Raw genomic sequence first — 72,089 nt, forward strand, 5'->3', positions numbered from 1 at the left:
GTGTCCTGGAGCCTGAGCTTGGAGAGGCTGGACAGTTCCACCACAGGAAACAGGGTAGACTTTGGCCTCTCTTCCTCAAGATGGCACCTGCTGGGCAATTGGAGTCCAGGGGAATGTCTTCAAGATGGCTCCTCTCCTCTTGCAACCACAGGCAACAAGGCCCAGGGATAAGAGCTCCTCCACCAAGGATGGGGAGGGTACGATCCTGCGGGTACATGCGACCCGTGATGCGACCTACCAGAGCTGAACTAGGCTGACGCCCAGCAGTGCACACAGAGAGCAGAGAGCGCTTTCAGCACCTCAGAGCTGGACTTGGAGCTCCCCACAACTGCTGTGGGCCTCACAGCCCGGAGGGGGACATCTGTGCCCTTAAGCGCAGGGCTCTGTCTGCTCAGACCAGAGTCGCCTTCCTGGCAGGGCCCCCCAGGCTGAGAGGGTGCTTCTGCAGCATGCCGATGCCCATCCCCTCTCTCACGTGCACCCCAGGAAAGGACCCCAGCACAGCCGCAAACTCAGCCCCTCACCTTTCAAGGTGGCCGGCAGCACGGTGGTCTCCAGGCTGACGTCTGCTCTGATGGTGCAGACCCTGCCACTGTTATTCCCAGCACTGGAGCTTGAGGTGGCTGAGACAACGAGTGAAGCCTCAACTGCAGAAGCTGGGAAGAGAGAGAGAGAGCATGAACAAGGTGGGGCAAGTCCAACCTGTCACGGTTGGGTGCACTTCATGGCCCGCACCGAATGCGGTCAGTGAGCAGGGCAAACCGGTTTCCACTGCAATGGTTTTGTCTGCATTGCCCTTGCAACTCTTTTTCTGCCTTCGGACCTGCTGCCCAGCTGTACTGACTGAATATCCCGCAACAGAACACAGCGGTTGCTACCTTTGACAGCGCTCCCTCCCACAGCCAGGGAAATTGCCAGTGATAATCCAAAAGGCAAAGCCCATGCAGGCTGTCCCCAGGGCAACAGCACTCTGCTTGGCATTGCTCTTACAATTACTGCTCTTGCGTTACTGCCAAGCTCCTCAGTTCCCAGCGCCTTTGCGGGCATTTCTGGTTTTGGATTACACTTTCCCAGGTCTGACCCTCTCCTGCAGAAGGGCTTTCTTCTCGAGGGAGCTGGTGGCTTGCCAAGGTGACGGCAAGGTGTGCAGGAGCCCACACCTCAGCCAGATCAAGTTCTGTCCTGCTGCCAGATCGGACTCTGCCCAGAGTCACTGGAAAGCCACAGGACACGGTCATGTGTGTGTGTGTGTGGGGGGGGGGGGTGACGTGCAACAGCATCTAGCCAGTCCGCAACAAGAGTGCTTACCGATCAAGCCCTCCCAGTTGTCCTCCACTTTTTTGTCCTGCCTCCCAGTGCTGAACAAGAGCACGTTGTCGCGACGCAGGCAGTGCAGCAGTTCCTCACAGTAATATGGGATGCCAGAGCTTCTTTGGATCAGGAACCTGGGCAGGAGCAGACCCAGCAGTGACCAACACCAGGGAAGTATGGTGCAACACAGTTCTGATGGGCGAGTGGCGAGTCACTCAGGCCTCACAGGGTAACCAGCCTCTTTGTCACAGCTACGGCTCACTTCAGAAGGGGGCGGTCCTCCCACTGGCTTGGGCGTTTGGGACCCCTGACCCTACACTGTTTGCTGGAGTCTGTGGGGAAATGGTCGTGGGCAATGTCCAAAGCACAACACAGCAAGCCTGATCTTCCCTGTCCTCAGGAGCCCAGATCTGCTCTGGCAGCTGGCTGGACCCCCTGCTCCTGGGAATCCCTACTGCAGCCTGGCTACATTGGTCAAAGCCTTTTTGACCCACGCTGAGGCTTGGGTACCCATCTCCCTCTGCTCTCCTCTCTCCTCTTCTCTCCCTTTTCCTCCCTGCCTTGCCCTCCCTCCTCTGCAACAGCAAAGGGCTGTCACTGCCCACGTGCTGCGTCCTGGGAGCTGCCTATTCTTAGCTCACACCTGCTGTGGTGGTTCTTAAGGAGAAACCCAGGTCCTTGCTGGAGTCAAGGATGCTGCCAGAAGGCCCCGTGCTTCCTTTCCTGCGGGGCGACTTCCTTCCGTGGCAGCATAGGTCCAAGCCCTCCGGAAGAGCTCCGTGGCCTGCAACATACCTTGCTAGATCCCTGGGGATGCTGACCACTCCAAGGTCCTGGCAGACTTTCTGCACCACAGCTGCAGGTTTCAGCTCTTCCAGATGAAGACAGCTGATTCTCTGGGACGTTGTGCTGTCTGCTGCAGCTTTGAAAAAGCTCTCCGTTCTCTCGTGGCCAGGAGCTAAGCTCATCACCATAAAGAGCGTGACGCTTTGGAGCACGGGCCACATGACAGTCCAGGAGGCAGGGTCGATGAAGTGGGCGTTGTCGATGACAAATATGCCAAATTCTCCTCCAAGGGTCTGAAAAAAGCAGATGGTTCTGCGTGGAGTCTGGCGGATTCTCAAGCATCCTCTAGGGGAGGAGATGTAGCCTCTCTCCGGAGACGGAGAATACTCAGAAGTCTCTCCCCAGCCGCTTCCCTCTTCAGAAGCTTACTGGCTTTTCATTTCTGCAAGACTTTAAGGCCTCCTCGAACATCACTTCCCCTTCTGAAGAAGGGAGCTTGGGCAAAGGAATGCAGAAGGCGTCAATCCTCCTCCAGGGCACATAGCCTCCAACTTAACAGGAGGCGAGCTACGACGAGGCATATGGGGAGGGCGTGAGAGGGGCTTCTGGGAGGAGGGGCTCCTGGGCCCTGAAGGGCGGTGACCCTGGCACATCGTCCTGCTGCCCACTCAGGCTGTTCTGATGTGGAGCCTGCAGCGGGCAGGGTTGTTTTCTTTCCCTGACCCAGGTAGAAGGAGGAACGCTCACCTTCTGTAGCACTTCCCTGCAAGTCTTCTGCAACTCCCCTTTCATTTGAAGGTCATGCATCTGGCGAACCTCGTCTGAGATGGCAAACTGGACAGGAAAGCAGAGTCAGAAAGAAACATCATCCTGGGACCAGGCATGCCTATCCACCAAGCTAGACGGCAGAGCAAAGCGCCTCTGCTTTTGCATGAGGTCAGCGCAAGCCTCTCTTCACTGGCCTTTCCAGGGTGCTGACCAAGAAACCTGGCACATGCACAGGACATGAAGTCACCACAGACAAGGAGCCTCCCTGGACCCAGGAATCAGAACGGGGTGCTATGAGCACTGCAACTCCCAGCCCAGCAGAACACCCAAACAACCACCAGACTACCTCAGGAGGCCTCCCTCTCGCTCTCACCTTGACGAGGAAAATGTTGTTGAGGAGGCAGTATCTGCTCTCTGCTATCACCCCTTGGAGCTTGGCCTGCAGGGTGCGCTGCCAGTCCTCGCACGTTTCACCTGCCTGCAGTCCCAGGGCCCTGGCCACCAGCATACGGATGGCAGAGAAGGGCTGCCTCATGTGGGCCTCGGTCAGTTCCATGGTGACAACCCTGCGGTGCAAAAGCAAAAGGTACTTGAGCTGCAGAAAAGGCCCCCAGTAGCCCACGCCTGCCAAGACAGGAGAGTTAGAGACGCACGCTGCCTGGTTCTTACTGCAAAGGAACGCAGGGTGCACAGTCCCGGGGGTGGGGGCGGAGGGCCAGGCACAGGGCAGAGGCATCGCAGTCTTCCACGAACGTCAGGGGACGGGCATGGGAAGGGTCTCAAAAAACCCACTTACCTGTGCCCAGCGGCCTGGCCCAGAAAGGCCAGCTCAGTAAGTAAGCGGCTCTTTCCAGAGCCCAGAATGCCTGCGTACGCCAGGATGCGCGGCTGTCCCAAAGTCTCGTAGGCCTTCAAGCTGCGTTCAAAGAGGTCAATCTCCACCTCCCGACCTGTGAAGACCAACCAGGAAACAAGCTGTTGCAGCATGCTGAAAAGCAGGGCAGCATTCCCTTTTGCTGGCACGGCGGCTTCCCTCCACCACGTCAGTAAGCCTGCCTACACCCAGGCCTCCTTCCAAGCCCCTCATCTCAGCTTTGGCACCACTGCCTTCCTTAGAGCTCTAACAGAGCCGCCTGCCCACTGGCCACACGGCGCAGCTTGTAGGAGCTCTTTCCCCTCCGCTTCTCCTCCCACAGGCAACGAGATTCAGCCAGCTGGACGCAGCTCCCCACACTGATCCAGCCCAAGACTGGAGGGCACACTTGGAGACACTGCAGGCAGCTGCGCCCAAAAGGCATGCCAAACATCTCACTGCACCCTGAGCCCCAGAGCTCTTGCCGGCACCCTGTAGCTAAGGTGGTGTCTTCGGGCCTGTTGTGGTTTTGGCTGCGATACAGCTCCTTGTCTTCACAGGAGCTTGGAGTGTGCTGTGATGTGGTGGACTTGCCACCAAAGGAACGCCGAGAACACACTGAACTCTTGCCGAGCAGTGCTGGCACAGTGTCAAGGCCTCTGCAGTTTCTCATGCTGCCCCACTAGCCAGCAGGCTAGAGGAGGGAGGAAGGGAGGGAGGGGGCTGTGTGGGGCTCAGCTGCCTACCAGGGTTAACCTCCAGCAAGGCGCACCGCTTTGGGCAAAGGGAAGCAGCTGGGGTTCTGAAGAGCGAGGACTTCTCTACCTACCCAGCAAGGGGCGACGGTCCGACCTCCTCTTGGTACGATCCGTGTCAAAGATGCTAGAAGCGGGAGAAGACAAAACATGAGTTTCACTTAGTTGGTCAGAAGCCAGGGGATATAGAGCCTGCTGTGTTAGGGGAGGAGACCCTCCGCAGGTAACTGCTTTTCTTTCCAGCAGCATGCTGTCCGGAGCATGCTCCCCGGCCAACATTCCAGTGGACATGCCAGGACAGCTTCAAGCACAAAGAAGGCCAGCAGCCATGGCGGGACAGCAGAAGGTGTTGGGAGTCCCTCGCCAGAGGCCAAAACCAAAGAAAGCCCAGATGGGGCAAAGAAGCCAGGGTGTGCTGTTGGCTAGGTAGACTGCTTTGCCACCCTGGACAAGCAAAAGAAGCCTCTTGGAAAGGAGGACCTGTGTCACTTAGTGGCTCAGGACAACAAGCACCTGGCACCTTTGGCTCAAGTCTTTTGGTAGTTTTCAAGAGACAGCAACGTTAACATCCAAAAGGTCCTCCAACCCTGGCCCGGAGGGACAGCTGAGAACTGAGCAGGCAGACAGGAGGAAGAGTGGCCCAGTGGCCCACCTTTCCCCAAGGTGACATGACTGACCCAAAGCTTCCTGCGCAGAAGGAGCTGGGAAAAAAATCCTCCTTGCATCAGAATGACCTCTGCCTTAGCCTTGCACATAGTGAAGCAAACACAGGGCAGGGAGCCCAGCGGAAAGCCGCTTGGAAAAAGCCTGCATGGCTAGCGTGCGTCTCCAAAGCCAGGACAACCTTCCACACCCCACTGGCGTCACTCGCAGCTCTCTTAGCAGCAGGAGACACAAGGGCAGAAGGGCACAAAGCAGACCCATGCCAGGCCTTTGGATCTTCTTGGCCACAGGGAAGGGATTTCTGTGGGAGGCCAGGCTGGTCTCTTGCTGCACAGCTCCTCTTTACCAGTCAAGGTTGCACCCTTGGCTTCCCTTGTGGCCCCATCCAGATGGCTTGGAAGACACTCACCACTTGTTGGTGATCCCCACATATTGATAGACAGGGCTGGGATCTGTAACACCTTTCAACTCTTTCTTCGGCAACTCCTTGAAGAAGTAACTGGGCAGCCGAGAAGCCTTGTAGGTGTCTTCATCACAGGACACCAGCCTGGGGTAGTGCACCATCAAGCGGGCACCCAAATTCACCTTATGGCCAATCACTGCCATGGAGAGAGAACACATTGACATGGTTAGGAAAGCAGCCTTGCCCCACCCTTCAAGGCCAAGGGCTACTTCCCCTTGTTGTCCATAGGTGCATGCCTAGTGCACTGCACCAATGAGCACACAGAGCGAAGATCTTTTAATTAAGTAATTCATTATATAAATATATATATATATTATATAATAAAATAATTTATTATATAACTCTGCAGAGTCAGGTGCTTGGTGATCTTCCGCAAAGCCAGCACACCTCTGACTTGAATCACTGTTACTTATACACAGCAAACTTGTGAAAGTTATCTCTTTGGGTACTTTTGATTGGCTATTACAGCTCACCTAACTTATGTCTCCTGAGTTTGCACATTACAGAGAAAGAGTGGGGGCTGGGGAAGCAGGGACACACCAAATCCCACATTAGCATACGTTAGCATTTTGATGGGTACGATTTTTAATACGTTTACGACCCTTAATGAGCAAAAGGTTACTACAGATTAGTCTGGAGCTGTTGTTCTCCTCCTTGTTTTCACCTTTTGTCCCTTATCTCCCTTGCTCCTGCTAGCTCAAGGCTACCTGTCTCTCTGTTCCCATATTCTCTCACCTAAAAGACTATACAAGCTATAGAAATACTACACAAGCTACAGGCCTCTCTATATTCTTCAAGGTTTCCTTGTTTTTTTTTCCCAGCTTTGGGACTACACCCTCAGGCACAGGTCAACCCCGCAGCAGGGCAAGCGGACCCAGCGGGAACCGCAAGTCTCTGAGGCCATTCTCCCACCTCAGGTGGAGACCCGTGACATCTGGGCCGCTCTCGGCAGGCTGTAGCATATGTGCTTGCCCCAGCCTTCCCATCTCTTCATGACTGACATGCTTAAGCACACCCACGCCAGCCTCCCACTCTTCAGACTAAGGTGCGGTACCTGTATGTTCAGCCCTCTCCGGATGGCCACAGAGGCCGCAGAACATCGTCCCGGTGGTGACCCCAATAGACATTGCCCTGGCACACAGGGAGAGAAGCGCAAATTCAGTGGTGCCCCAGGCGCAGTCCTGCTCGCCCCGCTCTGCCACTTCCCACGTCTCCCCTTGGCACCAACCAGGGGGACCACAGCCGGTGCATGCCTTGGGGACTTGGAGAGCTCGGGGCACCACACAGCCCACCCACAAGGGACGTGGGGAGGGTGCACGCAAGATGGCTTGGACCCTTCCCCTGAGGCCCAATGGCTGCGACCTGCAGCAGGCCACAGCCCCTCTCACTAGTGGAGGAAAGCAGGTGCTACCCATAGAGCACCTACAATGCCAGCGACTTTGAGATTAGGCCCGAGCCCTGTTCCTGGCAGGCTCTGCTTGGAGGGACTGCGCCTGGCTGCCGTGAGCTAAGCCCAGGGGCCACGTGCTGCTTCTCAGGGTGCTGCCTCAGTCCTGCCAGGGACAAAGGAGGCCAAGCCAGGAGGCCACGTCTCTTGCTGGTCAGCCCCCTTGCGCTGTCCCAGGCAGCACGCATGCCCTGCAACACCGCCACACACTCACTCAAGATTCCTCAACGATGTGGAGCACGTGCTGAAGATCTGAAGAGCGCTGTCCAAGGCATGGGTGCTCTCGTGATGCAGCTTTGCTCCAGACATTCCGAACACACAGAGGAATGTGCAGCCCTGCAGAGGACAGATGCAACACATCTGGTTACAGTGCCTATGGCCAGCAGCTAATGCCGTTCCATTGCAGTTGCCAGGGAGACCAGTACAGCTGCAGGTCAACACAAAGCCACAGAGGACTGATCCCACCAGCAAGGCAGAGCTGCTCCTCAGTCCCTCTCCACTAAACAGACACAGGCCACCCTCGGGGGGTGGGATTGCTCCCCCACGCTCACCTTATCAAACAGAAGGCTTTTGTTGATTTCGCCCTTGTGAGGACTGATGATTGTTGAAATCATCCTGGTGGCATCACAGAGGCCCCTCTGAAGATCCATTGTGTTGGCATTTTCAGAAAACTGCAGCTGGATAAAGAGGCTGGTGACTGGCCGTAGCTCAGACCACAGGTGCAGCGGCATATCCACGTCCAGCTGGAAGTGAAGAGCACGACAGCTTTGCCAGCCTGTTCTCCCGGCGGTTCCTCTGGGCCCGTGCCACGTACCAAGGGAGATCAGGCATGTTGGCAATACCAGGTACTACTGGAGGAAGGGTAAGTCCTCTGCTCGGTGCCAATCGCAGGCCAGCCTGCGGCAGGCAGGTCATAGCAGAGTCATAGCACAAACGACAGAGGGGAATGTTCCAGCAACACTCCATCTTGTGGCAAGTACGGATGCGAGGGGCGACCCTCTGGCACGTCCCAGGGACTTGAGCAGAGTCATGGAAAAGACAGAGGCAAGTCCACCTCCCGCCACCCGTGCCTCTTTGAGGAGCAGCACAAAATGGGCAGATGCCTGGCACATGCGGCACCACTAAGCCTGGCATCAGGTCCCCTGGGTTCCCGCCCCAGGGTGCTTTTTCTTCCATTTGTCTGTTTTCACGAGAGCTCCACCCATGCAACGCACACCTTCTTCTGCCCTCCCAAAATGAAGCCTCCAGCAGCAGTGGCCTTACCTTCCTGAGAGCAGCTTCTGGTATGTACTTCTGCATCTTTGCTGCCGCTTTAGGATCATTGGACACGTGAAAAGGTGGCCTTTGGTGCCCTAAGGGAAGCAAATGCAGGCCTTCACTGGCAGGATGGGACTAGAAGGGGGTTGAAAGACGGGGCTGGCACTGGGCAAAGCAGAGCAAAGATTCTTTGGCGTTTCCTCCTGCTCCCCTCTGCAGCTGCTTGGCCAGAGCCGTGCCCTGGAAGGAGGGGATGGCAGCGACAGCCTCAGCTGAAGCACAGGAGGGACAAAGGCACGAACGCTGACTGAAAGGTGGAAGAGGGCAGGGGGAGTTCCTCCCTGGAACTCTGAAGCAGGCAGGCCCCATTTTTCCAGCCAGTCTCAGAACATGGTGAAGCAGGGACTCACTTAGCCTTTCCAAACGCCGCATCTTCGTGTGTTGGTCAAACTGGCCTGCAGCATCTTCGCGTTCTGATCCAGACATGTGCTCCGTCCTCTGAACCTGCAGACACGCAGAACAAAAGTACTGCCACTGGCCTCCCCAAGGAGCCCCGGGAGACACAGCCTGCCCCTCCACTCTCACTTTCCAGAGAAGGGCAGAACCTCTTGGTGCAGCAAGCCCACCTCTCTGGCTTTTCAGCTGGGACAGAAGTGCCTCCTCAGAAGGACCAAAGCCACGCAGGCATCACCCAAGCATGCCCCAGCTCTCCAGGACAGCTGCGCGACCCACGGGGAACATTGCTGGTGGGGCCCACACCCTTCCTGTGCTTCCCTCGGCCAGTCACACCAAGCAAGCACTACCCAGAGCTACCCCTGAGGTGGAAGGGCAACTGCTTCAGCTCTCTACCAACCCTTACAGCTACAACTCTCTCCACATCCAGCGCCTCAGCCTTCTAGCACCTGCCTCCTTCCCTCTCAGGTGCGGGTCTTCAGAGAGGCTCTAGAGGCCAACCCGTCTACCTACCTTCAGAACCCGTTTGCGACCAAAAAGCCTGGTCTGGATCTGTTCCTGCTCACACAGCTCCCAGCAGGTGGGCGAGACAATCACTTCACTTTTAACCGCAAGGTTTTGGGCCATCATAACTTCATCCAGGGCGTTGCTGCAGATGAAGTACTGCTGATGGTACCTGTCTCCAGCAGACAGTATGGTCATTTTCCCTGCGGAGATCCCTGGGGAGAGAGCAAGAAGCAGCATTGACACCGGGGAGCAGCAGCAGTCAGCAGCACTGGAGAGTGCCAGGGCTGTGCACGTGGCACAGCTGACCCTGCAGCGCCCATACCTATCTTCAGGTGGAGCTTCTGACCCAAATGCGTGTCACGACTGCCATGCTTCTTCTGGATTTGTTGGCAACACTGCAGCACCAGGCTGATGGTCTGAGGCAGCTGAGCTTCTGATGCTCTCCACACCACCAGCACAGCATCCCCTGGGGAAAGTGAGGGGAAGGGGAAGGCTCTCCTGAGGGACAGCAGCAAGTGGCCAGCTGGCGTGCAGAGGAAGACGGGCTTGTGGGAGGGCATCCTCCTGAAGGACAGCACCCTGGCCACAGGGACCCCTCCTCTCTGCCAGACCAGCCACAGCACCAGCCAGGGCAGCAGGGGAAGAGGGTGGGTGGCGGGGGGACCCTCTGCCCAGCACTCCTCCGCAGCTGCAGCAGCCCAGGGACACCACCAGAGGGATTGCTGCGTGGCCAGAGAGCTGCTCCATCAGGCCAGAGCACAGAGCAAGCGGCTCCCGCGGGAAACACTGCACAGCAGCAGGACATGGAAGCAGCCTCCTCCTAAGGACATACCTCCAAACTTCAGGATGTCTCCTCCAAAATCCAGCACAACTGTGGAGAAAGAAGGGAAGGCAGAGTTATGGGGCGCCTTCTTCCGGAATCCGTGGGGCAAGCCACCTGTAGCCACAGCCCTGGCCCCTGTACAGTGAGTTGGGAGGCCACACAAGCACAGTACAGTGCAAGCTGGAAGGCACCTCTGGAGAGTATCTGCTCCGGTCCCGCACCCCGTCTCCACTCAAGCCGAGCCACTCAGAGCCACCTGCCCGGGGCCACGTCCAGATGCCTGGTGAAGATCTCTGAGCGGGGACACTTGCAAATGCTGCCAAAGTGGTGGCCACCACATGCTCACGGTCAGAGACATCCCCCAGGATAAGGGGCTCAGGAGGGCCACCAAGTGGGTCACCTTGTCATAGGAGATCAGGGTAGTCAGGAGGCACCTAGCCTTCAAAATCCCACGCCAGCTGCTTCTGATCCCTCCATTGGAGGCATGTGCCATGTCACAGCACTCAGGATCACCTGCTCCGTAACCTGCCCTGATACTGACATCAGACTGACGGGCCTGTAATTCCCTGGAAAGTCCTTCCAGCCCTTCCTGTTGCCTGGAGGCACGTCTGCCAGCCTGCAGTCCACTGGGGCCTCCCTCATCACAATGGGCAGCAGAAGAGACCTGCTGCGCTCCTCCCTTGCCACGGGAGCCCCACGGCTCCCACTGTCCCCCCAGGCCACAGTGAGCTCCACAGCCCTTCCAAGGAGGCTGGAGCAGGTGGTGCAGCAAGGCTGCCTCTGCCCTCCGCAAGCAACCTCAGGGCCCGATACACAACAGCCTGGCAGCATGGCTCTTACCCTCCAAAAAGTCGCTCATGTAGTCATTGAGTATTTGTGCCAGCTCGTCAGCACCTCTGTCTGTGCCGCTCTGCTGGACACACTTCTGTGACAAAGCAGTATAACCTGCAGGAAGAACAGGCAGAAATCAGGACATGTCTACGTGGGCCACAGGGCCTGGCAGCCAGTCCCGTGCTGCCAAGCCTAAGCGCCTGTCAGTCGCTGCATCGCAAGAGAAGCCAATCCGTGCTCTCTTTAGCCATCACAGCAGGAGTCCGCAACAGCGACAAGATAGCTGTGCCATCTACGGGCCAGGGCCCCTGAGGGCCTGGTGTGTCCCAATGGTTAGAGGTTGGACTCGATGATCTTGAGGTCTCTTCCAACCTAGAAATTCTGTGATTCTGTGTGATTCTGTTTCCGGGGAGGCTCTACCGTGCCCAACCCACCTGAAACATCTGCTAAGAACAGCACTCCCATGATCGTCTTGGGGATCAGGTTCTCCCAGGCGAAGTTCTCAGAAAGAAGGAGATCGGGGAGGAGGAGCACGCTCCTTTGCCCCATCTCAGAGTACGGGCACTCCCGCTCCCAGGCAGATGCCATGGTCAGTGCCCTGTGGTACCGGGGTACCTCAGCAGAAGACAACCATGCCCAGCTGGGAGGGAGGAGATGAAGACCCCTCAGCACCGGACGGTGCAGTGAGCCTGGGGCCTTCTTGAAGGACAGTTTGGTCTCTGCCCCCATGGGTCATCACAATCACCTGGTTGTGATGTCATTCATAGGTCATCGCTTATTGGCTGCCCTCCAGCAACACGGTGGGCTAACCGTGCCATCCTCCATAGATCAATGCCTGCTGAGCAGCAGCCGCTGTGACCCCGTGCAAATGTAGAGAGCTACTTCTTCCAATGAGGTTATTAAAAAAAAGAAAAAAGTACAAATAGGATTAAGACTGGAAGAGGGTAAAGAACATTCATATATTCATGACAACATTCACCACCAGAACCTTCCAGAATGGTTGCTCAGTTCTTCTGTTCTGGGGGGGTGGTTAGGGGCTGGTGGCAGGGAATGCAGGCTGCTGGTCAGTTAAGTCAGTGGACCACTGACACAACCAGAATGAAGAATGCTAATACATAAATAAAATTCAGAAATTATTCTATTCTGGCTAGAAAAGTTGTTTCATGTTTTTCCATCCATCCAAGAAGAAAGGTTGAAAACAACAGTGGCAACGTGAAGGTTAAGAGAAGAAGAGATGAGGAGTGAAGGATGGAGGATGAGGATGGTAACATAAGCAGCAAACGGTGGTTAGTAATTAACCTCTTAGAAGAGCACTAGAAAGAGATATTTAAGTAGGAGATTTGTTTTGTTTTGAAAACACTGGCTTGTGCTTTTAAGGATCACCGATTATCTGAACTGTTTGCAAGGTCACTGCTTGAAAACTGGAAAACTTGTTCAATAAAATTAACAATTCTGTATTTTGAAAATGATATGGTTTAAATATTAAACTTCATAAATGTTATAATTTGTGTATTACATTTATGAATCCAGTAGTTCTTAACTGAAAACAACCAAATGTTTTAATTAAGGTTTAATAGGAAATAAATGCATTTCAACTTTCCAAACTCGTTTTTCAGCAATTTTAGCCTACTGTAATTCCAATTACTTGATTCAAATCATGCTTCAGTCTGGTGTAACAACAAAATCAAGTTTAACTTTCATTAACTATAAGGATGTAGCGAGGCTGTGCAGGGACAAAATTAGGAAGGCCAAAGCTCATCTGGAGCTCAATCTGGCTACTGCCGTTAAAGATAACAAAAAACGTTTTTATAAATACATCAACACAAAAAAGGAGGGCTAAGGAGAATCTCCATCCTTTACTGGATGCGGGGGGAAACTTAGTTACAAGAGATGAGGAAAAGGCGGAGGTGCTTAATGCCTTCTTCACCTCAGTCTTTAGCGGCAATACCAGTTGTTCTCTGGATACCCAGTACCCTGAGCTGGTGGAAGGGGATGGGGAGCAGAATGTGGCCTTCACTATCCATGAGGAAATGGTTGGTGACCTGCTACGGCACTTGGATGTGCCCAAGTCAATGGGGCCGGATGGGATCCACCCAAGGGTACTGAGAGAGTTGGCAGAGGAGCTGGCCAAGCCCCTATCCATCATTTATCAGCAGTCCTGGCTATCGGGGGAGGTCCCAATTGACTGGCAGCTAGCAAACGTGACGCCCATCTACAAGAAGGGCCGGAGGGCAGACCCAGGAAACTATAGGCCTGTCAGTTTGACCTCAGTGCCAGGGAAGCTCATGGAGCAGATTATCTTGATTATCATTATCAGATTATCATTACGTGGCACTTGCAGGGCAACCAGTTGATCAGGCCCAGTCAGCATGGGTTTATGAAAGGCAGGTCCTGCTTAATGAACCCAATCTCCTTCTACGACAAAGTGATGCGCTGGGTGGAAGAGGGAAAGGCTGTGGATATGGTCTACCTTGACGTCAGCAAGGCTTTTGACACCGTTTCCCACAGCATTCTCCTCAAGAAACTGGCTGCTCTTGGCTTGGACTGGCGCACGCTTCGTTGGGTTAGAAACTGGCTGGATAGCCGGGCTCAAAGAGTCGTGGTGAATGGAGTCAAATCCAGTTGGATGCCAGTTACTAGTGGCATTTCCCAGGGCTCGGTGCTGGGGCCGGTCCTCTTTAATATCTTCATCGATGATCTGGATGATGGTATTGAGTGCACCCTCAGTATGTTTGCAGATGACACCAAGTTAGGTGCGTGTGTCGATCTGCTTGAGGGTAGGAAGTCTCTGCAGGAGGATCTGGATAGGCTGCACCGATGGGCTGAGGTCAACTGCATGAAGTTCGATAACGCCAAGTGCCGGGTCCTGCACCTGGGGTGCAATAACCCCAAGCAGAACTACAGGCTGGGAGATGGGTGGTTGGAAAGCTGCCTGGCAGAGAAGGACCTGGGAGTGATGGTGGACAGTCGGCTGAATATGAACCAGCAATGTGCTCAGGTGGCCAAGAAGGCCAACAGCATCCTGGCTTGTATAAGAAGCAGTGTGACCAGCGGGGCTAGGGAAGTGATCGTCCCCCTGGACTCGGCTCTGGTGAGGCCACTCCTCGAGTACTGTGTTCAGTTTTGGGCCCCTCGCTACAAGAAGGACATCGAGGTGCTTGAGCGGGTCCAGAGAAGGGTGACAAAGCTGGTGAGGGGCCTGGAGAACAAGTCCTACGAGGAGTGGCTGGGCTTGTTCAGCCTGGAGAAGAGGAAGCTCAGGGGCGACGTTATTGCTCTCTACAGGTACCTTAAAGGAGGCTGTAGCAAGGTGGGGGTTGGTCTGTTCTCCCACATGCCTGGTGACAGGACAAAGGGGAATGGGCTTAAGTTGCGCCAGGGGAGTTTTAGGTTGGATGTTAGGAAGAACTTCTTTACCAAAAGGGTTGTTAGGCATTGGAACGGGCTGCCCAGGGAAGTGGTGGAGTCACCATCCCTGGAAGTGTTTAAAAGACGTTTAGGTGTAGAGTTTAGGGATATGGTTTAGTGGAGGACTGTTAGTGTTAGGTCAGAGGTTGGACTCGATGATCTTGAGGTCTCTTCCAACCTAGAAATTCTGTGATTCTGTGTCTCCAGGTGATCACTATACCTCCAGCCCCTGCTGACCAGCTGCCACGTTCACCTCCCTGAATGTTTAGATGGATATTTGCAGATAATCCAAAACAGAGATTGAAAAAGATTTTCATTGTTTAGGTAAGGCCTACTTTCATCCCAGTATCTAAGATAGCACAGAAGTTTTCACTGGACTGATCAACTCTGAAACAGACAGCACGCATAGCCAGAAACACTTTTTTCCTTACTTGCTTTTCTTTCAGGACATTTTTGCCCCAAACAGACGTTCATTCAGACCACTACAGATAATCACAAAATCACAGAATTTAAGGGGTTGGAAGGGACAGAGATCATAGGGTCTAACCCCTCTGCCAAAGCAGGTTCCTTAGAGCAGGCTGCCCAGGTAGGCATCCAGAAGAGCCTTGAATATCTCCAGAGAAGGAGACTCCACAACCTCCCTGGGCAGCCTGCCCCAGTGCTCCGTCACCCTCACCATGAAGTTCTTTCGTATGTTGGTGCGGAACTTCCTGTGCTCTATCTTGTGGCCATTACCCCTTGTCCTGTCCCCGCAAACCACTGAAAAGAGCTTGGCCAAAGATATTTGGTTATCATTATATCTTTGATATCACCTGATATAGTAGCCAGGGCATATAATAGAATAGCTCTGTACAGTATTGCAAAATTTGACAATAATCAGACACACCCATGGAAACCCAAGTGTCTACAAGCAAACATTTTGCTCACTCAAAAAGTCCAGGCCCCAACATTTTAATTTTTATTTTTCCTGAGCTCCAACTTTTCCTCAACTTTATTCTTTCTTTGTAAACAGATTCAATTTATGTTGTCTTACCATTGTCAGTGCTGTTGTAGCCCTATTAGTTTATCAGTTTGCCCACTCCATCAAAGAAAGTAAATGAAAATCTTGTAATTAAATGGCTTCAGTATCCGGATTCTATTTCTTTTCCAACTAGTTTTGGACAACGAGACCTCACACCTGTGCATGAGAGCTGTCATGATATGATCTAATAAATCATTGTGGGTTTTTTTGTTTGTTTTTTTTTTAATATTTTAAGGACCAAGATAATCATTCAATCAATTAAGCATTTTAAAAAAAAAAAAAGTACACACATACAAATTTTAATTTTTACTTGGTACCTCTACAACTTAAGCCATTCATACACAGTTGTGTTCAAAATTTCTTCATACCCATGAGTTAAAGAACAGGTTTCAATATATCAACATTTTGTTTGTTTGTTTTTAAGATTACAACTAGTAACGGTCATTTTTTACTATATTAAAAGGTAGCATTGTAAAGCATAATTGCACTGATGTTTTAATCACTGTATCAATACATGACAACACCAAATTTTGGCTCAGGTTAAAAAGACAAAGAGAGAATGGATTGTCATTGTAATTTGCTTTTACAAATTGCTTTAATATCCTCTTAAACTAAATGAATGCTATAATTTTCCGTGTATTCCTCTTTAAAGCCCTGGATATGCTCATAACATCCTGAATGGTGTATCATAGAATCATAGAATATCCCGAGTTGGAAGGGACCCATAAGGATCAGCATGTCCAACTCCTGGCACCGCATAGGTCTGCCCAAAAGTTTAGACTATGTGACTGAGTGCGCAGTCCAATCACTTCTTAAATTCAGACAGGCTTGGTGCAGTGACTACTTCACTGGGGAGCCTGTTCCAGCGTGCAACCAATAAGCACACTGTAAACCTATAAGCCTATAAGCATCTGTAGCATGTGATCTACAGAATCAGAAAATGGATGAATACGAGTCACATTATACTTTAAGTGAAAGCTGGAAATTTCTATTCTAAAACTATTGCTTCACGATGCTATAAATCATAGCATTTCAATAACCCAATAACCGTGTAACTGGATCTCAGAAGCTAACACAATTGAGGCATGGCCTACTGAAAATATCAAACAGGTAACAAAAAGGCACAATGGTCTTATTTTTGACTGAAAATTTTTCTGATGAGTGAGAAAGGAAAACTCCAGGAAAATATCTTGGTCTTGACATAGGTTGTAACTACCTGGATTTTCCATATTCGTACAACATGGCATCTAATAACAAGGGAGAAACCTCAGTGGGCTCTTATTTTTTCTGACGTACAAAGTTTGTACTTTAGATGTGTTGTTCAAAGCTGTAGTGTTTTTCTGAGAAGTACCATTGTCTGCAATTTTAACCTACTTTGAGCCAGTGCTCTTACCTTTGGTTCAGCAGCAACTGAAACATTCGCAGTATATCAGACTTCCACAGTATTTGGAGGACTGCTGTTTCTGTTCAGATTGGCAGCTTAACCCATACTGTTTTCCACAAACTGCAATATGTGGATTTGCACCACATTTCTCACAGCATTTGAAGAGTGATCAGGGTTCCCAGGTATTCGAAATAAATTAATCAAAAGATATCGGCTAGTAAATTAGTAGTAAAACTCAATTTAAGTGGGCTCTGTTTCAGTTCATCTACTGGGGCTGTCACCTATGGACAGCACAGCAGATTTTAAACAATTTCATTATTTAAAAGCTGATCTCTCTCTTTTGTTGGGGAACTGAAGCAAGTATACTGTGGAGCGATCTAAAATTGCCTTAGTATTCAGCTCCAGCTGAAGGTGAAATTTATGTGGGTGAAGTTGAAAAAATTTTTGTCCATGTATTTGGTATGGAAGTCTCAAGCATTAGTCCAGCCCTTGAGACAACCAATGAAATATGGGATGTTATGGAGACATATTTATGGCATTTGGCTTATGGAGAAAGTCTGCTGCATTTTGGATACTCACAAAGTGTTTTCTTTTGAGTAATGAGGAACTCTAGGATGATTTCTATGAGTCCTAATAGATTTTCTGTGAAAGTAGTGTGGATGTGACAGATCTGCCATCATCAGTCTCAGAGACAAGGTAAAGGTTCCTAAAGTGATGGATGATAAATTAGGTTGTTCTGCATTTCTTTGATCCTTTTAACAAGGAGTTTGATGCTGCAGTTGAGGCATTTTTAAGACCATATGGAATCACTCAATTTACACCTGCCACAAACCTTGACACCTAAACTGTTTTCCCTAAGAAGCAAACATTTGTACAGGACTGAAATTCTATCTTTCTTTTGAAATTAATGAAAATAGAATGGCAGAAAAATACTTTAAAAGGCTATGCTCAATTGTTTACTATTGGCTTGTGAAGGAGTAAAAGAAAATTATCAAATATAACATTCAAGATTAGTACCCAAAACAAACAAACAAACAAAAAAAAACACACCACAGTATACATAAACATTCTCCATTCCTTTTCTTGCTGCAGTTCCAAGCTTAATATTGCATGGATAATTATAGAAACAGACTGGGTTTCTTTCAGTAACACAGTCCATATGCTTATTATGCTTATATAGGAGGCCACAATATAATCTTCTGCTACAAAACTCTGGCTATTGGTTTTGAAAAATATAAAATATTCAGTTTACACTGCACACAGAATTATGCATTAAAACACAGTATAGCCTAACAAATAAATCAGATTCAGTTCAAGTAAAATTTAAAACAGGATCTACATTTATTATCAAATACTGTAAAGGACTTGTGTAACTTAGACCTTTTCAAGCTAAAAAATCACATTATGTTCCTAAATAGTAAAACAATTTTAACATTGAGTGGTGTTTTGTGTTTTATACATCCGTTTATTCTCCATGTGCAAACATACTTTTTTATTATGGTCACTTTTACAACCTTTACATCCATACTTGCAAGTCAAACCTTTGTAATTTGCAAAGGGTCAAATCTTCATTTTGCAACCTGACAGCAGGAAGGACATGTGCATACGGCAAAGCATCTCTCATATGAGAGCTTGTGAAGGCAGATGCCAAGTATCACTCCAGGATGAAGAGAAAACACACCAGTTTAGAATGAATATTATGGTACTTTTCCCTTAATCTTATGAAGTGCAACTTTAAGATATACAAATATTGTCATTTCTTCTTCCAAGACACATTTCTGTTTCTTAATATAAGTATTTATATCCTCAACCTTTAATAAAATCATATGCTCTGTTTTCCAGACTTCATATGGTAATACATTCTAGAGAATTTTTGCATACATAAAATGAATAAAAGATGTGAAGGCAAATTAATGTCATATCTCACCAAAACAACGAAAAACAAAACTATAAAGTGAACAGTGGGAACTCTGCTGTAAATGGGTAAGGATAAATCACTTTCCCAAAAAAAAAAAAAAAAAAAAAAAAAGGAAAATAAAAAGAAAAAACATGTAAATTGCTAAGATAACATTTCCTGGAGATCTTAGCAGAAGAATTATTAAAATACCAAATTAATTTTCCTGACACCTTCACCTTCAAATATCATTACGTTTCTTTAACCCTTCCACTTCCTTAATAGCTTGTTTCTGATGCATATCGCTTTTTGTGTCAGTGCAGCAGAAAGGTGTCGATGCCTCTAGTGACCACTGACAAATTTACTATTCTTCAACAAATCTCAAAGGACGACAGAAGACAAAAATATAGAATTATATATTCACCTATTCTTTTTTCCAGGTCAGAATACAGAGAGATAAGCCTGTATTTTTAGCCTCAGCAGTATCATTGTCTTTTCTTGTCTCTCCATCTCGATGCCACAAAAACTCAAGGAATGTTTCAGAATGAGCCAAGACAGCTAATATTAAAAAGATTTTTCATTCATGACTATTTTACCTGTTCTATTGAAACAAGGATTACTCAGGAAGATGTTGGGTAATGATCAGGAGTCTAGATATAACAAAATACGATACTTATTTGAAAACAAAAGGCACATGGAAAAATCTATTACAAGTTTACTTACAGAAGCCTTAACCCTGAAAATATTTCACCAGGTCTTAGTGCATCTATGTTCATGGCACATCTAGTCCATTCACTGAATGCAAAATCCTCCCAAACCCAAACGTTCATCCCAGTCATGGTGAAAGTTTCCATGTTGGCTAGTTCACTGAATAACCATGTATAGTCCAGTATCTTGGAAGCAGCAGAGCTGTGTGAGGGAGGAACCATGCTTTAGGCATTCGGCCTTGCTGCCCATCACCCTCATCCATCTTTGCATGGCTGTGCACTGCCGATTTAGGACTTACAAAACTTGCAAATCCATCTAAGAAGGATTAGTCAAAGTATTTAAAATATAGATTATGTTTAACTGGTTGTAAAGAAGACAGTCTTAAATGCTGAGACAATAATCTTTTCAGTTGATGGAACATTTTCAGTTAACTGGATATGCATTGAACATATTTTTAATTATTATTTTTAACTGAGTTAGGATTTTCATATATCAAAATTTACTTTTAAGCCTTTTTATTCAATTTTTCTCAGACGTGTTTTGGTAGTGTCGCATACTAAATATTCTAACTCTCAAGTTGGAACAAGCACCCTGGTTCATTACAGAGACTCTGGTACAGATGCCAAAGGATCAAGCATCCAACTTTATAGAATTAAATGCTAAATCATTCAATCATTTGCTTTTGGATACATCAGTCTATCAAATAGACTTCCCAGCAAATCTGCACCTATCTATGCATTCTTTGTCTGACTATAAATAAAAAGTAACAGGAAATTGCTGTATTCTACGGTCAGGCTCAAAAACTAGAATCATAGAATATCCCGAGTTGGAAGGGACCCATAAGGACCATCAAGTCCAATTCCTGGCACTGCACAGGTCTACCCAAAGGTTTAGACCATGCGACTAAGTGCACAGTCCAATCGCTTCTTAAATTCAGACAGGCTTGGTGCAGTGACTACTTCACTGGGGAGCCTGTTCCAGTGTGCAACTACCCTCTCGGTGAAGAACCTCTTCCTGATGTCCAGCCTAAACTTCCCCTGCCTTAGCTTAACACTGTTTCCGCGGGTTCTATCACTGGTGATTATGGAGAACAGGTCAGCTCCTGCCCCTCCACTCCCCCTCACGAGGAAGTTGTAGACCCCGATGAGGTCTCCCCTCAGCCTCTTCTTCTCCAGGCTGAACAGGCCCAGTGACTGCAACTCCTCATATGTCTTTCCCTCTAGGCCCTTCACCATCTTTGTTGCCCTCCTCTGGACACTCTCCAAAATTTTTACATCCTTCTTGTACTGTTTTGTACTGCAAAGCAATTAAAACCGTTCATATCCACCTAAGAAATTCTTTGTCAGCTTTCTAAATGTCAGCTGGAGGCTGTTAATAGATACAGGAAATGGAAACAGTCCACAAATTATAACATATATATATATACACATACATATACATATAATATATATATATATATATATTATAATTTAATTTGGTAATAAAGCTTTATTACCAACTGAGGTAAAATCATGAACATTTTGTGAAGGCAATAACATTACATTTCGTCTTAACCTCTTAATTTTGTCACAAAAATATACCTTTAATCTTTGTGGACTGATTCATTTTAAATATTCAGTAACCAAAACCCCAAAGATATGCTGATAACATAGGGACTATTATGAGTATGCACTTTGGGACCTAAACACAGAGATCTGGGCAAGCTCATAAGATATCCAAAGAAGCTGGATGATCTGAATGACAACATTCTTCTGGATAGCTTTGCAAACAACTAAATTTTTCAAGAGCATATTCATTTAAATTCAGATTTGGTTTTCAATAAATTATTTCCTCTGCAAAACAGATCAAAAATCTTCATCCTATTTGTGTTTTCCATGTTCCTTGGGCTTTAGAAAGATATAAGCCTAAAATTTAAATCCTCAGATCTTGAATGCCTCTCTTGAGCCAACAGGAAGTACTGTTTATGCTCATGGTCTTTCCAAGCTAAAACTGAAAATTTAGGAAATGTTTAAACTGGGCATAGGAACAAAATGTTAGGTTTTTAATTTTGTCAAATTTTAATTTTTAATTTTAATTTTAATTTAACATTATATAATTTTATTTTTGCTTGCTTGCTTGTTTTCTTTTGGCTTTAACAGGCTGATGGATTTTCTGATCATTTATATTCATTAAATAATTAGATGTGAATGTATTATCTATACTAAATATATTGTTTATGTATATTATATATATTATTTATAATATATTATATATATGTATATTTATATGTATATATATTAAATAAGTGGCTCTATCTCTGAGTTATTTCAGTGAGGTCACATTACTGATATTATGATTTCCTCTCTTTGTATGTTACAGACACACAAGCGACTGGGTTTTCAGTAAGATGCTACACTTTAATCTGAATTTAAATGGAGCCTGAGTTGTGAAGACAAAATATTTCACCTAGAAACCTGCTACTAATTAGAAACAATTTTATCTTGGAAGAAAGAAAAATGAGAATGGTCTGGATAAAAGCTGAAAGGTTTTTTTGTTTTGTTTTGTTTTGTTTTTCTCTATATTAGATTTAAAACATATTGGAAAAATGCACTGGAAAAAACTGCACTGTTGATGTCCTTATGCATCTACATTCCATTAGAAGAGTGTAACATATGGAAATCTGAAAAATCACAGCAATTTTTTGAAACTTTTTTTGAAAGAAAAGCAGTGCAGAAAGAAAAGAAGAACAAGAGGAGATTACTATTTCTTCATAAACGTTTGGAGATACGTCCTGGCTGGGTCATTGATCATTTGACTAATAGTCTTGTGGTGTGGTGTATTGTTAATGAAATGCTAATAGTTTGCTGCTTTGCCCTGTGGATATCCGTGCACTGGGAATAATATAATATTGATCTGAGGAGGTAGTAACGCAATTGGCTACACAGATTTCCTCTGAAAATAATTTCTGGGAAGTCCAGCAATTATAAGCAGTTCTTGTACAGTTATAATAATTACTTAGGGCTCCTTTTAGCCCTTGGACATTTGTTAACATTTCGCATCCCTAATTGTAACAGGAACAGTTTTAATTACTATAGCAAAAATGTCTTCGGCAAATCTTTGTTCCCCTAACTGAATTACTAGCCTTGCAGATATGCAAAAAGATGGAAAATCTAAGTTGCTAGGTAGAGTCTTATCTATAGATTTAGCAAGAGGAGCGTCATCATAGATCCTCTTAAACAACAGTACCTTACATTCTCTGAGGACATGGAAGTTATTTCTCTACATATACCCTCTCAACCTTGGCAATGCCGTGATCTTTGTTACCTGCCACATACTGCTTTCCTAATGAGACACTCAGATTCGGCACATCCCATCCTATATCACTTCTAGGACTGATTTGAATGTATTTATTCAGAGACTGCATTCTCACAGAACACACCACCAGCTAGCCAATAATCTAGGATAACTTGCCTAGAATGTAGGAGACATGGCTTGGGTCTTATCACCAACTTTGGACTTGAAATCTGTCATTTCTTGAGGAAGTACTCTAATCAGTCTGAAGATGATTACTCCAATATGGACAGAACATGCCAACGTTCTTTGTTAATGACAGGAATTGTGAATTTAAATCCCCTGTAGACAAAAACTGGTATCAAGAGAAATTAAATTGTTTTCAATTTCCACATTGGAACAGAAAATGCAGAACCATCTTTCCTACCAGTGTTTTAGTTCTCCCCTTTGCTATTCAGCTTTCTTGAAGGTAACATTAACATGATTGCTTATAACTAACTAACCAAATGTGAGAAACTCAGGGTCACTGGAGCAGGGAATCAAGACTATTAAAACAGGTCATATTACAAACATTATATGAAACAACTGAAAATCAGTGTCACAAATCTGGGATTTACTGGGGGAGAGGACAGGGCTAATTTTCATAAAAACAGTCTTACATGAGTAAGAATGCTCAGTAACATTTCCCACCCAAGACTGTACAAGTGCTACTGACCTCTTTCCAGGTAATGAGAGCTGTTCCAAAAGCAGTGCTCTGCCTTAATGTAATATCTTCTCAGAACTGCATCTTTCTGCACAGTTTCTCGGATACCCAGTATTACTTGGCTGTGACAAGGTTGACTTAATAAAATGCTATTGTTATTCAAATGACTCCCCTTTCTGTTCCATGCAAGTGCACACTAAAGAGATCTTCTAGCATTGTGCTATCAAATTGGAAGTTTACATGGGTGAGAAGACTCAGTTTGTGTCCATGTCAGTTGATATTTGTCACCCATTTCCATTCTGCATGTCGATCATTCCATTTTCACCACTGAGCTAAAGAGATGTGAAGCCAGCAGGTTTTGAGAATGAATTGCAGTGCTGCCTTATTTTTTTTTCTTTTGTCCTTCAACCTCAGCTTTTGAGTAATCAGAAAGCCTTTGAATCTGAAGACCCATTTCAGAAGCAATATAAAATTTTATGTAACAATGTTCTGTGAAATCAGACATGGAAGATGCCATTGAATAACCGAGATGATGGCTGATCTAATCCAAAGTGTTCAATGCTAGCTGCCTTTACTATGTCTGACCTGTGGTTCTTCTTTACATCATCTCATTCTTCCTGTGTGTTAGGTGGGAAAACAACTTAGAAAGGAAATGTGTTTGCTAAATATAGCCATAAATAAGCTTTAGATCAAAGAGGAAATTCACTTTTAAAAATACATTAACATAAACTATTAATGATCTTAGAGGAGGAGAGCTCACAAAAACAAGATTAAGAACTCTTTTGACTCTTTACATCCATGAACAGATAACTGAAATACAAGATAATATTTTCACTGAATTGCCTCTGCAATTTAGAAAATTGAAAACTCAGACATTATCATTGTCATACTGAAAGGAAAAGGATATTCACTTTTGAATAGGTTTCCTTAAGCTTGCTGTAAACATATACTTAGGATCTTCTTGTGCTCTGGACTTCAGCTTCACATATTTTCCTAAATATTGTATCAATGACATACAAAATACATCTGTTTGTTTTAACACAAAGACTTAGGGATGCAACCTTCTTATCTCAATATATTTTATGATCTTTGCTGTTTTGCCAGTAAATAACTGTTAGGCTAAAACTCCTTAGCAGAATGTGTCTGACTTGTAACATGAATTTTACAGAGAAATATGCTAGGGAAATCAGGAAGAATTAAAATGGTTATCAGTCTTAGACATGTCTCCTCAAACTACATCACACCCATCTTGTCAGTATTTCTGGCTCTGATTTAGGGAAGAACTTCTGCATGTACATAACTCGAAACACTATAGCAGTGCTATTGAAACCAATGGAATTATTTCTGCATTTAAAGCTAAGAAAATGCTGAAGTGTGTGAGGCAAGAAATATTAATACCTACCGTGTGATTTAGTTTATTTTATATATAAAAATAAGGAGAAATATAGCACAATTACTATCTTGGTAGAAAAGAAAGGACTCCTTTCCCTTATCATTTCTGTATAAAAATCTAAGCTGCCTAGTCATCTTCTATTTTCTGCATAAATAAGAGGCCATATGAATGCATTTACAGAACAGTAAATTACCTATCACCCATTTAACATGCAGAAATGTTTGTTCAAATGTAGACATGCACAAGCACTGAATTTCTGCACGCAGTAAAATGGAAGGCATTACCACTGAATTGCCCAAAAGACCAGAATCTCTTGAAAGTCGCTGTTAAAATGTCTCCCCTTTAATAACATCACTGAGTAATTTTACAAGATTTTTGAAATCTAATTTCACCATTCTTGAAAAACCTTAATTTCAAGCATTAGTTTCATTATGGGAAGAAAAACTGGCATATACAAAAAACAACTGTAAATTTTGCAAATATATGTTTAAATGTTTCCACATAAATAAAAAATGTTCTGCTCCCACCAAATTGTGACTACTCTGAAGCTAGGTCTTCCACTATCATCCTCTTTTTGAGTGTACATTTGGTGTTTGCACAAGAAACAGAAGGAAGGGGTATGATGCAAAGAAAAAATCCTAAGCAAAATGTGCGTGTCAGTCACTAAAATATGGGTCTAAAAGACACCTAGAACATCAGAAATAATGTACTGAAAGAATTATATTCAACTTTTCCTAGCAGACCAAACACTTTCCATTCTCCAAAAGATTAAATATGCCTGGAGCTGTGGCCAGGCTAGGCTTTTTGCAATGGCATAAAACTGCAGTTGCCCTTATTTCTCTTTATACTTCATTTTATTACAGCTAAAGTATTTATTTGCATGGAAAGGTGACTCTTGCCTTGTTTCTACATTTGAAGGATACTAAAACTACTGCAGCATTATATTTTGTGGCAAGTAGTAGGATTGTGAATATTAAAAAGTACTATCTGCAGACACACTGCACTTCTTAAGATTAAATTATAAGGTCTATCAAATCTCATGGCTAAGGGCACTGACTATTATTATTATGCATTTATGTAGATCCATAAATGTACCCTACGCTTCAAGAGACTTGCAGATATTCTTACCCGAAAAAGGTTACCATGCTAAAAGAACGATTGCAATCAGAGATAGGACACATTTCCCATGTGCTGCAAATGTTTTTTGCATACATTATAAACTTCACCTTGCTAAGAAGCATTGGGCTTTAATTCCTGTTGGAGTAAGGTTACAAGATTAGATGCCCACTGGACTTTACTAGCATTTTAATCACTTCATTTATGAAACAGAAGAAAAAAAAAATGTAGAGAAGACACTGCAGTGCATGATTTTTTTGTTTCTATATCCAGGGAAGTGTGTTAACCCCTGCCTTATCAAACAACAGCTGAGTTCTCTATTGCATTCTCTTATGGGAAATCTTTTCTCCACTTTGCTTCACCTACATTTTATAAAGTCTGCACACCATGTCATTTCTCATGACCTGGGATTCTTCCACAATTCTGAAATCCTTCTGCAGCAATGACAGCTTTTTCATAATTGCTTTGAGAAATACATTTTCCGAACAGTAACTTTCTGCCTGGAAGCTCAAGGGCAGATGGCTACAAGATGGCCAAGAATTCATGGACAGTTGTGTCAGGTAGAGTGTCTGGAGAGTTTTCTCTGCCTGACTATATTGGTCCAGGGCCATTAATCATGCCACCATTCCTGAAATCCCTCAGGTACAACATGAGCTCCAGCCCCCGACAGCCTACTTGGGCTTTCTAAAGCCTAAGTACCTGGGGAGTACTGGCAGTCCACATGTGCCAAGAATCAACAATCTTGAAGTCCCACACTTAATCTAGGTTTATCACTTTTTCTCCAGCAAGAAGGCTGGAAGCACTAGGAAAATATGAAATCACACATTTGGAAACCATAGGACCTGAAGTTTTGACCCCATGACTGATCTCTGAGGCATTGGTGGTAGATGGTAATTGAACTGATCTTTTTAGTTCCGTTAGATTCCAATGGATTATGAATGATTTGGCAAGTGAATGTGTTATGTATATTTAAAATATTTATGGGTTTGGGAAAACATGGAAAATGGTTTCTTGTAGCCTAAGACTAACATGAAAGTTGGCTTTGTGCACTTAAAATTATGTCCTTCGGATTCATCAGTTCCACAGAGAGTGCTGTTTATATTCTAAATACTCTGAAAATTTTCCACCTGCTCCTTTCAAACAGCATTTTAACCAGAAGAAAACTGAGTGCCTAGTCTTTTAGGCTATTCAGAATTGGTTCTATGCCTACAGAATTGTCAATAATAAACAAGTTTCACATTTGAAATAATAGCCAAAATGTACAAAACACTCAGCCTATAGTTAATTATAAGAATCTTACTTAGTTGCTTCAGCAACTCAGTGTTTGTAAAGTTGGTTAGTTACCTTTTCAAACCATCTGGCACTGGCAATTCTTAGAGCTGCATATCTCTTGCTCTCTCAGAAAGCCTATGGACATTGTCCAGAGCAACTGCTTTAGTCAACCTGTCCCCTCTCTAGCCAAGATGGGAAAGGGACCCAGCACAGTCTCACAGCACCACACAAACAGTTGTGAACAGAAGGCAGTAGAATATCACATACAGAATATCCCATACATTATTTTCTTCATTGCTCCTGTCAAAGATACTTAATTTCTAATGACACATAGGCAGTTTGACCTCCACAATCTTTTTGTAGTTGTTGCAATCAGAAGATATACAAGGTGACTTTTTTGTGTCATACCATTAGATGCTAATGGTACAGTCATGCTATATTCACAATTACTAATTATTTTTTCCTTGAGCATGATTGGAAGAGGACACAGTACACAAGATGGTGAAATACAGCATGGAGCGCCCAGACTAAGATATTCTCCTGATATGAAATGCAAGATTCAAGGAAACGTTTTTGGAAACCTCTCCTTCCCTGTTCCACCTTTTCTCCTTTGTTTCTCTATTATACCATATCAGAGTATCTAAATGAAAGTAGTGGCATTTACAACAGCATGAAGCTGGCATGCTGTAATGGAGATTCAAATCCTCACTCTTTCCAATAAGGTGAAAAGGTTAAATGCACCTTTCAAGATCTAATTAGCTCAGCCACTTAGTGCAAGGCAAATTTTCACTTACCTAAGTGAACGTTTTATAGGGTTCTAGTTGCAGACCATTCAGAGGTTTTAGATCAGTGGAGGCATCTCACATTACTAAACTGACATTATTCTTTAGAAGGAGTGCTTACATGGGATGCTCCACTGGCTGAGATTTACTCTAGATTTACTTTTCAACAGAGGAGAATCCAAGTCACTCCTTTTCCTGCTTCTTCATTTCATATCCATAAAAATCTTATGAAGTAGGTGCCTCATCTGGGAACAAAGAAACAGCCCCAGTTGGTGCTTTGTCCTAAGCACACTGACAACTAGGAAAGTTCAGCTCTCCTGACAGCTCTACGCTCACCAACAACTTTCAGAACTTTTCAGGAATTTGTCTTAAATTTCACCTTTTGCAGGTGTTGATCCCTGTGTGCCACCGCAGAAGTCTGAAAAGATGCACCAGAATCCTGTGTCAAGGCCAAACTTCTCTTGAGAAGTTGCCAGCTGGTCAAGCAAGGGCAAGTTATGGGAGTCCTCCTTGGCAGCACATGAGAATCAAAACACAGCCCACAAACTAACTTCATTAAACTGTTAGGCTTCTGTTCACATGGCTGGGTGCAACTGCAACTTCATGATAATGCTCTTGGCTTCCCCCTCCCCCTCCATATTTTCCTTTTTATAAAAACAATGCCATGGGGCTGTTTCTTATTTTATTCAGAGATGCACTAATGTGAAGCAAGCGTTCAGTCTGATCAAAAATTGCTTCTAGTTATCCATAGCTTAGCAGTACACACTTCATTGCATATCTTCTTCCCCTGGCTGATTATTCCCTTATGGTAGTTAAGGAATAGCTGTACCCACATTTCTGCTTTTTCTCTGTTTACTTTTGTCTATATTTTGTTGTTGTTATATAATATATATATGTAAATATATAGTATAATATATATAAAAACCAAGCTGTCAGGAACAAACACACATATCTGATGTCTGACCAAAAGAAAAAAAAATCTGTTATAGATTTTTTGTTTTCATTTGCTTTTAAGAATATTTAAATATTTAAGAATTTAAATATTTAAGAATATTTAAAGGAATGACTTCCTGGAATGACTTCCTCGTGATTCCTCAAAAATGTTCCCATTATCACAGGAAAATACTGCACCTTCTGATACTAATGTTTCATTAAGACATTTCCCTCAAAAAAGCACTTCTTCAACATCTTTAGGACAAGAGTTGTAAGTGCAGTTTTGAACGCAGCATCTTGAAGACAGAGCAGGAAATTATATTGTAAAATCACTTGCCCTAAGGCTATCTATCACTGAAGTCAGAGATATAAAGTATATATAAAATTACACTTCTAATACTCGAGACACTGTAAGAAGGAATCAAACTCACCCATATCATACACTTGTTTGAAACTTGAAAAAAAATCACTCCATGCAAGCCTCATGGTTGTCTTAAACTTTGAAGATGACAGTTATTCTTTTAAGACATGACAGATTATTTCTACTACTTTCTTGATTTCCCATTACACTACACAAGCAAACAGGAACTGGAGCAAGACAACCATCACTGTCAATGTGCTATTAAATGCCAATAAACAATGAAGGCAAAAATCCTCTGCCTCCAGGAATTCATTCTTTCTCCCCTGCAGTCTCTTCTGATCTCAGAGGTCAGTGTCAAAAAGTCCTTTCCAAACAGCTCCCCAAATGCACTGTAACCAACCCAGCAAATGTCTAGGCCTGTATAATTTTGTGGCTCTTTGGATCCAGAACTAAATATATTTTCTTCCCATGATTGTGTGAACACCTACACAGAACTTACAGCTCGCCTCTCTCTCAAACCTAGAAGTCAACTAGCAGAAAGCTTAAACCAGAGTTTCTAGCTCTGGTCTGCTTCAGAGTCTGGGACTATTTCAACACCAAATGCAAGATCCAAGCTGCCTGTCTGATCCTCAGGAGCTAACCTGAAGGATTAGACATCCTTTAAGAAACACTGCAGGTTCCAGGAGGAAGGCTGAGCTGCCAAGACCTAATTCTAAAATACATCTTCGTTTCTTGTGCTCCACAGGCAGCTGAATTATAAATATTCTACTGCTAAGCTCAGGGCTAGGGAAAGAATTGAGAATGCATAATAAAAAAATATAAATAGGAGCAAGACAGAAACCTGCAGAGAAAACCAAGCAAGCTTTGATGTCAGGATTTCCTAGAGCTTGGAGAAGCATATTTGTTAAAGTCGCAGCAGTAACTGATAGCACATCTGTGGCAGCATGCAAGCAAAGAGCGTGTGTGTGCCTGGGGACAGGGAGCTGGGGCAGGTTCTCATTACACCTCTTCTGGGTCTCTCTCCTTCACTCACACCGAGGATGCATCTCAGCAAGACCATTCAACAGTAAAAGTAGCATCTATGCATGAAGATGACTGAATTTCCTGACAGCTTAGTGTTTCATTTCCAGCTGAATAAGGCTGTATACCTCAAAAGTACCAGTCAACTTCTCCCCAGTTTGCAAACTCTTACACTTGAATGCAACCTGCCCCCTTCCAGCCCTCCCAGTTTTAAATGCAGAGCCATCACGAGCATTTCTCCTGCAGAAGCAAGTCTAAATACACTACTTCATTACCTAGACAGAGCACTAGACCATTAGGTAACAAAACAAACAAACAAACACACACGCACACACACAAAAAAAAAAAAAAAAAAAAAAAAAAAAAAAAAAGGATTACTTTGCTGAACTTAAAGCAATACTACTACTTCATTGCCATTCTGACATGTAAAATTTGGTGAAAGATTTTTTTAAAAAAAATTAGTTTCAACAGACCAGTAGGGATAGCACAGAAGTGTATTTTTTAGTTATTATTTTAAAAGTTTAACTCAAGTATGTATTTAAGCTTATGACCTTTAAACTTTCTTGACATGCAAGTTCAGTAATTTATGGCATGGGGATGGATATTTGGCATGAAATGAAAATGGCCACAGGTTTAATTAAAATGTAAGTTATTGTTAGCAAGAAAGGTCATGCTAAGAAAATGTAATTTCAGGAGTATATTAGCAACAACTCTCCAGTGCTATTTGCATCTAAAATATATATTTTGTACTTGACATTTAAAAAGGAAATTGGAACTGTTTATAATGGATGCTTGAACACTTTTGTGTTCTTGTGCTGCTTTTGTTCACATTTTTGTATAATTGGTTGGATCTCACATACAACAGTAGTTACATTTTATTCTCTATGCCTGAATGCCTAACTGATCTGGGAATTAGTTCACAAAAGCTGATATAGGTTGGAATCAAAAGCATACTGCAGAATATTCCTTATATGGCCACAGCTTCAAATGAGGGGATAGTTAATTGCCCACCTTACTTAGGATCATTTTTTTCTTGTTCTTCAAGCAGAGAAATTTTAATGGTGATGAAGACTTCTGGCTCCATTCTGTTTATAGGGCACTTCAGAAGTGCCTGTGTGAAGGAGGCAGTTTTTCCTTTGAGAGAGTTAATGTTTTATGATCTGCTAATAAAAGTAATGGTGTGTCATACCAATCAGTTTAACTTCAGGGAAAGTGGGAAGTGAAAGAAAAATGCTTTGACTTAATTGAAAGCATTTGTTTCAAATCAATACAGTGGGTTCTCATCTGAAAAAAAAAAAAAAAAAAAAAAAAAAAAAAAAAAAAAAAAAAAAAAAAAAAAGAATATAATGACGCTGTTGTTGACTACAAAGAGGTGCTTTCTTGCTCAAAGAGGTTTTTACTGATTTCTGTACTCAGTCTTGCAAAGAACATCATTGTGGTAGATCTTATAGATACATCTTCTACTTCATCAGAAGTCACTGCCCTTGATCATGCTACAGATGCGTCCAGATCTTGCTGCATACATAACTTAGAGACAGGAAAATGGCAAGCAGTTCATAATAATGCATGCAGCTAATAGTAGTCCTTTAAAGTCTTTGAAAATACAGTGCTGAATACTTGGCTGGAAAGAACAAATTGTTTGGGGGGCATTTATGTGTAAATTAAATAAACACAATGGTAAAGAAATCTCCTGGCACTCTATAACTCCACTCCTAGGCAGTCTCAGCTCTTCACAGGAGAAATGACTTAGTCACAGAGATCTGAAGCATTAGGCGTGCTGGGATGGGATGGCAAATGAAGTTATCACAGTGAGAATATGCACAGAAGTTATACAAACTGCCTGTAAGAACAGCTTGTGAAACCAAAAATGAAATAGTGTATTAGGTGTATTAGCACTTACCTTTTCCACCACCACAGCACAGAGGACCTGGACCCTGTGTGAAATGCAGACACATGATGCTATTGTGAAGACTGCAAAGAAAACCAGACTTCAGTTTGAAATAAGCTTTGTAGCATCAGGTGGAAAGAGTCAGCTGATTAGGAAAACGGATACAGAGATGCCAAGGGATCCCTGATCACAGCATTAAAGAACAATTTGCTCTGCAAGCTTGGACCTCTCTTAATGCCTTGGAAGCTACTTGAGAAAACCACTCCAGACAGCTTGGGGATCCCTGCATTTTCCAAATTTAAGAAGTACTTCAAGAAGTACAGGAAGGTCATGTGCAGTATTTCACTGAATTTGGTGTTTCTATATCTAGATTACGGTGATTTTTTTTTTTTTTTTTTTGTATTTATATATTAAAATTAACAAAATCACAGCAAATTTTTGTAGGAAAAAGAATAGATTTTATTCTCTACTGTATGGCAAGCACCTCTAAATAACTGCTAGCAGACTTTCTTTTTTTTTTCTTAATTGCAAAACCCCTTGTATTCTTGCCAGCAGGTAAACTTTTATTTCAAACTCTAAAGCTTGTTTAACACCAACTAAGTAGTTTTGGAGACAGAAGAGGTATGTATGTGATTGAAACAGAAGAATAGGCTGTGTGTGTATGATTCTGTAACACATGATGGTTTATAAACCCGAGTGAGCACTAGCTATTAGTCCGATGATAAAATAGATACATGACAATCCCCTCATCAATGCCTGTCACCATTTGTCTAAAACAGTTCAGTAATACATGACAGTAATCAATACATGGGTTATAATCTGAGTTCATGCTGAGCAAGGGGATACTTAACACTTATTAGGAACATTGTTGGATAATTTTCTGTTGTTGATTGGGCAAAAAGATTTATTGGTATGCTGGGGCCCAACAGTTGGCATCTGCTTCAGGCTGTGATATTGTATTTGTACCCCCAGCTCCCTGTCAAACAATCACCACAACAAGATGGTCTCCAAAAAGGAGGAGACGCGTGACTTTAGCTTGCAACATCACTATTTGCAATCCAGTTGGCTCCAAAACTACTAAACGGAGCCTCACCATCCCTGAGATGACCAGGATGCTCTCTTCTGTCAGCCATGTAGCTCTGTACATACCCCGATCAGGTTTTCCAGAGGCAGCAAGACCAGCTCTTGTCCTCTAATCCCTCATTTGCACATGTACTCCCAGACAGAGGTTTAACATGCTCTGACCAGGCACACACAAACACACACAACAGTAAGTGATTTGACAGGGTAGGGATCTATACTCTAATGATAGTGACACCTGTTATCAGGAAAGAGTGCATCAGCTTGTAAAATCAGAAAGAAAAGCAAAAGAACAAAGTTCATAGAAGACCCAACAGATCCAAAAATATCAATGCAAGGTGTTTGTGGAATTTAAGCTAAGTTATCAAAATCGGCAGGCTGATTTGTGCTCTACAGCAACTATTAGTATAAAAGCACAGTAATTATTCTGAATGTTTCATAAATACAGTTTTAGAGATCATTTTTTTATGCATTGGTGCATTCTAAATAGACACACTTAAATGTCAGTCTATGAAAGGGAAGGAGTCATCAGCAGCCACAGAAAGAGCTGTTACCTAGCCAGGTGGTCTCCCAGCCAGTCACAAAGACAGTGAATTATGGTGGCAAATCCTGGACAGATCTTTTCAAAACTGCATAAATTCCCTCCACTGGCTGGTGAATTGCCCTGGTAATTAATGGCACGATTTTCTTTTAATCTTGTTTAATCTATTCAGTATGTAGCTTGGTTAGCTTCTATTTTAAAAGAATTTATGGTAATACTAAGTTGAAGACTCGACAAGAAATCTAAACATAATGCACTGCAGTTACCAGCTACGTTGGTGATGGCCAAACCATCAAACTCCTTTGACAACCTGTATGTTCTACAATATGAAATTACTCGTTAATGGTCATGTTGCCTTTTAATTCTTTAGTGACTGATTCCAGTAATTTTTTATTTTTTTTTCCCTGTGATTGATTCACTTGGATTATCATTATGCCAGCTATCCTGTCATTACCCATTTCATACTATCTGTCTTCTTAAAATACTGACAGACATTAGCCTCTAATATCTACAGGATACACCTTCCATGGTTTATCCTCCCTGGGGTAAGATCTTGAAAATATTTTCTGAATAAGCTGAGGGGAGGGGGAGATCTTTTCTATTTAGATCAATCACTGTAGCAATATAAAGTGGAAGTAACCCAATTCTGTTCCTAATAATGAAATTTCACTAACTGCTGTTCCCTTAGTCATCTTCTCTCACAGACAGTCTTCTGAAGTATGATTTTATTTCTTTCCAAATAAATCTTTCTGGTCTAACATAAATAACCTCCTTTGCTTAATACATTTAATCTTGGGCAAAAAGGGGAAAAGAAAAAGCTGGGAAGTAATAATTCCAGCTACAGATATGCCTGAATGTCAGATCAAGTCTGCTTTGAAACTAACTCGAGGAGTATTACATAGCTAAGAAGAAAATAAGATAAAAACAGTTCATAAAAAAGTACTTAATTTTACAGATGGGTGGGGAGGAGGGCATACTTTTCATACACATTACACTTTTTTATAAGCCAAAGTGCTTAAATTTCACAATAACAATTAGAAAATGTGAATTACTTTAAGTAGATGTCAACACAAATATCAGAAAATTAGTGTTAATAGGATATTCTTATGCCATGGAAGATAAAGCTTTATACATTGAATATTCATTCCAAGGGAAGTGCATCCTGGTTACTGTAAAATATATCTTCTAAAGAGAAAAAATATAAGGCATGCATGATAGAGAAACAGAAAAATACCACATCGTTATTTTGTTGAGCACTAACTACTAAATTATCAATGAATAGATGATTTTGTATGAAAGAAAAGACCTCTGAATTTTGTCAACAATCTTAAGGGTATAATGATTTAGGAGTGATTAATGGTGCATGACACTGGAACATGTAAGAAATTCATACTTAAACAAAGACAGAGGTATATTGGAATTGTGCCCATGAAGATGGAAATTACTTCCTGCCCTGGTATGTGCACATATAGTATTTCAGCTTCCTTTACAGGAAGAAAAAAAGGGGCTTAATAGACTTACTGTAGGCTATTTATGCTGCTTGTTAAGGGGATCAGTGCTGCAGGTGCATAATTGCCTAAAACAATCACTTCCAAATGAAATAAGGCAGTTTTATTGCTTACTTCCTTTCTTCCTTTGCCTCAACAGAAACCCTGCATTCACTTTTGTCCCAATGGGAGAAAAACTGCTGCCAGGAACTAAGATGGGACTGAACTGATTAACTGATTAGCATCCTAGAGAAGAAGGTTAGAAAGTGAATTTTCTATTATGGAGCAATTGCCATTGGAAAGTAATCTTATTTATTAACTGCAATTTTATCTTCTCTGGAGGGTTCCTTGACATAAAATAATGGAATTTTCTCACTTTATGTTGTTTAAAACTATAATCATATCCAGAAAAGAAAGCATTTATTGTGTCATTAAGCCAAGGTAAAGAGGACTAACGTGAAGGGTTCTTGATGTCTTGCAAACCTTTTTATCATTTCAATTAACATTGCCAAATGTTCTGCTTTATGTCATAGACATAAATGTAGTTTTACAGGCTTTCTAGGTGTGCTTATACCCTAATTAATTTTAGCAACTGAGATTAGTAACAGGAGTGTGACTATGCAAAATAATAGCTTTTAAGGCCATGAAAACCAGTCATTAGCAGCTACCCAGGGAAAGCTGTGTGCAGTATGCTGCCTGCACAACTTGTTTACTGTTACCAAACATCAGTTTAGAAGTTTTGTTGCCTCTCCTCCCTGTCCTTTAGCAAAGAAAAAAAAAAAAAAAGACCCTCACCTTTAACAAAGAAAAAAAAAAAAGACCCCCCAAAAAACAATGTTTCTGTTCCCTTATTCCATATGAAAAGTGAATGATGCTGTATCAAAGATTCCTCTTCATAACGCTGAATTGATAATCATTTTCCATGTAGCAGAATCACTCTGAGCAGGATTTAGGGTGCTTGCTTGTTTGTTCATCATTCTGTCTCTGCGTGAGAAGATTTAGTACTGAGCTGAATCAACTGGAGTGCATACAGAGTATTTCCAATTTCCTTATCATAAAAAAGAACGGCCTCACTTGGATATTTCTGATCTTTAGGGCAGATTTTCTCTCCTTTTGCCCTTCTGCATTTTTAGGAAATCCAGAAAACAATGTTGTCTTCCATCCTGACCTCGTATACCACCAGCAAACAGCAGAATGTTCTGCATATAATACATTTGTGGCAGTTGGACTTGATGATCTTAAGGGTCTTTTCAAATCTAAATGACTCCATGTTTTACAGATTTGGTGATTTGGATGCAAGCTCAGTCTGAGGGGAGAAGATTGATTGATCTTAATGTATTGGCAAGCCCTAGCTTCAGGCTAAGAATAAAAACAATATTTCTCAAGTCGTGCGTTATTACTTTTCGTTTGTTTCTTATTGATTAACTGTCAAAAGTAAGAACATGCTTTTTAAAACAAGGCAGCTGTGGTGGTCTGCCCCCACCCCCATTTTTTTTTTTTCTTTTAAGTTTATAAATCAGACTATATAACAGCAAAGGCTAAGGTAAAACTAAACATCATGCACTATGGCATTGCTATGTATTAAAATCTGTGCTCACACTAATCTTGTTAAATACAGCACTAATTTATTTTTCCCAGTTCAACACTCAGTCCAGTCTCAGGAAGTATCTTACATTGCTCTTGTGAAAATTGCACAAAGTGAAAAGGTTATCTTTTAGTGGTTTTTTGTTTGTTTGTTTGTTTTTACAAAATAGGAAATGCATTACCTATTGAAAGAAAGCATTTAAAAAAAAAAAAAAAGTAATAAGGTTGTTTCTTCTATACTGTCTAATGAACTTAACCAGACATTTGAAACACTTCTATCTCAGAACAAAATCCCTGTCCATTTGGCTCAAACCCTAATGTATAGGTAAAGTAGGAATTTCTGCAGCTGACAATGAAAGACATCATGACTTTTGGCTGAAAGGGGGTTGAAACGGGTCTCAGAGATGAGAACAGTTGTCTGAGAGAGTTCTAGCCACGTAGCCAAGAATAAAGGAAAAAGTGAAAAGCAGATGAATAAAGTCTTTTTTCACCAGGGCCATCACACTTGTAGTCTAGTACAGTACCTTCCCCAGTTGCAAGTTTTCTAACATGAAGCATAATTCTGCTCCCCTCTTCTTCCTCTCTGCTTCATGAGCCATGCATCATTACCACAGATCAGCTTTCTCCCCCATGTGCCAGAACAGATATATTTTTTTTAGTTCTACATTTGCTTTGTTGTAGTTAAATTATGTTATAGTAGTTCTGAATTTTCCTATACTGTTTCATGTAGTGTTCTATTTTCCCAACAACAGGCAATGTTACAGAACTGCTGTTTCCTCTCACCTCTTTCCCAGGCTGCAAAATGAGTCCTCTGGCTTGAATGTGGTAGGCACTGAGTCAAGAACATTTTTTTTTTTCTTGCTGAAGTAAATCTCCCCCTTTTTAACTGAAGTACAGTAGATGGAAAGTTCTGTTTCAGAAGAGTAGATTTCTGATGAATCTAGCTTTTTAGAGTAGTAAAACAATTTCTTGATCATTAAAAGCATAGTGATGTCTTTCAAAATACAACCAGTAACAGATAGAGGCCAAACAATTTCAAGAAGGTACTTTATTGTATTGAAAAAGGGTCTTTGTTTTTTTCCACCTCTTTTCAATATCTAAGACAGCAATAAATATCACCATTGATTAACTACATAAAGTGTATTTGAAATATGAATATGGATGTAACAGTTAATAAAAGTAATAAAAGAGCAATAGCTTTCTATTTCATGTGGCAACCATGAAAGAACACAGAAAGATGAATCAGAAAATAATTGGAATAAGACACTTTGCCAGAGAGCCTTTTTTTTTTTTTTTATTGCAAGCTTCTGTAAGTTACTAGTTCTGTAGGGCCTTCATAGATATAAAAGATCAGAATTAGATTTATCAAGCTAAGACGACAGCTCAATACTACTTTCCATAAGAATTAATCAAGAAACTTCAGTATAAATCAACATAGAAAATGTTCTTTTAATTATAAAGCCACCTTAGATATAAATATTCTGTTTCTGAAATATTATTTATCATCTCCTTTAACTCTGGAAATCAATAAATGAGTTGAGAAACAGCTGTAGGCTGTGAAATAAGCTCCCTATTTCACATACGATTTTTTGTGGGGCAAACAAAAATAAGATGTTGGCACTGGGCCTAACTTATGATTGAACTGTAACAGAGAAAATGCTGATATTTATTTTCTATCCTTTTTTTTTTCTTTTTTAAAGGATACATAAATATCCCAGATTTCTCTGCCACTAATACACAGTAGAGAAGATGCAAGCAGTTTGGTTGGTTTCCTTATTGTTTAAGTCAATGGCCATCACATAAAACTTTTTTCCCTTAACCTTTAAATAAATGTTGGAAAATTAGTGGGAAATAAATTTATTTATGTAGAAAAGGTTTTATGTAGATTATTATGCAGAAAATATTTTATGTAGAAAAGGAATGTGCTTTAGGTGTAACCTTGGGCTGACTTCAATGACTCTGCAGGAATTATGCAGTAACCTAATTGTTTATATTTTCATTTGCCATAACATGACGGGAAAAATAACAATAGTGTTGCATTTCTGGCAGATGCTACTATGTACTACGTACAGTATGTTAAGTTTTACAGTAGAAGAAATCCCCTTCTATGACACGTGCTCCAGCAGCTGGCAATAGCAGGTATGTCACAAGAAGTCCTTCAGGTCAGCCAGCTAGCACTGACCACATTACCAACCACCCAGACCAGCCCAAGGAGGGACACAGCAGAGGTGACACTGTGGCTTTGCAGAGGACTTCAGTTGCTACTTCAGTGAAGGTTTAAATGGGCTTCAGCAACCTGTTAATATTATAAGCCATTTTACCTTCACAGAGCAAGGCCAAAGGTGATGACAATTGGTTCTAATTGTGTTATCGAGTAAAGAAATTTCTATATTAGTTCCATCCCTGAATGGCAATTCTCCAGCCTTCCTACAGCTGCAATGGAAGTGCAAGCTGTGCCAAAAATGCCTAGTGTCTTGAGGCCTAAAGCAGGAAAATAGGTGAAATCAGTTGGTTGTGAATAGTCTTCATGTAAAGCACACTGGGAAATTTATACATTAAACCAAGTCAGGAGAGCTTAAAACACAACAGAGACTGAATTAGGCAGCGGTAGTTTAATCTAGATTCTACTCTGTGTAGACCCTCTGACCATTCATTTTGTAACTTACCTTTCTATCCTAAGAATATCTCCTTTCTTAAACTGACTCAGCAAGGAAACATCAGCTAATTTACACAAGACGTTTTTTCACATTTGTCTACTGGTGACAGAGTTGACTATTTTGACTGCAATAAAAGACAAACTAAGCTCGTAACTTAAGACAGTTTTTAAACATTCAGGTTTTTCCCAGTGCAAATTGTAGTTTAAGAACAGATTTCCTTCTGTCAAATTAACTTAGGATCTGTCAGATTTTTGAAAGGCTGATATAATCAATACTATTTTTTATAAGCAGGTTTGAAAAAAGGTTAGAAGAAAAAAAGAAACTCCTGAAAAGAGAAGAAAAAAGCAAAATAACCTCAGGGAAATTACAGGAATTCAGAAGGGGAACAAATACAAAAATGATTGGTGATATAGTTTGTGGATAAGAGAAAGTCTAAAGTTAATTTTCAAAATGTATTTCAATGAATATTTCTCTGAATATCATCCTATGGTAAGCTGTGCATCAAGAATCATTTTATCAGTGTTGTAAATCCTGTGATGCATTCACAGCATACTCATATCTTCATAGTTTATCAAGGTTCAAACAACACATCTTGTACCCTAACTAGTAGGGACAGTTTTTCTGTATTCAGCAGAAAATACCAAAGTAGAAAAATGTTAGGGAAGTTAAAGAAAAGCTAGTTTTGCAGAGTTCAAGAGTATTAACTCTATTACAAAAATAAATAAAAGGCGATATGATCAGTGAATTTATGAGAGTTCAGTAATCTCAGGTAAGGCTGCAGACTGCTGACTGCAGTAGTAAATAGGACTATTTCCTGCAAACTACATGGGAACCAATTTCATGAAGCCATCTGGTTCAAGAAAATGAAAATGCATAGCTTCAAAATTAGTAGTGAGAGACAGAAAGCTCAGAGTGGCACTAGTTCTGTGGTTACCTTTTGGTCCCAGTTGAAGGTTAATCTATCCCATCTCCCAAAGTCCATTAAAACCAGCCAGTTTCATTCCCTGGCAAAACAAATGCAAGCCCACAAAGATCCACCCGTCTTTGCCCATACACAAATACAGAGATTCATAATTTCTTCTGGTCCTGCTCTTCATCCAGTGCAGGTAGCCAGCAAAGTTATGGCTCCTATAACTGCACTTTCTGCACAGAGAATAATTCATTAACAAGGGTGCCTTACTTCAGTACGCAGAGGAATTTTTCAGAACATAATTGGTGTTTGTCATATGCTCCAACTGCGTGAAGTTTTCTGAAATAAACTTCTCTAGGCTCCAGTCCTGACAGTTAATAATTTAGAAATGTGTGCAGTGGATCAATTTTAGCAGGAGAGCTTGAAAAAGTCCCCTGCGACATACTGCATCTCACAGGGAAGCCTGATGGCAATAACAGGTTTTGGAGGCTGCCATGACACAGGTACAAATGAGAACATCCCAAGCATATGCCAAACCTCATCACAGTCTTTGGTACAGAAACAACTTTCCCCTGGACTCACAGTGTGATCGGGGGTAAAAGCTGTCCTTAAAACCTGTCACATTCCCCCATAAGCATAGCTTAGCAAGTCTGAATACTTGAGTTGCATTATTATCTGCTGAAAAAGGTAAATTTTTTAAACAACTCACCCACCACATCCCGCAGTGATGCAAACTTGTACAAGACTCAGGCTGGACTATTTTTGTGCTGGTTTACCAATCTTTTCCAACCCTGCAACACAAACATATTTGCAACAATGAACTTGACAGTGATGCAGTTATTCTTTGATTCTTCAAAGGACTTTGGAAAGTTTTCAGTTTGTGTCTTTTTTTTTTTTGTCCCACTACTTCACTGAGAAAAACCTACTGACCTCCCTATAGTTCTCTGGATTTTTTTTTCTTCTTTTATTTATTTATTTTTCCTCCCCTCTGGTAGGTTACAGGTAATTTCTGTTGCTTTGCAATTTCAACTCTGTCTCCCCCTGAGTAAAAGAAAAGACTCCATCCTACTTGCAATCAAAGACAATGCTTTTCATACACACAAAACATTTGCAAGCACTACATTGTAATGGACAATAAATGATGGATGGATACATAATACTCATTCTACCCTTTGTTCTCTATGTTCTGCAGGTTGTGCTATTAACTGTCATTTATCATACACATAAAGTGTACGTTTTCTTTCTCTGCATGTACAAGAAACAGCAGTTACACTACTTAAGGCTTTTTTTTCCAGGTTAGAACATTTTACTGCACCTTTCCCACAATTTGTACTTAGATTTTTTTTTTAATAATAGGAATGTAATGACAATTAAAAACAAACCAAACTGATCAGCCAAAATCTTGTCTATAAACCTAAATGCAATTCCCACCAGTTTGCATTATGTTTCTCTCTGGCACCAGCTTGTTATTCATTACATACAGAATCTGGTTTAAAACAAAGACTGGCTCTTGGTATCCTCCCCCTCCTTTAAGGAAAAAAAATAAAAACTGGCCCAGTAATTAAGGGGCATTTTTGCTGTTTGTGTTTTCCTCACAAGGAAAATTCAAGATACTAGGAAGTTTGTAAGTGAATTACAAATCTGTTTTTAAGAGCTATGAGGTTTGATCCTGCCTACCCAAAAACAATTCTGACAGATAAGTTTTGAAATCTGCCAGGTAGTTACAAGGATAGCCTTTAAACATAACACCATAAAACAACAGCTACTGTTATATATATATATATATATATATATACATACATACACATATACGTCTGTCAGGCAAAGTAAATCATGCCTTGTTTCCATGAACTCAAGAAATTTTGTGAAGATCAATGCTACTCTGTGTAATGAGGTTACCTGTTACGCTGTTATATTGACTCCAGCCACTTCAGGAGTAATTCACTTCTTTTTTCTATTTCTGGAGAGCTGTTAAATTAAAAACCATGACCTGTTCATTGAAAGAAAATCAGTGAGAAGGATAGTGCTGCTCATCTTCCTACCTGAAGAGGTTCCCCATCCCACTGCACTGAGGCCAAGGTATTACGCACTCTTTTGTATTTCGGGTCCACACGTGGATCAAGGCAACAAGTAACGAACTAACGAACGACCAGCAGATTACAGACTTGACAAGAATGGTAAGAGCCTTTATAGTTTAAGTATGTTCTGCAGACTGAGGGCAAAAGCTTTGTTCATTTTTCCAACTCATGAAGAGGAGCTAGCATGAAGAGGAGAGCTGTGTTTGTACAGGAAGGAACCAGTAACCATGCAAATGAAGCTGCTGCCAGGTGTTCAGTGCTCCGAGGAAAATACCTTTCCTTTGCAGCCCCTCTCTCACCAAGGATCTGCAAATGACACTAATGCTGCATACTTGTTTCAGCTTTCCTTGGGGCTAGAAACAGTCTTTGCTAATACTAAATCACTAGGTTTTTCTGTACTGACAGAGGCTGGTTAGCCAGTTATAGTGATTATTGTTTGTGTTTTCCAGATGGGCAAACTGATTCACAGAGGTCCTTGATTTATCCAAGTCCTTACCCTGATGCAGGTGCAAAGATTGGGGAAAATTCAAATGCTACTGTCACACAATACTCGTCATTCTAACAAACAAACAAACAAATAAAACAGCCTTACAAGGGATTTTTCTTCCACCCCCTCCTTGCAAATGAAAGTTAGATTAACTGTGGAGTGAAAACACTAACTGATCTTTCTCAAGAGCTTATTTCTATCTGTAGAAAGTGAAAGGTGCTGCATATTAATATTGTGCCATTAGCATGCTCCTTAGGTACAGTGGAAATACCATATGCATTTGGAAAAGAACCAGCAAAAAAGATGAGTGACATTTCTGAGAAGAGACAAAGAAGATGGCTCCTATTCCTAACAGTAAAGAATTTGGGGGCAAATTCAGACTGAAATATGGAAGATCAAAAGCCAAAAGCCTGAGTGGAAAATGACAGCTATGCTATCATTCTCCCAAGCGTGCCTTGAACACCTAACTCAAGAAGTTAAACTATTAAACTAAAATTCCTGTTGTTGGAAATTGATTGTTATAATTACTATTTCAAGAGTTTAGCCTATCTAGGCTAAATTATTAAGTAAACTGCAAACAAAACACCAAAATGAATTGCAAAATCAAATCCAACAGTATTGAGGATAGAAGTCTTACTAAGATGAAATCTACTACATCACCATTTGTCTCCATTAATTGCCTTCAAACACATTGACTCCTACAGCCCAGATTTTCATTTCTTATGGAAATATTTATACAGTGTATCTGTGACCCAGCAGGTAAAATCTGGTCACATCTCCTCTGATTCAGTACGGTTAGTAATGTGATGTTGGATTTCATTGCAGGTCATACTGACAAAAAGACAATTTTTATCTTTATTTCCCATTCACCTTTCCTTTATTTTGTTTCAGCAGTCATAAAAAACGCAAGGGTGAGGGTTACAAAAAGACCAGAAGGATTCTCTGACTAGAAGCTAATATGCCATGTCCTGTCCAAAGAGCATACAATCTGCAGGTTCTCAGGTAAAGACACTCAGCCAGAAATAAAAGAGAAACTAATTAGAAAGTGAATCAGGGACCCTTTCGTGCAATTAGCATTTTTCTTCTGCTGTACAGAGCAAACGTAAAGACCTGTCTGAACACTGCATAGTGCCCACACTGCAGTTCTGCACACAAAGCTTCCCACTGCACAAAATATTTTTGTCTTGTTTCCTGCTGAGAAATTAATTCATCTTCTGACCATATTAATCATTTTAAAGTATATTTTTCTTGTATCCTGCTCACAACGATTACAAATACAAGACTATCTTAAAGAAACGTGTTTCAATTGACATGTGGGAAAAAGTACATATTGGATCTTGCTCATCAAATGGGTAACCCAACACACCAGGCCACAAATACGATGAATGGAAGATATCTAATTAAAGCTTCCAACCTGTAAAAATTATTTGGCCATGATTAATTTAACTCATGAAAAAAATATATATATATTTTGCTCAACAGTGTTGTTCGTGAACTTACAGCTTGGCCTTAACTACCTCACCTGGAATATGCCCTAAAATCCATTCCCTGCATAGGCAGGCCTAGGAGTTTAATTCAGGCAATAATATAACCTCTGATCTGTTGTTATTCAATTATTCAGACAGAAGAGGAAAATACAAGACAAAGAAATAAAAACTATTGTCCCTTTCTTTTTCACTCCTCCCCAAGGTATATTTTTGTCAAGTTTATCATTGCAATAAAAATATTGCATCTGCAGTTTAGCACTCTCAAGTAGCTAAATTATGCTATCTCAATAAATGAAAAATCCAGAATCAGTATTTCTGGAGTTAACAGAGACATTAACTTTAAACAGTTTCTGAGAATATTCTTCATTGCCTCCATCTTTGCTTCAGTCCATCATCTGATTTGCTGCACAGAAGAGTAGTGCAAAAGGAAAACAAGGTGGAGCACAGAGCTAGCCAAAAGAAACTGTTTAAAAAAAAAAAAAAAAAAGACAAAAATCATTCATGTTGTTTTCTCTTTAACTTTCCCTCATCTTGTTTTCTCTAAAGTTTGCCCACCTGGATTTGGGTAGAGTAAGTGAACCTAACACCTAACAGAAACAACATGATGCTAATTTTTGGTTAATGTCAGAGACAATTAAAGGCAATTGAAAAGAGCAAAGACTTTTTAACTGGTTTTAAAACATGTGTTTTTTTGTTTACCTGTTGTTCACTGAGAGGAGCTGTTTCTGTGCACCACAGTATGGATGCTAGGTATCAGTTTTCCCTACGCCCTCACACTTTTGAATCCTCCTCCTTACTCCACAGCCACTGCTCAGAAGTGCAGGAGTTGAGATCGCACCATAACAGCATTGGTGTCATTCTTTGTGCACTGTCACTTTTAGCCATCAGGTTCTTCCTGATCTGTTGTTGCAATCTGTAAGCATTACTCTATTTGAAATTACTCTTCTGTCTATAGCTTTATAGCTTTAAGTGTTTATTAATATGCTAAATCTGAAATCAAATATTACCTTGCTTGTGATCCCAAGTACTAAAAACTGAAATATGCCTCTACCACCATAAAGCTGCTTCTGAACAATGAAAGCTTTTTTTCCCAGCCACTGCAATCTGGCATCCAATGATCTCTGCAAGTTGCACATTTAATTAGAGTGAGAAACTCATTAAGGTATCTGGAATATTAAGATGATAGCATTGTTCTAAATAGCACTGTGCACAATCGAATATGGCAGATGGCACAGACTGCTGACACCTGTGCTGGTTTTGCTATCTTGCTGACAGATACAAACAGTCAGCAGTATAATTGTAGGATACATAATCATAAAAAAGGATCTGAAAATAAAATGCCCATCAAATCTTCAGGTTTTTGGATGCCTGTTTGTTCATAAAGAAGCATTTTGTATTTAGTCACTGAATTTGAGAAAAGAGATGCACAGGTTGTGGTTTTGCTTTTTATTTCTTTAAATGCCACTTAGATTTTTATGCATCAGTTCTACTTAGGAACCAAACATATTCTTACTTCTTCGGAAGTGACAATGTAGTGCTATTGGGGTCATGGGAAACTTCATTCCTCTTCACCTGCATGCTAAGGTGACATATTCAATTTTGCTCCTCATTAGTCTGGACTCAGGGAGTATTTTCAATGCTCTGGGGAATCTGATTAAAAATTGACATGCTTTAAGGTGCTTCAGCTTGCTGACTGATAATGATGATAATGGTGATGTGATGAAAGTTCTTATTTCTCACCAGAAAATTGGAGATTTTAGTTTTTAAAAAGTTATGTAATACCCCAAAATCTCAACAGTTAATTGGTAAATCTCACGGTGAAATGGCGTACCTTAAATCATGCCAAGGATAGACAAAAATGTTTTTTAAGATGTAATATTTCTTATTTGCTTTGGCTTGCGACTGATGGTGGCAGGTAAGAGATGACTCAGCAGTCACTAGATCTCACAAAGTGGTCTTTTTTGGTATGCTTTTTGGAAGAAAAAGAAAAAAAAAAGGTATCTTGTTTGCACACATCAGTACTACAGACAGACAATGACAGAAAAAGAGATAGAAGAAAGGTTATATTTCATGTTCTAGTCAGCTTCTAAAAAGAAGCACTACCAACAAGCATTACTCCAAACACCTAGGCCCAAAAACTTGTCTTCAAGTCTCAATTTCAAAAAATATCACACTTCCCTTTGGTTTGCTTTTATTTAATGCCATAGAAAATCAATAGTTGGTACTACACCTACTTGCAAAGACTTAGTACAGTTCAGGATTGACAGCTTCCATGACCGTGCTAGATTTCACAAGTTGGTGTGCTGTTTATCAAGGTACCTGAAGAGATACCATTCAAAAGAGTGAGGCAAATCTAATCTCTGATTCCTGCGGTACATTTTCTATCATCCTGTTCATTATTGCAGAAAAGAAATTGAACACTGATGTTATGGTCATTGAGAACTTTGTTTGTTGAAGAGTTTCTTTCCTGAACTACTTGTTTTATCAAAATATTTTAGATTTTAAAACCTATGCACATATTTTGACCCAGAATTTTTCAACAAGCTTGGGTTGTTGCAGATAGCTTTGTCAGAAAGTATAAACTGCTAGTTTTAATACTGCAGTGTATAGGGTTTCATTTTTCATTATTGAAATAAGCTTGGATGCATTCCACTGATCAATGCTGAAAATTAATTTCTTGTAGTTCCTGGCATAAATATGTCTCATCAGCACTGACTTTTTGTACTGTAACCCCAAAAGGGCAAAGCATGCCAACCAATGTATGCTGACAGATTTGCAATTATTGGCAACTAATGTAATACCATCATGTTTTGTGAATGCCTACATTTTCAGAAAACCATTTATATATATATATATAAATATATATATATATATGAACAGGCCATCACCTCTTGTGTTGTTAATGCCACATTATCCATTTCTTTAGCTTGATCTTTCAACTTCAGGTCAGATTTTAGGCTTACCAGACCACAACCTTTCTTTTATTAAGTATTCTTTCACACAAAGAAAGAAACCTTCTCTTCCCTATTTTTCATAGAAACTGTCCTTTAGTGAAGAATACTCTTACAGAGGACACAGCAACATACTTATGAGAAAATTAAAGTTATCTTTTCCTTCCAGGAGAAGAAATGAAACAGCCCATGGTGCAGCAAAACATTAGGTTTAAGAACAATAAAATGCTATAAAAATAGAAAGTTACCTTTCTTATACTGGTTTTATTTTTTTGTTACTGCAATACTTATTTATTAAGAGCCAGTAGAGATTGTCCAGTTATCTTAATATATACATAATGCTAATCTTGCAACTCAGTTTGCATGATACTCTGTTAGTGAAGCATGAGTATCCATTTCCTATCTGAAGACTTGTTAAATAGATAAGAATTAATTAGATTTTACAGGAGGTGCACAAAAAAAGGTAAGTATAACACATGAAATGGTTACGAGTTCCAGGCAGATTTTCCTAAATTTAATGAAAACAAATAGATGAGCTTAAGGTTTGGTCTCTTACAATAACTCTCTTGCTCCTCTTATTTAAGCAAAACGAACAAAAGACAAGTCTAAGTACACTTTGACTCAAGCTTTTCTCATGAACTTTCCTGAACATAAAGTATTGTTTATTTTGATCAGTTGCACAGGGGTAAGTTGCCAAGCTTAGTGAAATCAGGAAATTCTAAACTCTTCCCAAAGTTTCACATTAACTTTTATACCTGAAGAAGAAGTGGAGAGTCTCAAAGATTGCCAAAGAGTAAATACATGAATAGAAGAAACTATTTCTTCCTCAGAACCAACAGCACTGAGAATGGCAGTTCACAATTAGTGTTCTTCTGAAAATAGTTTCAATGCATATGCTCCACTTAGATTAAGCAGTTCTTAGCATGAACTTGTGCTGCTCTATTTGATACAACCAAACACGGATGAGATTTTTCCTGCTGGAGTAGATTTGTCAGTTTTGCAAAACGCACGTCTCCCAAGGCAGTCAGGTCCTTATATTAATGTTGTGAAAACACAGATCAAGACACAGATCAAGGAGGAAAAGCAGGCCTAAGAAAAGTGGTTCTTCAAATATTAACAGGTTTGGTTACAATCTGCATCTTAGCAGCTGGGTGCATCATAATTTCTTCCATCTTCTTATCAATTTAACGTTACACACTTTATTTAGGGACCTTGAGTCTCACAGCACAAAACAATTTCATTCTTAGGAATGGTAGATGAATGAGTTGTCTCCTCTGCTATAGCCTACCCTCCAATCTCAGTTCCTTAATCCTGGATAGATTACTTTTGGTGGTTTTACCTGCATGGCACTGCATTTGTCATTGTTACAGAGCGCCTTTTGCAGCTGATTATGTTTAAAGAGCAGAATGAATCAGGGAAGATTTTTTTTTTCCCTATTTTGCGAGCAGTTCCATCAAACTACTAAAACAATTCCAGACAAGCAACTGTCTAATATCAGTGTCTCTCAGTTGTAGATACACACACTGGAGAAAAATCACTGGTGATTAAACAGACTGTGACTAAATGTGCAGAAAAGCCTGCCTTGCAAGAGAGAAAAAAAAAAAAAAAAATCATATATTGTTTCAATATACATTAAAGGAAGATAAAGACATGAAATAACGGAATTCACTGTCATCAAGCACTAGATGTGCATTCTCCATCTCCATAATGTGCAGTTATTTTCTTTTTCACATATAGATTCTATTCTGAATTAGGACTATTCTGGTAGCTTTAAATTTAAAGACTGCAGCCGTATGCTTTTAAGAAGAATTTCAAGAACAAGAATTTCTAATTTAACCTGGCTTTATTTTGGGGTACCACCTGGTCCATTAAGGCCTCTTAAACTCATCCCATTTTCAAAAATAAAAAAGTCAAACTGGCCAGAATACTGACATGGAATCCCTTTTTATGAGAATTACATTAATTATTAGCTGGCCTTCACATGGAGCTGATTGCAGAAAATGATATTTTTTTGACATTTTTGAGGTGAGGGTTAAAAAGGGCAGTATGCTATTAGCCTCCTCTTCTGTCATATTTCTCCTATATACATATTTCCATTATAAAACACATATTTATTCCAGGTGGGTAGACTGGACAATTAATCCCTAGGCATCTGCAATGGATCTCAATTTGGCAGCAGGACATACATTTATGTTAGTTTTGGGAATATGAATACTCTCTGGATAGCCAATTCCATTCTCAACCCTTCAGCATGAGATTCAGCAAAAGATTATATTTAAGCTTAGCTTAACAGGAAGCTTCTAGCACTGTATTTTGGAGTTTCTATCTGGTCTTTCTAGTTTCCTGCCAACTACTCACATTACAACCAACAAAATTCTGAAGACTATGGAAATATTTTGGTAAGAGTTATGAGCACAAGTATTGAAATTCAGATGACCAGGAAGCATTGTGATTTCTTCCTCTCCTTGACTCCTTTTATCCTCCCCATTTTATTTTATTTTATTTTATTTTATTTTATTTTATTTTATTTTATTTTATATTTTATTTTATTTTTAATAATTTACTTTTTGCCAAGAGTGAGTAGAGGTACAAAATTGTTTTAGGAATGTACTATTTCAGATCAGATTTATTCTGATGGATACATCCCTCTCACTTTCTGTCAGAAGATGAAGGCTTTCCCATCAATACTTTCTTCATGGAAATATAATGGGGTAGATGTCATTATTTGTAGCACCACAAAGTCATTGTAGGACTTGACATAAATTCTCCTTCTGCCTTTAAAGAAAGTTTTGTTGTTTTAATGTTTTTTTTGCCAGGATGACAATGAGGTACAAAATGCAGACAGGTGAAGATAGGCAAATAATTAAGCTATTTTAATTTACTTGCTGATAAAGATGATTCCACTGTGTTAGGTATATCAGTTTACTGTCACATCAGCAAAATTCAAGAAAAGAAAGCCACAAGATTTACTTCAGCAGATATAATTTTCATTTCCAAAGATTTATGGTTTCATGAGTATAATGTCTTCAGTTTATGCTTTTAAAACTACCAGAGCTTAAAAGAGAACTTTGGACATTATCTGCATCAACTTGAAAGCAGACTGGGATAGCTTACTTCAAAAATGAAACTCTCAAGAGTATTTCCCTCTGTGTTACCCCCATACCTGTACAATTCACCCTGCTATTAAAATCATTTGGTTCAATTTGGAATTTTTATGGCTTTTTTGTTGTTGTTGTTTTAATAGATGATTATTTTTTTGTCTTAATTTCTTAATTTCTCAAGGAATTATTTAATCTGCCCAACGTGCAAGAACTCTCCCCCTACAAAGCTATGAAGCAAGCTGTATCTTTTCTTAAAAAATAAAGAAGAAGCAATATAGAATGCTGAGGGAGAAACACTTTCTCCAAGTTATTTAAAACATGTTTTCAGTAGTCTCATAGTATTGGTCAGCTTGGATTTTAAAATAATAATTTTTCAAGGGCACTTGTTTTGGGGAAAATTTAAGTTCCTTTCCTGTCACTGCTTCCAATATCATACTGGCTTTGGTATTAATAAAAGACAACATTTATTTTGGTATAGCAAGTATATAGACCTCTTAGACCTGTATTTTTTATATCAGGTTACAGATTTTGATAGGCTACGCATTCTTAGGTTGGGCTATAATATTCTAAATCATACTTTCAAGATTACCAATAGCAGTACTCAAGGCACCATCTATTTTACAGTTTGTACTTTGATTTTCTAATTAAGAAAGCACTGACATGGCACTACAGCAGCAAAATACAAGGGAAATCATTAGTCAAGAATTAGAAGCAATGTCAGATCTGGCTTCTGTCTTAGATCATTACATTCCTGACGTATTTCCTTTCCCACATCACCTGTCTCTGAATCTAGCAGTACCTACCATTATTGGAACACTACAACATATGCAGCTGATAAGGTAGGGGTATTTTTTTTTTTTTTTTTTTTTTTTTTTTAAGGTAATCTATTTGAACCAAAGTAAATTACATGGTTCATTAGCCATCTATTTACTTGATAAATAATTCAGTCCAAATCCTTTCACGTTTTAATTTTTGTCTGAGTGATGCAGTGGCTGGCTATTCTTTCCATTTGGGAGACTTTAAACTGAGTCATAGAACCAAGTGGTGTGCAATGCTGAACTCCTATAGGCGAAGTTTCCTGCACGATGCACACACGCGTGGACACCCTTCATGTATCTGATTGTCTCTGAGAAATTAGCGTATTTGCAAAATTATTTGTTTACTCCCAAGAAAGCAGAGGGGGGGAAAGTTGAAAATCTTTAAGGCAGTTTCAGAGCACAAATTTATTTCATGTGTTATAAATGAATTCTCAACTCAATCTGAATTTAGTAATATTTATAAAAGGCAAGTAAACAGCGCTGGGTGCGCGGGGAGTCTATGCTCTACCAACACACACACACGAACATTGAACCTTCTAAATATACAGAACATTGCTTTTACATACTAAACCCAAGTATGCCTATACCTATGTACAATCAGAAAAGGTAACAGTCCTTTAAGTTCCATGACGTAACAGTCTCCATTTTCTGTTCCTTTTCTTGATTACAAACACCGGAGAATTCCAGGGCTAGTCGTGGGAACAACAAGTCTGGCTTTAAGTTGTCAAGCAACTCAGTCTTCAGGCCTTATGAATCCCATTCTTCCCGAATCGAAGAAAAACATATCCATCTCCTTTTCAAGGCCAGTAGGGCCTGGGTCAAAAGGCACATCCAGGTCACCAGGGGGCGAAACAGCAAAAGCCTGTGATGGCTGTAGCAGCAGAGGGGCCCATGGCGTAGCAGTCGGATCAGTAAAGGAGCCCGCAGCTCCCTCACTGTCTGGCAAACCACATGTGTCTGACTGTGGTCCCACATGGCTCTTTAAGGCCTCAGAGACTGCTCACCAGGTGCCAAGCAATCCCGCCTTGTCATTTTTAGTAGCAGAGTCCCACACCTTGACCTCCATTTGGTACCATGTTTCAGGATTATAGACTGTCTGATTGTTAGTAAAGGGAATAAGCTGTAAGGTTACCAGGACAGTCTTTGTTCCTAAGGACGTATGATTCCCCATAATGCGCAACTGCTTACCAGCGAGGGGCAGTTGTGTGCGCGGCTCCACTTTTCTCAGCTTGAGCTTCTTCCCAGCTCCGGTGCGCCAATTTCCAGCGACTTTCTGTACGAGCTTCTCTGAGCGGTTTGCTGAGTTTGGCCAAACCGATCTTCATGAGGCAATCACTGTCCCTTTTCCTGTCCTGGTCTCCATTCTGCTGGCCTGTTCCTTTTCATTCCTTCTTTCTGCTTCTTTATTGATGACATAAATTCATCATGTTGCCGCTTTTTTATCTCGAGGGCAGGCTCCCCTCTTACACCCTTTTCTCCACAGCAGTCTTTTTCAAAAACAACTTTTAATTGGTCAAACAACTTTGCAAATAACAGCAATGGCAAACACCCAGCAACTTCCATGCCTTAATGGCTGGAGAACAAGCAACCCTGGATGGCATGGTGTCTCCTGAATCACTCTTCTTTGTTCCCTCTAAAGTCTTTTACATTCCTGATGGCCTCATCATTAATAGTCTAATAGTATCATCAACCACAGGGCTTTCTGACTCCCATGGCCACCCTCCCAAATCTTCCCCTTCTTTATTAATACAAACCATTTTCTTGATATGAATTATTATGCCATATATCACACCTGGATGATTTCAAATCATCCTAGCCACCAGCCAAATACATGGTTTGTGTAAACTGAAAATATTTTGTGCATTTACAGTCTGAGTGTGTCATTGTAACTCATTCACACACAGTACATATACATACTGTGCATTTATTTTTTACAGCTAAAATAAACATAGGTAGTTCCCCCTTTTTTTTAAAGTGCCTGCTCAACACAAAAATCAGCCTGAAACTGCTGAAGTACTCAGTAGCTTTTGAAATTCATTCTCCATATTAAAAAAATTACTCCTTTTTCAGTTATTTCAGATTTAACTAATGAGTTATATCACCACATTTATTTCTGCTTTATTCTTAGATGCAGGATATTAATAGCTCAGTAACAAGCAGTAAACATCCATTGTGACAAAATTTATGTAATTCATACAGGGATAGAGCAGAAAGTGGGCTGTAACCAGATTTTGGGGAGGTGTGAGTGAGAGAAGCTTTTCCCAACCTGTAAAGAACAGATGAGTGCTTTGCATGTGAAATTAAATTGCATAATTTAGTGATGTTTATTATTAGCAATAGGACTGCTTTAATTTTTCTGGCAAAATATTTTTTTGGAGGAGAGGAAGAATGACACAAACAAACAAACAAAAAAGTAAAGGAATACAGCCTGAGATTCAGACACTGCAATGTATTTGTTATATATGGAGTGGTAATTCGTATCGAGAAAATGGTTGATACTAATAAAGAAGGGGGAGATTTTGGAATGTGGCCATGGGGGTTGGAAAGCCCCGTGATTGAGATAACATTAGACTCTTAACGATGAGGCCATCAGGAATATAAAAGAGTTTAGAGGGAGCAAAGAAGGGTTAGTGTTAGGTCAGAGGTTGGACTCGATGATCCTGAGGTCTCTTCCAACCTAGAAATTCTGTGATTCTGATTCTGTGATTCAGGAGACTCCATGCAGTCTCCTGGCCCACATTTGCTCTCCTGTCTCTTGCCATCCAGCGTGTTCCATAGCCCCAGGGAACAGCCTTCAGCACACTGTGGAGCCCTGCCTGTCCCCTTCCGCAAGGGTCATTGTTGAAGATTGACTCCACCTTAAGGGACATAGTGCCTTTTGTGGCTTCTCTCTTCTCTTTGAAACAACCAGGATAAAGCAGAAAAGATGTAAACAGCAAGCTGAAGGGAGTGCTGAAATTAATAAATTGTTTGTTACCTTAAAAAAAAAAAAAAAAAAAAAAAGGCAACACGATGTGATGAAGTCATGTCATCAATGAAGAAGCAGAAAAAAGTAATGAAGAGGAACAGGCTAGCAGAATGGAGACCAGGATGGGAACAGGCACGTTGATCGCCTCATGAAAATAGGTTTGGCCAAACTCAGCAAACCGCTCAGAGAAGCTTGTACAGAAAAAGAGCCATGTGGGGCCACAAGCACAAACGTGTGGTTTACCAGACAGTGAGGAAGCTGCAGGCTCCTTTACTGATCCGACTGCTACGCCATCGGCCCCTCTGCTGCTACAGCCATCGAAGGCTTTTGCTTTTACGCCCCCTGCTGACCTGGACGTGCCTTTTGACCCAGGCCTATTGGCCTTGAAAAGGAGATGGATATGTTTTTCTTCGATTCGGGAAGAACAGGATATATAAGGCCCAAAGATCAAGTTGCTTGACAACTTAAAGCAAGACTTATTGTTCAAAAGGAATGGAAAATGGAGACTGTTAAGTCATGGAACTTAAAGGATTGTTTGTTACCTTTTCTGATTGTATAGGCATACTCGGGTTTAGTATGTAAAAGCAATGTTCTGTATATTTAGAAGGTTTGATGTTCATGTGTGCGTGTTGGTGGAGTGTAGACTCCCCACACACCCAGCGCTGTTTACTTGCCTTTTATACCTTTTAGAAATATTCTTTTACAAATATTACTAAATTCAGATTGAGTTGGGACTTTATTTATAACAAAAGGAAAATCAGCCCCCCAAAATTATGTCAAATGAAGTGTAAGATACAATGGAAGAGTTCAAAGTTTGAGAAAATTCACTGATGTGCATTTTCACTGAAATGTTTCATTAGGGAAACAGAGACAAAAGGAAAGTCTGACAGTAAAGTTGCTTCATCTAACAAAAATCACAAAATATTGTTTATAAGCATTATGGTTTAAACATCCTTGACCAGAAGGTGTACTATACCAACAGCATTTAGGATCTAAATGAAAGTAGAAGTTGGTTTGCGTTCATCAGTCAAACCAGTTTAGCATGCACATACAAAAATGCCCTTGCAATAACAAATGTGATACCTTCATATACTTCATATATCCTAGGGATGTAGTTTACTTTCATATATCCTATGGATGTAGTTTAGAAGCTTAGACCAAAATTCATGACTAAGAGGTAAGGAACCTATCCCTATCCCTGCTCTCTGGTCTGCCTCAAGGGTCTGAGGGAAGAACAGCATGTCCAGAGACTTCAGCTGTAGCCTCGCCTCCTGGTTACCACTTCCCTCTGTCATGCCACCAAAGACCACAGCTGGCAATTTAAAATAACCAGAAACCAGTGTCCACGCACCTTGGAAAAATGAAGTACAAAGTGAAGTGGTCCAAAGCTGCTGCAGATGAAGTGAATCACTCCTGTAGGAAAGGGGAACATTTGTGGAGGCAGCTTGGTAAGCAGCCAAAGGCTGGGGAGAGGCACAGCAAGGAAGAAAGCAGCCCAGGACTGCTTCCCAGCCAGAAACCCTGGCATTCAGTGCACTACATTTATTTTGTATCTCTGCTCCCCTTTTCCATTTTTTGTATTACCCATTGTAATGTGCTGCTACAGAGGTTTGTGTGATGTTTGTTTTTTGTTTGTTTGGTTTTTTTTTTATTTTTATAATTAATTTATTTTTTATTGCAGGTGCCAGATGTATTGGAAGTCTGATTTTAATCAGACCTTCAAGGCATAGTTATACAAATAATTGCATCCTCCCAGATATCAGGAACATATCTGGAATCAAGGCATCACACTGTGCTTGAAAGCAGGTTTGCAATTCACTAATTCTCCTCTGAAACATCAAGCATCAGAACTTCACCGAATCAGCTAACATGATTAAAATCCTTTGTGAGGATTAAAAAAAAAAAAAAAAAAAAAAAAGAAAGAAAAAAGAGAAGCAAGAGTTCTTCTGACAAGTTTTCCTTTCATTCTTTGTATCATTTTCCTTTCCATGGCTCCTTGGCAATTTTCCTTTAGCCAAGAAAGGTCCTGTCACTCAGATATGCCCATGGGACTGCTTACAACTTGCACTGATTAAAGCAGAAGAAACAAAAAAAAGGCATTCCTGGAATTTCAAAGGTTAGATAAGACACCTAATATTAATCAGTAGATCCAAGTTGATTTGTTTTATTGAGAGATAGATGACCTCTCTGGGATGTTAAAAAAAAAAATATACAAAAAAAAAAAAAAACACAAAAAAAACCCACACAAATAACAAAGCACTATTGGATGGATTTCCAACAATTTTCGTATTGAAAGATTTTACAATTAAATCAACTTCTATATGTAGATATTTAGGTGAAGATACTTATACCTAAGCTATCTGAAATAGTTTCAATGTCTTTAAAAATAGTTTAAAAACAACCCAAAGAAAATCAAATCTGTGGCACTACAATACATTCACACAATTTCCTCCCAGATTTTAACATTCATTCCATACCAACTGTTTATTTCTTGAACTTACAGCAGAAACAAATGGATAAAACTATTAGATATTTCCTATAGAAAAAACCCTAGAGGGCCTAGAACCCTCTTGCTAGAAATATATAGTACAAAGTTTACCCTTTCCCCATTATTGTGCACCAATGGAACCAATTAATGGAACCAATTAAGGTTTTCGAATTTTTGTCCAAATGTCTCCTAGTATTTTGTTGACCATGCAGCTATTTCCTTAACACTATAATAACAAACAAATAACAACAACAAAACCAGTTTTGTTCACGTGAGCTCAGAAAGATGCTTCAGAGCGTCCCACCAGGCTGTGCACTGAGAGCTCCAGGGGAATGTGCCTGTGGGACACATCAGCTCTCAGACAGGAGAGGGAGAAGACTGGGAACTCAAGAGCTAAGTTAAATCTGCTCGATGCAAATGACATGGATCTCGCAAAATACTGGAAGTAAAAATTTGCCAAACTTTGATCCAGTAAGGTGTTGCAATACACAGTTTTAGAAGTTTATGTTTCCATTGATGTTTACAAGTTTATTTGCATTGTATCAGGGTCATCAATCTAGCTCTACCTTCAAGTAAACTTGTACTGCATCTGATACCAAGAATAGAGAGTTTAAATGGACAACCTAAGGCCACAGCAACAGTTTGGACTCAATCAAGCCTGGACTTCTCCAGGACACCTAGTAAATTTTATCCAAATAGCTTACCCATTTCGCTCACATTACAATTTCTCTGCTCTCTCCTCCATTTTAGTGTCCTCCTCCTCTTTCACATGTGGTGCACAGGGCAACCCAACCACAACCACAACTCCATTTCTGAACCTGGAAATTCTCATTTTCCTTAATCCCTCAAGGAAGAAGCAGTTTTCCTCCCTGTCCTCCTCCTCCCCTGAATATAAGGGAAGAATGGGAGATGGGCCAACTTCCCCATAGTGGGGGCTGTGTTTGAGCAGAACATTAACTTCACTGCTGTGGATGGCATCCAGGGAAGCAGCAGCAGAGGGTAGTGCATGGAAGAAACCAGGTTATCCAGGTTACACCATTTGGAAACATGCCATGTTAAGCAGCAGTCATCTTTGCCTTTTACTCTGCTCTACTTGATAATACAGATGAGAGCACTAATTTGGACTGGCGTTATTGAAACAAAATCTTACATCTATTATTTTGCACAATTAGTGCTATTTTCTTTTGCTCCAGCAGCTATGGTACTGGTCTCTTTTCCCAGAAGATCCACTGCCCTTAGTAGGATCCAACAATTTTTAATGTATTAAATGGAGTAAATTTACTAAAAATGAATAATTTAAGAAGAAGATTAGTTATTCTGGTTAAAACATAATGGACAATCAGTAGTGGCTTACTTCTGTTTACTTGACATTGTTGTGGATGTCCCCAGAAATGAAAACACAATCTAAGTAAATGCAGAAACAATAACAAATGCCTTCTAGCACTTCCATCCTTCATTAGTTCCTGGGTGAAAGAACTGTCTGAGCGTTTTAAGCTTATAAATTTGATGTACACGGAGGGACTTCAAAAGGAAGAATTCCTACTGACTAATGTACAAACACTGAAAAGTTCAGCAGTGCTAGAAACCAACCATCAATTTCCATCCCCTGCAGCACTTCCCCAGGTCTCCCCAAACATCCACAATAAAAGGGAAATTGCAAAATGCATGACTTCAGATTTAGAGGCTACCCTGTTATCTGGCAATGTATGCACAATTGGTCTGAACTGGCAAATTTAGTCCTGCTCCACTAAAAATCAAATATCTTTGCAAGAACATGACCATCTAACAAAATCTTAAAAAATAAGAAAAACCTTATAGTTTTAGGGATCCATTTAGGGAGATAAGTACAGGGAGCCATTTCTGTGGAAAGGACAGAGTGAAAGCAACTGAAGGCATCAAGCAGCAGATAGATGACTGAAGTATGCATTTGAGATGTGGGAGACTTATTTCAGCTTCCTGATCTTCCTGAATGAAAACAGGACATTGGGGAAAGAGCCCTGTACATCCACTCCCTTTCTTTCCCCCAACTTTATTTTAACTAAAATGTTGCCAGAAACTTAAAAATAAATAAATAAATAAATGCATTGTTTAATCTCAAACACTTCTGCCTGCTTTTACTAACCACTATAGTAATATCTTCCTGTGGAGCTTCATATTTATAAGCCTGGTTCATTTCCTTCTGATTTTTTTTTTTTTTTGGTAAAATTTCCTTCCTTGCTATAGCCTACATCTCTTAAGAGAAGTGATATTTAACACACAGGCAAGACATTTTGGGTTGCCTTTGCCATATAGGATTTCAGAAGTGGAACTCTCAATTGTTTTTATATTAAAGGATGTTTATTCTTAAGTAAAAATCAATTATTTATGTATGAACCCCTAAAAGAACATTCACAATAGCTTAACTCCAGTACATGCAATCTGAGCACTTCAATATTTATATTAGCTATTAAGAACAGACAATATCTCTACCATTTTATATTGGTGCACTTGCACAGTAGTCAAGATGCTTTAATAAACTGTTTTATCTAGTAATCTTGTAGGTTCAGAATTAGAATGAAAATTATGTACCTAGTAAAGTGTGTAATAAGACATTTATGTTTTAGTTTTATTAAGGCATATATCCCACTGAGTTAAATATTCTATTTTTCCATGGAGACGGTGGTTCACAGCAATCAAGAAAAGTGTTTGTTATGAGCACTACAGTGTATGAAGTGTCATAGCATCTATGATTATTTTCAAATCTAAACCTAATCCTTTTCCTGTACTTCCTAGTCACAACATTATTTGCAGACTTGAGGATGCTGCATTTTATAGCACACACCAATCTCTCCATATCTTAGCTCCTTATTTTCCAGATAAATTTACTCCCTCAATGCTTTCTCAGAATGAGAGAGAGGAATGTATTTCTTGGAAACAATGGAAATACATTTTGATTGAGCTGCAGTAACCACATGAACACATGAAGATAAAATGACAATCCAGTGACTCTTGAAATAGAACGTATTTACCTCATATTTAATTATTAGCGTCAAGCTAAGAAGTAAAAAGAAGTAAATTTAAGAAGTAAAAGCATCTGCATTTGGAGAATTGTGCAAGCTACTCAGTTTCTTAGGTATCTGTAGGAAAATAATTTGTAGGAATACAAAATGCCTGTGTTTTTCACCAAGCTCTGTTTACTCATTGTGTTCAAGAAATCATGAGTTTTCAAAGTGGTTTACAAAAACAAAACAGCTATATTTTACCTTCTTTTATGCGTGTGCATGCAACTATCCTCCCTCCTTTCTATATCAGAAGTTCCCTCTTACATTACCTGAAAAACATGCAAGAACTAGCAGGACTAAAAATCTCAGCTGAAGCTTCACATATGCACCAGCTCAGGAGTTCCAGAGAATTTCAATAAAAACAGCTAAAATTAGAGGTCTAAACCAATTATTAGGTAAAATTTTAGAGCATCTGAAGAGACCACGCTATTTGAGCATGCATACACATGCAAAAGGAAAATCTTGTTACATTGAGCAGAGAAAGAAACAAACAGGAAAGATTAATTGGATTACAATTACCAACACTGCAAAGATGGTAGCTATTCCCAAAACGTTATTAGCTCCTTGCTGTTAGTAGGATAGATACTGCTCTCAGGAAGCAGAAAAATGGGTGGTATTTGAAGTCAGGGATTATGAGAGGACAGTAGCTAAACCATTTCCCTAAACAGTCAGCAAAATAGATTTTTACCAGAGGTAAAAAATTTCAGAGATTTAAAGAGATTGATCAGAATTCAAAAGCAAGTTCATGGTACAGATAAGAGAGCTGCTGGGAGTCAAAGAAAATAATTTTAGATCATTCCTTTTCACCTGCCAGGAAGAAAAAGCCTATAAAAAGAAAATATTGTACAGCTTTAAAAGGTATTGTTAGATTATATTGTGGTTAACCATCAGCCATTTTCACATCTTATTCTCAACAAAACATACAATCAAACCAAATAGACTGTTCCATTTTCACACAATTGCCAGCCCTGATAACTTCATGCTTGCATATTTATTCAAATGACTGTATCGTACCTCACATCTCCTTTTTGCTCAACTCCTAGCTATTTGCCAATCTGGAACCACATAGACCAGAAACCTTTCTTTCAGGTAGTCTGTTTAGCATAATTCATTTAAAAGGCACTATCTATTTTTAATTCATGTTATTTGGTTGCTTTTGGGTAAACCAGATGGAAAGCTCTGAAACCCAAAATTTGTCTCCAATCTTACCTAATAAAACCTTTTATCATTCTCCACAAAAGTTCCCTCTATTACAGGTTTAGAAAACAAAACCCACAGCAACACTACTACTGCATCACTACATGTATTAACAATACTTACCCTTCTCAATAGTTTCTCAATAAGCAAACTATGTATAAAACAAATCAGGGTCTTCAGTATTCTTCTGTCAAAACCACAGTATTTTCTGTAGGTCAAATATGAGGGTAACTGCACACTGATCTTGCAACCTTTCTCAATTTCTGGACAGTAACAAATAGACTATTTCTAATCTTGTTATGAAGTGTAGGGTCATAAAACTCATGATTGTATTGCTCTGAAAATTCGCCTTAGGCCTGAGGCACTAATCGAATAGGTATATTAGATTAGGTTTCCCTTTTGCAATAGTTCATTTATAGTTTTAACACCACTCACAGAGCAGGACCCTGAAATTCATGTTTAACTGCTTATGTTTAGGGTTGTTTTTTTTTTTTTGGTGTGACATGAATCAATTTTGCCATCATAATGTCAGCAAAGAGAAAATTTCCATTACGTTCGTTTAGGGAAACCTTTTTTTCTAAGATTATAAACCACTGACATTTAAGTCTATTAAATAGCGTTGATTTAGACAAGATAAAGTAATAGATGTACCATAGGTGACATTAGTTGAACTCTATTTAGGTAGAAAATTTAAAGAGGAAAAGACATAGAATGTCTTATTTTATCTTCCCATTTTAACTGTTTTAATTAGCTGGGTGGAACAACTTGTCTATCTACCTGATATAAAACAGTTTATTTCAACTATATCTCCTGAATAGGTTAGATATTACACTGATGACATATTGGTCTTTCCAGAAGTCTCTTTTGATACAAATTATCTCGCTGCTTAACTGTGGGCCTCTTAACAAGAAGCAGAAGTGTTGAAATCACAGGTCAACAAAAGAATAAGTGATCAGGCATGTATATGACATCTAAAAGACCTAGAGAGCAGTCCTATTGGATGCCATAACCACAGGCCAACAATACAATTTCAATTACACAATCCTTACTCAATGCGTAAATATAGTTTCTAATAGTTTAATTTTCTTTTTCCCCCAGAGAAGTTATTTTCTAAGGCCTGCCTCAATTATTTTCACATACTCATGACAAATAAACACCTCTAACAGTTTAGCTTTCAAAAGTTCACATTTACTGAAAGAGAAGTTTATCTGTAATAGACTTTAAGATTATATAATTTGTACATCTCCTACAAACTGTATTTAATGTCTTAAAATGCCAAAAAGGTTCACAATGGGAGCCAATAAAGATACCTTATTAAAGCTCAAACGTTTGATGACTACAAACTTCATATATTAAATATTCTTCTGAATACAAAAATAATTTGTATTCAAACAAAATGTCAGTTGAAAACAAGAAGGCAGAAATGTACTGACACTTCTATCATATAGAAGTGTCATATATAATCTATATATCATACATGTACAAGGAATTCCTTTTAAATAATCTAGTGTTGCACAGCCACCTGAAGTGCTAGACTTATCCAGATGCAAATCATGGGTAATTGAGCTATGTGCATGCATGTACCAGGAAAGTGGCTTCTCTGCATGTTTAGTTTCCATGAAAAAATATCTCACAAGTTTCAATTAATATATTCAACAGGAACAAAGTAAGAAAACATTCCCAACCAGCTTTAGTTACAAGACAGCAAAAGCAAAATTTTGGTCATAAATTGCAATTACAGGAAACTGATGATAAATGTTTAAAGGTACTTTTTAAAGACAGATGTATCTCCACATGTCAACACCAAGGATGCTTTAGAATTTGCTTAGAAAACTCATAGAACAAAAGGTTAGGAAGACAAAATGTGAAAGTGGTTACTTACCAAAAACAGGAAAGAAAGTAACAGTGAAAATTTATGATCGTAAATTTAGGAGTCTAATAGACTCAATTTTTATTTTCCCAAGGCTCAGTAAAAATCAGTAATAGGTCTCAAGGAGACAAAAATAAAGGGTTTAATACCACATTCCTCTGGAGAAAAGAAAATTACACAGGTAACTGAAACTTGGGAAGAAAACACTCAAAACTACATTAAAAGTTTTTTTTTTTCTTCGTTTTTTTTTTTTTTTTTTTTCTGTGATTCTTTGTTTTACAATTTAGTCTGAAGTCAAGTTACAGCATCTTAAATAGCACCAAAAAATGCCAAATTTAAATATTTCATTTTATTTGTGATTCAGGGTGTGTTTCAATCACTGTAAATACAGATGTTCTAATTACTGTCAAACATTTCAATGAGGATAGTAGACAACAATATGCTCTCTCTGTGATGGAGCTCTGGTGAGGTTTGAACCTCTGATGCAACGCTGGTGAGTTTTTTTTGAAATTTTATCCTTTGATTTTTATTTTAGTAAATAGAATTCCAATTTGGGATTACTAAGCTCTGTGCCATTTCTAGAAAGTCTGGAAGAGTGCTGGTAGTGCCAAAGTACTCTGTAAAATAATAAAAAAGCCAGTTGGAATGGGTTTTATTAGGCAGGTGAAGGAAGAACCTCTTCATGACAGGTAAATATTGATATTCTTTAAAATTATTATTCTCTAGAAGTTTTTGTAAGCATAGGTGTTAAAACTATAGTTACAAAAATGCAGCCTACTGAGAAAGCATGCCCTATTTTCTACCCTTATCCCACTGTCTCACAAAGGATGCGTAGTTGCTTTCAAGCTACCGGAATACCCAACTGGGAAGAGGAATGTTGTTAGTCAGTTCTTAAGTACACACCATTTTAAAAACCCTGTGCTAAAAATACAAATGGATATTCAGAGACAACCATGATGCAACTATGAGGATGACAGAGAAAGAAATACAAAACAGAAATTTACTTAAATTATCAACACAAAAAAAAATATATATATATAATAATAATTTAAACAAACAAACAATGTTTAAAGAGAGGTGTTTTAAAAACAAAGAAATACATAAGTCATAGAATGCCACGAGTTTTCAATTTTGAGGTGTTGTTATTTCATATCAGACGTACTTATAGGTAGATTGCCTCTCTACGTATTGTTCTCAACACCCCAGTCCTAGAAGGGTATCAGCTGGCTTGCAAGTCTTCAAACAATAACATATAAATAGCATGTTGGAGCTATATGAGAGTTTATGAAATATACACAGGATTGATAAATGCAACAAACAGCAAGAATAATAATGATGTTCTGAAAGATGTAAAGTGTATAAAGAGAAAAACAAGACAAATTGTCACGGAAATGATGGTCATGAACTACAGCAATGACATGAAGATGGGTTAAAGGAAAAAATTAAACAGAGTATTAAAAAAAAAAGTTTTCTAAGAGAAAATATGGAAGCTTCATCATTTCAATCACTTAAAAATAGTATAGGTAAAACATTTGAGCATATACATCTGCAAGAATCACAGAGTGGCACCAAATCATACCTGCAACAGATAACTTGATGGGCTCTTTTCCATTCAGGGTCTGCAGCCAATACAAAACCAACACAACAGATAAATTGAAAAGGCCCAACCTGGACTTTTTTGGAAAGTGGAGGTCAAGTTTGAGATCTTCTTTAGAAAAAGAACATGGAGAGAGAAGGTGAAGTTTAGTTCTTTGGTGACAGAGCTCTTGCAGCTTTAGATAAAATTAAATACAAATATAGAAATTCTTCTTATAAACTTTTAAATGAAATCTCAAATTTGGGATTAAGACATACTAAGCTTTTATCCAATTTTCTGCTAAAGGAGATCTTTTTGAGCTCAGGCACGTCAAAATGGAGATATCTACTTCTATCACAAACTAATTTGAGCCAGCATTTTCAGCTCTGTCTAGCACAGAGATTAGATAGCCCAGGCAATTTTTATAACAGGTCCCAAGCTAGAGTGGTACGATTGCTCTTGGTGAGATTTATGGAAAGTCATTACTGATTAGTATTACTGATTGACAGTGATTAGTACTCCTGTAACGATAAGTCTTATTCTACAGTATGTGGTTACAAAATATCAATTACAGTCAGGGAATGGGTGGTTTTACACGTCTCCTTGTTCATTTCTGGAGGAAGAAGTAAAGATATATCACTCACTACTAGCATCCTGAAAAGCTGAAAGGAACATTTTGTGAAACTTCATTGCTTCCATAAAATACCTTTTATTTTTACACACTTTTTAACTTTTAGGCATTTGCATAAGCATGTAAACTGCTTACATTAGTTAACTGCTCTAGACTAAGATTGCTATAGTAACTGTAAATATTTTCTGAATTTAGAAATGCTGCATATTCACATCAGACATGAAATTATACATCATGTTTGAAATTATATCAGTTATAGATAGAGGCTAGCTAACCAGTCATCTCCAATCATCTCCTCACTCTTCAGTAAGTGCCATTAACAACAACAAAACCATTTCTTCCCAATCCCTCTCTGGTTCACTTAAGCACACCTTACGTACTCTACGTGACAGCTGTTTGGTAGGGATGTGTCCCCCAAAAACAGCTTGTGGATATGGCAAAATACACATTATCTAGCTTTGGATCTCAGTGGAAGAAGTAACTTAAAATTCAAGTGATCCTGAGCAACCTCCACAGGCAAATACATAGTAATACAGGGACTTAGTTAAAAATACTGTGTGTTTAGGAACACTACATAGGTTGAAGATATCCAATACATATTTTCCTGAGAAGTTCTAAATTTGTAATAAAAGTATCATATCAGTTTTGGAACAAGCCATGTTCTTTAAAACAACCTGAAAGAACGTTTGAAAATTTACTTTTTGTTGAGGACAAGAAAACAAAATGCTGTTCAGTAACAAGTCATTTCACCTACTGCTTCCAAGGCAGAACACCTATGCATGTAAATAGAAATGAGTACGTTAATAGCCCAGGAACTTCTAAAATAAGGATTTAAACTTTTCTTCTAGACTTTTAATCTGCCCAAACTTTCCCTTGAAAGAGAAAGAGAATGAGAATGAGAAAGAGAAAAAAAGAAAAACGAGAAAAAAAAAATAAAAAAGAAAAAGAAAATAAAAACAAATAAACAAAAATAAACAAATAAAAGAATTGTGGTAAATATATGACTTCACAAGTTAAAACAAATGCAAAATTCTTCATTCTTCATCCTCTCAGAGCAGAACTACAAGCCCACAGTCTGCATACCGTTATTCACATTGTACATCTATTTCAGTTTGAAAAGTGCAATGCTAGCAAAAATAATCTAATCAGGATTTATTCTGCATTGAATAATAAGGTCATACGCCATGTTTTGTGAACACTGCTCTAATTCTATCATGCAGAGAAATAATTTTCTTGGTCCCCAAAAGAACTTCAGTGCAAGGACACGAACAGGGCAACTGCACCTACTTGCTGTCTTTCATAAAGGAAGTTATTAGTCAAAACAGCAGATTTTTATTCAGATAATATCCATATTATCCTAGTCACATTCCCAATATATTTGCACATTTCTAACTCCTTCACTTGTTCTGAAGCACATAATTTGCTTTTACAGCTGAAAGTTTACTTAGAAGTACTTTGCATATCCTTACCCAGGCCTTGATTATTGCTTTTTCTCTCTAGAGCCACCCCTAAATTCTCATACACAAGACCACCAGACAGGTGTTCAGATTCCGCTGCAAGAGGTATAAGTAGAAGCCCCTAAAAAGTAGAGTATGGTAAAAGAACCTGTATGTTTCTATATATAAAAACATGCACCTTGGGACTGAAGCATAACTGAATTATCACAGCTTTTATCAAAATTTGTAACTGAAACATCCTGGGTAATTCAGAGAGTCTGCTCATGATGCAGTCCGTTTAAAGAAAAATCAAGATTAAAGAAAATGGGACTGGCTGATTAAACAGAAAATTGAGTATATGTGTCCAAATGTCCAAAGGTGATAGAATTTTCCCCCATGATGGCTCGGACATGCAAAAAGGTTATATATATATATATATATGTATACATATATATATATATATATTTGATTATTCCCAAGCACTTACAATTTAACTGAAACTTGTGTATGGTTCAACAAAATTTAACTTAATGGCAACATCATCCATCTTTATTTCCCCATTTCAGCTGGTGCTATCAAATATTTCACATCCTTTTCTGTATGTGTCATGTGTCACTCCTTTCATCTGTATACCAGAATATATATTTAATTTTGTAAAGTGTCATTATAATTCCTTTTGGTTTTAACCTAGTCACCACTGGGTCATGTATGAATCTTAAAACATATTTCCCTGCTGCCCAATAAAGTAGGTCCCTAATCAAAAGAGCACGTAATCCCTAAATAGAAATCTTCAAAACAGAAAAGGCAGACAATATGAGCAGAAACACTATCATATCATGGCTTAAAAAAAAATAACAAATAAATAACAAAATACAAAATTTTAGACTGTGTTTTAAGTTGTTGAAAACTCTGTCAAAAGACAGACTTCAAAAAGTTTAAGGAAGAGTTAATGCCAGACCAACAGTGCACAGTCCTGTCCCTGTGTTCAGGAGTTCAAATATTACTTTCTTGTATGCTCATGATTGTGGTTCCATTAGCTTTTCTTAGAATTTTAACACTGTTAAGAATACAGTAAGTTCACTTTCAAATGAATGTCCTTTATTTTTTCTTTTAATACCTCATGGTAGCACCTATTAAGTCTGTGCCTCACTTAACTGATGTAAGCAAAAGAAAAACCTTTACTCCTCTCGTAAGTTTGGTTTGCAACAATGGTTAAAGTCGTTTGAACTTATCTTTGCAATCTTCAGTATTACATGGATGCACATTTACTGTATAGTCTTTGCTATGATTTAACTGCCTGCATATATGCAACTTCAAAAATGCTACTTTCCAAAACAAAACCTACTCATTCTGACAGCAGGGGAGAAAAAGCCTCTAATGGGCTCCCAAGACACTCATGTAATTGAATTAATACCTACACCTAAGTTACATGAGATATAGTAAGTGGGAGCCAATACCACCCAGACAGAGTGGTATTGAAATGAAACTGAGAGCCAGACCCTTTGAGAGAACTCTGCAGCAACCTGCATCACATTTCTGGTGGCCAAAGGCTCACTGGTTGCAGAAGGTAATGCTTTAACACTTCCCTAACTTGCAAATCCTTTCAGAGTCTGAATCTGTGCTGGAAAAGGCTTTCTCAACACCAGGATTACAAGTTAATGTCAAGGAAAGCTTTAGAAGAGAGTAGAAGAGACTTTTTTGTGTGTGTGTGTGTTTTTGTTTGTTTGTTTGTTTGTTTTCAATGATTTTTTTTTAAGCCATAGTCATAATCCACAGGAAGAGGATATATTGCTAGTAATGAATAAGCTAACTAAAGAATTAAAAAATCATTTTTCATGTAATAATAACATAATTTTGTTTTCAAATCAACTTTTCTCTTTGAGAAATAAAATGTTTAAGACTGGGCCACGATTTCCAAATCTTTTTCCTAATTATCTCCATCATGTATCCCCTTAGCACATGGTACCATCATAGTGGTTCATGACAATAAACTAAAACCTTCAGCCTGCCTGCAGCAGATCCATTCACTGCTGTCCCCTTAGGAGCGGGTTTTTGAAAGCATTTCCTTGCACTTTCATCATGGATACTAACCTCAATTCTACTGGAATCACAAGAGACCAACTTAATTTAAAATGCCCATAAGACAAGACCATTTGTGTCTAGATCCTACCTCTGGATTTGTGTTGGTTCTAAAAGAATAGTTGATTTCAGGCCACCTCCTATTACTTTCCAGAGTGCAGACAGAGTTGTTTCCCTCCTCTTTCAACTTGTCACAAACATGTTTTCTTCCATGTTATGGGACCAAGCCTAGGTTACTATCATCAGATTCCAATAATGTTAAATATGAACCCGTTGTTCACATATCCCTGTTCATAAGCAAAGGAAAATATCAAGCATGATTTCCCTTGGCTGTAAAATCCAGGTACTTAGCTTGAATGCTTTCTCATCTGTCAGGAAAAAAAAAAAAAAAAAAAAAAAAGAAAATTACTTTGATTTAAGACATTCTATACCCAGAAATAAAAAATAATAAAAAACTACATTATTCTTAAATAACTTCCGTATTATTTTTCTGATATGATTACATATTTGGGTGAATCAGTAAAGTTTTTTGCAAACAACTTACAGACTGCACACATATGGGATGTCTTTGAGGAAGTGATGCCAGGTATATCCACATGCTGCACTGCAATAGCAAATATATCATGTACTCTGAGTATCTGGCTTCCAGGACTGTGAGATTATTGATTTTTTCATTCCATATTATAGATGTGGTAACAGATCTGGATTTCATTTTGTGTATGATGCTTTAGAAAACTTATAACAGCTTCATCCCATAGGCATTGACTGTGCCAAGCATTCAAGCAGCCCTTACCTTTTGAGGAATCAGAACTTTAATGAAAGTCTTCCTTAAAATCCATGTTATTTTAGAGCACAGAATATATTATTTCCTAATTTCCATTCATTCAATGTATCTTCTTCAAATAATTAGTAGATGTATGCAGCTCGTTACCACCAAATGAAATCACCATTGTAACTCCTCAGATTCTGGTATTTTGGACTCCAGCAAAGCTAGAGTCCTGCCCTGAACATCTTTATCTCAGGAATTTATGTAGCCCTTATCATCATACCATCTATAACCAATCAGATCTTTTCATCTTTACAACGTGCTGTGAAGCAGGGAAGTAAAACATCTGCTTCATGGCTGGATCAGTACATGATAAATTCTGTTAAGTGATTTACCCCAGGTTACGAGAGACGAACAACCACAGAAGAAATCGATCCCCTGGCTCCCATTCCAGTGTGAGCTGCTATTAGAATCATATTTTGCCTTCTCAGCCAGTTTCAGCTCTATTTTCCTAGCCATGAATAGGGCATTGATCTGAAGAATAACCCACACACTGTAGGCTCTTATCACTTCTTAAGAGTACATCCACAGATCAGTCACTGCTGAAATTCATAGGTCCTGCCAAGCCACTGATACCCTCATCTCTACCAGGCTTCAGATATTCTTCATTATCATCTTCTGGACTGTCCTTTTCTCCCTAATGCCTGCAAACATTTTCATGCCCTAAACTAGGCATGCTCCTTTCGAGTTGCTCCTTAAGAGTAAAGACTGTTTTAGCCCTTACCATTCTATCCTTATAAATACTAATACAACTCTAAATAGGTCTTTTTGACTATGTGTAAACAAAAATCAAGGACCTCATCTTATAGGGCTTCCATAGAACATTTTTCTTCCCTGAATTACAATAAAATTTGCAAGTTGTCATCCACAAATTTGTCCTCAGACATTTCAGCAACAGTCTGCAACAGAGACTTTTGTTCCTACTGTTTTATTGTTATTTGTTATTGTTATTTTGTTTTGTTTTCATTTGTAGTTCAACTGGTAGGATCTTTTGTTACTGGTAGGTAACTTTTGTTCCTGGACCAACTGCTGAGTGGAATATCAGCCTGTGGACTGCATAACAAATTAATTGGCAATACCTTGATTTTCTATAGGATGCTGACAATTAAAAACAGTACCACTGAAATCTATATACAAACATTTTGGAAGCCAGAAATCAGTCTTTAGGAACCCCAGATTGAAAACTAAAGAGACCCAGATGAAAAATCCTGTTCATACATATGTGTATATATACATATATATATACACATATGTGACTTTTTTCTCTAAAATTTGAGTGATTGATGCCTCTCTGTAGCAATTAAATGTTTCCTCTTCTCATGTACTACTATTCAAATAAAATATTGAATTAAAACATACATTCCTAGCAGGGATGACATTAGACAAGAAACGATAATTCTCTTGGTTACTCACTAAACTTGCAGCCTGGTAACCTGCATTTCAATGGTTGTAACTAGATTAGTTATATCTAGTTCTCAAAAAAACATGGATCTTATACAATTGCCTTCCAAAATACTTTTTCACTTTATTACACTGATATTTTAGTTATACTACGATAGGCAAACAAAATTTGGAATCATAAAAATACATCATAATTATCTGCAAATACACCATTCCAGTCAACAGACTGCTATTCACATGGTTCTGTAAACAGCACTAATTACCATCAGATAATTAAATAATTTAATTTTCTTTTAGTAACTGTACTAAAATGGTTTTAGGAGAATGAGTATACACAAACACAAGATGATGTATTTTAGACTGGCTTGCTGTCCTGGGATATTCCTGGAAGGATAAATGTCATGACTTTCAAAACCAAGAGACTAAAAAATGAAAAGGCATAGAGTAGAAACTAAAAAGAGAGAATGTCTCTAAAATATTAAATTCCTCAGTTCCATTTATCTCTTTTTTTCTTATCCCTTGCTGAGAATTCCCCTTCCTGGGGGATTAGACAACTTTTATTCACCAAAAACTGAGTCATGAAATCAGTTGGGCTCACTTTGGAAAATGGGATTCCTTGTGTGAATATCATCTTCCTTAATATGATCACTAAAGAAAATTTTTAGCTGTTTCCTTTCTTTCTTCCAAATACATTAATGCATCATCCTGACCTTCATTTATTTGCATGCTTTGTACCCTTTGCACACCTCCAGAACTTCAAGCTGTTCTATGCAAAACAGATGCTTATTTTCTTAAGTACCTGTTTCTATTAACAAATGTTTATGAAAAATATTTTTCATTGTTTCTGTTTGAAAATACAAAATTTGTTATTTGGTGAGTAAGGCTACCCATTGCTTCTCATCTTAAATATGGACAAAAAATGGACCTGGAGACATGAATTCATGACTTGTTCCTATGGGATGCTCAGAATTCTCTATAACCCAGCTCTGTCTATTAACAACAACAACAACAAAAATAATTGTATTTATTTTCTACCACACTCCTCAAAGTATGATTAGTTTAAACCTAAGTCTACTTTCTAAAAAATATCTTAAACTATTCTACAAATCAGAAATCTTATAAGCCAATACCATTATTGTTCTTATTCCAAAATTACTTAAATTTCAAAGTATGAAATGCTACCAATTGTAACAAATTACATATTTCTTTTAAAGAACAGATTTCATTTGGTGAGGAGACTATTTTCAATATAATATGCCTACCTAGCTAAAATAAGCCATTAAGTTAAAATACATGGAATTTTTTTAAGTGGTTTATTTCTCAAC

General features: G+C 39.8%; 1 protein-coding gene and 1 long non-coding RNA gene across 3 annotated transcripts in view; both read right to left on the bottom strand.

Annotated features, from left to right (window-relative positions):
* The window catches only part of LOC140002389 (adenylate cyclase type 10-like), a 14,727-nt gene extending 3,154 nt beyond the window's left edge, over positions 1 to 11,573 (bottom strand). For both annotated transcript variants that reach the window (XM_072036825.1, XM_072036824.1), the window contains exons 1-18: positions 11,352 to 11,573; positions 10,927 to 11,031; positions 10,096 to 10,134; positions 9,586 to 9,729; positions 9,270 to 9,475; positions 8,714 to 8,807; positions 8,310 to 8,398; positions 7,598 to 7,789; positions 7,261 to 7,382; positions 6,654 to 6,730; positions 5,546 to 5,735; positions 4,548 to 4,600; positions 3,662 to 3,815; positions 3,239 to 3,431; positions 2,845 to 2,931; positions 2,107 to 2,390; positions 1,309 to 1,445; positions 525 to 656 (exon numbers count right to left, since the gene is read on the bottom strand). In XM_072036825.1, the coding sequence (XP_071892926.1) occupies positions 525 to 656; positions 1,309 to 1,445; positions 2,107 to 2,390; positions 2,845 to 2,931; positions 3,239 to 3,431; positions 3,662 to 3,815; positions 4,548 to 4,600; positions 5,546 to 5,735; positions 6,654 to 6,730; positions 7,261 to 7,382; positions 7,598 to 7,789; positions 8,310 to 8,398; positions 8,714 to 8,807; positions 9,270 to 9,475; positions 9,586 to 9,729; positions 10,096 to 10,134; positions 10,927 to 11,031; positions 11,352 to 11,505 (2,452 nt within the window). In that variant the 5' untranslated portion in view covers positions 11,506 to 11,573. The remainder of the gene's footprint in view (positions 1 to 524; positions 657 to 1,308; positions 1,446 to 2,106; positions 2,391 to 2,844; positions 2,932 to 3,238; positions 3,432 to 3,661; positions 3,816 to 4,547; positions 4,601 to 5,545; positions 5,736 to 6,653; positions 6,731 to 7,260; positions 7,383 to 7,597; positions 7,790 to 8,309; positions 8,399 to 8,713; positions 8,808 to 9,269; positions 9,476 to 9,585; positions 9,730 to 10,095; positions 10,135 to 10,926; positions 11,032 to 11,351) is intronic.
* Positions 11,574 to 37,883: 26,310 nt separating this feature from the next.
* On the bottom strand, positions 37,884 to 42,567 carry LOC106020549 (uncharacterized). The gene is made up of 3 exons (XR_001196107.5): positions 42,229 to 42,567; positions 41,039 to 41,120; positions 37,884 to 39,243 (listed from the first exon to the last, which is right to left on the bottom strand). It is a non-coding gene; the product is annotated as an uncharacterized lncRNA (long non-coding RNA).
* Between the last annotated feature and the right edge of the window lie 29,522 nt (positions 42,568 to 72,089).

The sequence above is a fragment of the Anas platyrhynchos genome, chromosome 4, assembly GCF_047663525.1.
Source record: "Anas platyrhynchos isolate ZD024472 breed Pekin duck chromosome 4, IASCAAS_PekinDuck_T2T, whole genome shotgun sequence".
Classification (NCBI taxonomy): Eukaryota; Metazoa; Chordata; class Aves; order Anseriformes; family Anatidae; genus Anas; species Anas platyrhynchos.